Source organism: Chrysemys picta, chromosome 8 (genome assembly GCF_011386835.1).
Source record: "Chrysemys picta bellii isolate R12L10 chromosome 8, ASM1138683v2, whole genome shotgun sequence".
Lineage (NCBI taxonomy): Eukaryota > Metazoa > Chordata > Testudines > Emydidae > Chrysemys > Chrysemys picta.
In genome coordinates, this window is record NC_088798.1 from 99,698,879 (window position 1) to 99,770,967 (window position 72,089).

General features: G+C 42.0%; 1 protein-coding gene across 1 annotated transcript; it reads right to left on the reverse strand.

The window, feature by feature from the left end:
• Positions 1 to 9,448: 9,448 nt before the first annotated feature.
• On the reverse strand, positions 9,449 to 55,155 carry CXCL14 (C-X-C motif chemokine ligand 14). Its single transcript, XM_065555015.1, has 6 exons — positions 55,071 to 55,155; positions 34,647 to 34,789; positions 24,064 to 24,485; positions 23,023 to 23,128; positions 16,823 to 16,933; positions 9,449 to 10,589 (listed from the first exon to the last, which is right to left on the reverse strand). The coding sequence occupies exons 3-6, from the start codon at positions 24,125 to 24,127 to the stop codon at positions 10,574 to 10,576; spliced, it is 297 nt and encodes a 98-aa protein (XP_065411087.1). The 5' UTR covers positions 24,128 to 24,485; positions 34,647 to 34,789; positions 55,071 to 55,155; the 3' UTR covers positions 9,449 to 10,573.
• Between the last annotated feature and the right edge of the window lie 16,934 nt (positions 55,156 to 72,089).

Below are 72,089 nucleotides of genomic sequence, written 5' to 3' on the forward strand. Positions count from 1 at the left end.
CACCATGTAATGGGCAATGACAAAACAAAAATGCTGAAGGATAAAGGAATCACACATTGCTTCCGGGATTAAAAGTGAGCTCAAAATTGCCAAAGCCTAGTGAAAAAAGCCCGTTGTTGAGTTTCCTTTCCTTTTAATAAGCTTCTTTTTCTTGGAGTGCTAAGTGTTCAGATGTAGCATATTTAGTGCCTAGTAACCTAACAAAGCATGGATTGGTGGCTCCACAGAAAGATTTCTTTTCCATGTAGGTTTCTAACCATGAAAAGACACATGAAAAGATCGGTTGCTTCAGACTCCTTAATTAAACACAACAAAGAAGGGCAATTAGAGCTGTGTTTTACTTCTGTCATCAACAACAATTTTGCAAGTCTGAATAACCATTTCTCACTCTGAGGTTTACAACTGGAATAAATCATAATTGTGGCTATAATTATCGGTCTGAGGCAAACATCAGAAGGTTTCTCTGAGGGTTTGGTGTGTATCCAGAACTAATCCACTTCTCTCTTTTGTTTTGATGGTGGTGGGGAAAAAACAACAGCAGAGGCCTAATGATTTCCCCACAGCTTACCTTTTTGTAGAAGCCCCTTTCATTTTTTAAAAAAAGTTTATAATTTTAGGAAAAATCTCAAACTCCTTGAGGAGCTACATTATTTTTTGTTTCATCGTGGCACCTAGAAATTGGAGCCTCATTTTGCTAGGCACTGTACAGACATATACTAAGTGATAGTCCTTGCCCCAATGAGCTTACAATCAAACAGGCAGTGGGAGGGGAAACAGAGGCACAGAGAGATGAAGTGACTTGCCCGAGGTCATGCATCAGGTCAGTGGCAGAGCCAGGAACAGACCCCCACATCTCCTGACAGGTCAGTGCTCTAGCTACTACATCATGCAGTCTCTCACGTCTTTAAAATGTTCCCTATCCTGGTCCTTGTTCCTTCCCGGTGCTTTAATCAAGCCATACTAATATCTACTAAGTGAAACCAGATTCTTCCATTTAAAGAGAAGGAGGGTGGGGGAAGAGAGGAAGGCACTTTCTGTCTTCAGAAACTCAGGCTATGTCTACACTTGGAGCTAGGGGGGTGATTCCTAGCTTGGGTAGACAGACTCCTGTTGAGCAAGCACACTAAAGTAGTGTAGCCATGGTGGCCAGGTCAGTGGTGGCATGGGCTAGCTGCCCTAAGTACAAACCCACTGAACCTCCCCAGGGTACGTATTTAGGGCTTCTAGCCTGTGCTACCACTGCCCACACTACCACAGCTACACCACTATTTTTAGCGTGTCAGGAAAGATGAGAGCTGGTGCAAGTATGTCAACCTGAGCTGGAATGACAGCCCTAGCTTGTAGAATAGGTGTAGCCTCAAAGGGCCTCAGGGCACTACCACAGGGTAACGATTCCAGAATTATAAAAGGGGTGGTGATGGAGAAATCTGACTGTCGTCACAGGGGGACAGTGAAAGGTGGAGGAAGAGGACATTGTGCAGGAGTTTCAGGGTCAGCATTGGCTGAAAGTATTCATATGCGGCTGGATATTGGCCAAGATCCTGGTATGTGAGCAGAGCCACAGTAAAAGGACTTTGGTTGAAGAAACTAGATGGTGGCTGGGGAAGGAATCCGCCCCACAACATGCAATAATGCCCAGAGCATCAAAATCATGACCACTGCAGAGGGTATAGGATGGCCTTGCAACTCCTGCTGTGAAGATTTGTGTCCAGGAGATCTACTGGCTGGTCGTGCCCCTCCATGAGCCCATTTTCTTGTCCATGTTGCAACCCAGGTGTGTGTGCGTGGTACCCTGAATGGCTTTCAACTGTGCCTCGTGAGGAACACATTTTCATTGTGTTTGGGGCTTGGAGAGGGAGCTCCAAGAGATGTCCCTTAGATATCAAACAGAGATGAAAGATCTGGTGCATGACAGGCAACCCAGATCTCGTCAGAAACAGGCAATGGCTGTCTGGTTTATAGTGAAAATAGTCCAAAGGATGATGCTAAGGTGTCTCCAAAATCTTGTCCAAAATGGATGCAGACTTTCATTGTCACCACTAGATGTCCCTTCAGCTCTTCTTTCTCAAGAAAATTCCCTTAATATCATCACTAACCCTCCCATGCAACCATATTTATTGAAAAATACGTTGGCCACTAGTCAACATATTTAATAGCATGAAAAACAAAAGATGGGGCCTCAGCTGTGCAACTTATGTGTTGTAACAAAGAGATGGTCTGGGATTTATCGAACTTGGATTCCATAACATAGGGGCTTGCTACCAGCTGACTGGGTCGTTTCAAAGTTCCCTTTTACATATTCCTGGCCCTCTCACACTGCTCTGGATCATGTAGCACTAAATGATATGAGCGCTAAATACCATTTTAAGAAAGTCTATCGAAACTGACCTGCGAGGTGAGAGGGTCCCAGAGCCTGGGCTCCAGCCAGAGCCCAGAAGTCTACACAGCAGTGAAGCAGCCTGACCCCTGTGAGTCCGAGTCAGCTGGCATGGGCCAGGTGTGGGTTTTTCTTTGCATGTAGACATACCCAGAGAGACTCAGAGTAAATGTTTGAAAGGTATTTTAAGGTGTTTTAAAGGCCCCCAGAGATGGGATTTCTAAAATTGTCCGTAGCGAGTTAGATGCTGAGGTGATTGTTTATCTGCATCTTCAGGTGCCTAAATACTTTAAAAAATCTGGCCCTGAGGTCATACAGGAAACTTGTGCCGGAGTCGGGAATGGAGTCTGGATCGGTGTCTTGAGACCATTCTTCCTGTCCACACTAAGTGATTTTATAAATTGAATTTTTTAACTAGTAAAACATAAAGCCAGTATTTTAATGGCATGCCGGTTACTTGAAGGCAAAACCCCCCCTCTCAGGTTCACAGATACATCTGCCAGAGCCCTGGGATGAACTCTGATATGCCTTTCACCGTGCTGAGGAAGGCAGCCTCTCATCACCAATGCCTGCAGCCTCTAATGCAAAATGACACAATATGTTATTGCCGGCCAGCCATGAATAGGATATAAAAACTCGGGGTGCTTATTATACATATTGCATAGTATGGTCAGACATCCTAGTGATAAGCTGTTTGGAGCTGCAGCTTTTGCAGCTGCAGGCTGTTTATTTCTCAGGTAATGGTGATCACAGTTCCTATTCTGCTCTGTGTTATGTCTGGTAAAAAAATTCTAGGAAGTCCATTTTGGATTGGTCTGCTAGACTGAGGCACAGACTGTTTACAAAAATACCTGATCTGGCCACACACAACAATCCACTGAAGCGAGCGTGATAAGCAGGCAGTGTGAAAAGTATGGAATGCCAAAATCTAAACCCAGCAATTTACCAAAGTCACTCCGGGCAGCATTTTTCAGAGCTGGGAGTTGGGCTCCTAAATCCATATGCACCTATCCAAATCCAAATCCATTGAGTTCAGTGGAAGTTGTGGGTGCTCAGTACTTCTGGGTTTAGAAGCCTAACTGGAGGCAGCCAGCTTTGAAAAAGGTGGCCTAGATTTATTTAGAACCTATAGGAAGCACATTTTGGAGCCTGGAAACCCTGAACATGTAGAACTGATGCTTTGAAAGAGCAGTGAATACATATTAATGTTTCTGGAAGGTTCCAGACTGACGCCTTTGCTAGAAAGGTCCTCCCATTTCTCCACACAACAGGTACAGTCTATGGAGTGGCCATAAAAGCTTCCTTACCATTCCCCCACCTGGTCATATACAATTTATGACCAGGCCAGACTAGCTCTAGGGCTGTGAGGGTAATTTGCTTTCCATTCGCGTTCTCTGCTTAACTCCTTTGTTGGGATTACCAAGAAGGCATGTCCAGCTAGTGCCAATAATTCTGGTGGTGTTTGTTTTATGAAATGGGCGCTGTTATATCCTGGGGATACCAGCTCCCAGATTCCTGACCTGGACTTTGGAACAACCAATTAAAAGAATGCCTCTAGCGATACCAACCCTTGTTTAATACTGAGCCCATTGTGTGCTCTGACAGGACTATAGAAATGTAGTTAGTGCTGTAGGAATAGTCACACAGTACAAATGTGGTCAGTGAAGCTCTTAGTTTATATAAACCCTCACTAGCCAGGGCTTCAATTCTCAGAGATTATTTCCCAGAGCTCCTCCCCCCATCCATTGGGGCTCCTGACTTTAGCTGTGGGGTGGGGGTCTCAGGGCTTTAGCCCTATGGGAGAGGATGCAGAGGCTTGGGGCTTTAGCCGTGTGCTGGGGGGGATATAGAGGCTTCAGCCCCACAGGGTGCGCTAGGGCTTGGGGCTCAAGGCTTTAACCCTGCAGCAGGCGCTGAGGCTTGGGGCTTTAGTCCCACAGTGCATGTTGAGGCTTCGGGGTTTCTGCCTCGCGGGAGACGCCGGGCCTCCCGCAGGTTTGAAAATATTTGGCTTTGGCTGAATTTAAGCCCTGCTCACTAGTGAGTCTCAGTGGTTTGATTTAAAGAGCTCCCCAGTAACTTGGGGCACAGGGGACATCTGGAGACTAAGACTTGGACTTAGAGCATCAACTCATTTAACAGAGGTCACTGAACGACTATCGCTTGTTAATAAACTTTTGGCCATCACTGACCTAGACCATATATGAACAAGTGACATGCAAGTGCTGAAAGGCTCTGTATAATGTTACTAATCCCATGTAGTGCTCATGCTGAAAAAAAAGCAAGGCAAGGTTTTCCTGTATTGTCGTGTACTTTCAGTGCAGCTGCTTGATTTACACTGGTGCTCTTATTAAAACAGAACCCGATAGCATAATTGCTAAATGAATGCAGCCCAGCTGATATGCGATGCCAAATAGAAGGGCGGAGGGTGGATGATGAACATTTAAAGCATTGTACGCAGGGCGTGGTTTGGGTGTTTGTCATTGCACACTCCTGGTTTTTATTTTGCCTAAGTAAGCTCATGTCTACAGGTTGGTGAACATGCTAAAAAGAATTGCCAGATGGGCTCATTGGAAGCACATTGTGAAGCATGTAGAATTTATGCTGAATTGGTTCGGTTGTGACTGAAGAGTTAAAACCAGACACATTCAAATTAGAAATAAGGCACACATTTTTTAAAAGGGTGATTAACCACTGGGACAAACTACCAAGGGAAGAGATTCTCCAACTCTTGAAGTCTTCACATAAAGACTGGATGCCTTTCTGGAAGACATGCTTTAGTTAAACATGTATTATTGGGCTCAATAAAGGGGTAACTGCGTGCAAATCTAAAGCCTGGCCACTTGTACAACACAGGCCAAATAATCAAATGGAACTTTCTGGCCTTAAAGTTTATGTATCTATGAAAAGAAAAATCACATTTTGACCAAGCCAGTTCAGCTTTCTACTATTTAATATATATTTTATATGTTTTGGATTTACAGTCTCCGAAATGTGCTTGCAATGGCTCCATTTAACAATGACAGTTCAACTACCTGCTTTCCATACAGCAGCAGGACACTTGGGTTGCACAGCTGTAGCTGGGGATAGAGGCTGGCTCATAGTTTATATTTTAGGACCATACATCCAGGTGGGTCTGGGTATCACACTGAAATCTGTGAAACGTGTGTAGTTTAACACACACAGGTATATAAGATATATATTACATATGTTATACTATACGTACAGTATTTATCACGTTCTGTACATGCATTGGTTATACATCCCACTGGATTGGGCCAATGGAGACACAAAGGATTTGTGTCTCAAACAACTCTTCTTTCTACTTTAGCAGTAGCTCACTCTTCTTTATTGTCAATACAAGCATAACAACCACGGTTGGCATCAGAACAGCAGGATCAAAGGAAGCTGCCGCACCACACTCTGAGAAAGGAGAATTAAATGTTTTCACATTCAACCTTCCTGACCATCCATACTTTTGCATTCTTACAGATTTTTTTCTACTGTCACTTGTGCTGCAGGTACCTCTTGGCTTATGAAAACGGAGTGATGTGGCTCTCAAATGCACGTGACATCAAGTTGGTGTTCTGTTTCCTATAAGTACTGTGGGTCATATCCTGCTTTTAGTTACCCCATGAAATCTCATTAAAGTCAATGGGGAAACCTTGTCCCTATTGTGGTTAACGGCAGTTTTTGCCATTGATTGAATTGAGGCCAGGATTTCACCCATTGGGAGCAATGGATGGTAAATTGGTTATGAATCTGTACATTTCAAAGGACATTAAGATTGTGTTTGTGTGTTTGTATACACAGGAGAGGGCTACACTGCAGTGGAGACCAGATCAGTAGAACAGGGGGGTGTAACTACTTTAAATGGGCTCATTACATGTGTTTTTATTCTTTTTAAATGTTTAACCAGGAGTGTTTCAGTTGTTGGGAAATAGCTGATATCTCTAGTGCTTGATGGATATTATTTCTTATTATGAGTGAAGGCTCACTAGTAGAGATGGACACACCTCATAGCCTTGGAGGCTTTATGAACTTTGCAAACTACAGATGTGATTTTCAGGACTTGCAAAACTGGTTCACATTCACAAACATTTTCCCCTATAATTTAAAAACATACTGCCAAGGATGCTTCAAGTAAAAAACAAACAAGCCTAGGTCGCCTAATGGGTTGCACCGGCCCTGCCAGTGCTAGATATTAGAAGATAGAGGAATTTTCCATAAGCTAGTCTGGCACAAGTGGATGGTCTCTATAAGGTATATAATTCTCAGTAAAAATGTCAAAAATGCCCTCTGTGTGTCTCAAAAACTTGTCTCTCTCATCAACAGAAGTTGGTCCAATAAAAGATATTATCTCACCCACCTTTTCGCTCTAATATCCTGGGACTGACACAGCTACAACAACACTGCGTATAACAACGTTCCTTGTACTCAACCGTTCCGTGGCCAGAGAGAGGACTTTAAGCCCCAGGACTGTCATTTGGGGACTTTTCATGACCATTAATTTCTTTGGAAAATAAAAATATAGCATTTCTGAGGGGTTGTGTTTAAAGATAATTGTTTTGCATTTTGATTATGAACTGAACTGGGTAAGTAATTCAGGTTTTTTAGAAAGCTGCTACCATTGGCACTGAGTGGAAGGTTTCCAGTTGAGAGCATGTGGGCTAAGCAGTCATAGGGATAACTACATGCCAAAAGTAGATTTGAGAAAGGAAAGCATCTTCCTCTAGTACTTGCAAAACATGATGACCATCATACTCTAATTCATCCTACATTGCAATGAAAGCAGACACCCTTCTCTGCTGAAATTGGCATCAGGAAGGCCCAACTATTTTCTTCTATCTGAAACTGACCAGGTCCTTTGGCTAAAACAGGAATTTGCTTGGTTATTTAATACAGATACATTTTTGGAAGAGAGTTATGCACAACCTTTGTTGAAAGATACAGAAAAGAAAGAATAGAAAGAGAGACTATTTAAAGACACCATGTGATTTGAACAAGTGCTGACTTTACAGTTATTATAAGGTTACAGTCTGGCTTACACGTTTTCTTTTTGTGGACCAGTGCACTGAGAGCTAAAGTCTGGTGTTCGCTCAACCCAGGTTCTAGAAAACTCATATTTTTAACAGCTGCAGTATTAACAAGAGAATCAAATCAACCACAGCGCATAGCTTCATTGACAACCTTGATGCGCTGTGTGGAAATTGTTCTGCTGAGGTGCAGAGATTCCCTGAAATGCTTTGCCCTTTGGCTGCTGCCGAGGCAAAGAAGAGAATAAGGGTCTAGGCGTATGTCTACATGTACAGCGCTGCAGTGCAGTTGCGCCGTTACAGAGTGTCTGGTGAAGACGCTCTATGCTGATGGGGGAGAGCTCTCCTGTCAGCATAATAAAACCACCTCCATGAACGGCAGAAGCTGTGTTGGCGACAGAAGCTCTCCAGCCTACATAGCGCTGTGCATGCGAGCGCTTATGTCATCGTAACGTATGTCGCTCAGGGGGGTGTTTTATTCACACCCCTGAGAGACATAAGTTATGCCAACGTAAGCTGTAGTGTAGACATAGCCTAAGATTTTTGTTGTCAGATTTCCATCAAGTTACCCCATTTAATCTAATGGAGACCATTTAGAACACATATTCTCTTATTCTACAAATAAAGTTTCATGTTTGGGGCATGTTCAGGAGAAACAGATGCCTATCTCATTATCATCATTAGCTGTAGATGCTCTACTGAAGACACACTGTTGGCTATGGATGGATTGATGGTGTGTTAGTGACAAGTTGCCTAAGCCTGTCACAGCCCATTTTATTTTACATACAAGGCAACTAGGATGATTTTTCATCAACTGCACAAAACATTCCAGGCAGTGGACCAGATCCCACCCTGCACTCCAGCTGCCATGTGCCGCTCTGCCATGTGCAGCTTGACTGTCAGTAGATCTGGTGTCCTCTTGGCTGCCAACATATGGGACATGGCCCGAGCCAGATGTGGGGCAGTTGCTTTTCCACTACAACATGGAAAAATTTCCAGTGTCATTGAAACTAGTGGAGGGAAAATCCGTTTGCACCACTTTTACAAAAAATCAAATGGCTTAGTGGTAGGGCACATTGATGAAAATAGAAAGATGGCAAGGTAAATGTCCCTTGCATTTGCTCATGCAATAATAGTACTTTCAACGGAGGATGCCAGCTCGCAATGCTGCTAATTAGACATTTCTCATAAGCTCTATAATTGACTTTAAAATAATAATTCAGGTCCTCAAATTACATAGATATTGTTAGTCATAGTAATGTACTCAGGTTGTCTGTTATACTAGTATGTTCATTTGTTATGTACATTCTTGTGTCTACAGCGTGTATTGAGTGAAGACAAATATATTACATGCAAACATTTATGTTAATGTTAACTACTTTAAACACCTGAGGTGAGATCCTGTCCCTTGATTTCAGTGAGCCGGGCTTCCACTCCTAAAGTCAGGAAATACAAAGGTTATAGATTGCCTACTGAGTTAAATCCTACTCACCTTTTACACGTGAGTCCTACTGATTTAAATAAATAAATGAGAAAATCAAGCAGTATTTGTCCCTATGTGTAATAAAACATTAGGCAGTACTGTGTAAAGTTGATATTTTGTAAGTATCACAAATATCACTGACATCAAACTTCAGTGGGATGTGGATTTCATGATGATCTTATTTTACTATTAGAAGAAACCCTGTATTTTACTTTATTGTACACTATTTCCTGAACTTGGGTGCTTTACCCTGCAACCCCCTAGTAGTATTAAACATAACACTCACAAAGGCCTTCATATTCACTGCACTGGGAATGTATATCATTTTCACATAGGCTGGTTCTCTAGATTTAAGGTCCAGTCCAATTTCTATTGAGGTCAGTGAGAATTAAATTGGCCATAAATGACATTCTCAGGATATCCACTGCTGCTATGTATCTTAAGGTTCTTTCACTAATGTTTTATGGCTCTTTCGGAATCAATGCAACCTTGATAAAAAGCATAAGAAGTAGATTGAGTTTCACACTGTCTCGATGAAATTGAAAAACAGCCTTTGGCATTTTTAAATATATTTTATTACGTATTTTTCCATTTGTTTTTAGAAAGAAATATGAAATCTGCATGCAACTTTCTAAATATTTCAAACATTTAAATAGCATATGATAATTTAGCAGTACAATACATTATACAGAAAGATAATATAGGGAGACTCCCTGTAGTATATTTACACGTGAAAAGGTAGTTTTGTTATTTTATTTTTAAAAAGAGGAATGCACTGCTTAATATTTAAGTATTACATTCAAAATAATGAATATGTTGCTTTGTGACTAAAACATATATATTTATTTTATATGTTTGCCCTCAGATTTTTCACAAAAAGGTACCTTTCAAAGATTTTTTGCTACAAATCTCCAAAATCATACACAATATTCTTGAAAATTAAAATATCTGAAAACGGATGAAGCTGCAAACTTTTCACAAGAACCTCAGGTGAAAATAGATCAAACACATTCTTAGTAATAAAACTGCTCTAGAAATGTTTTCTAGTGTATGTAGAACATTAAGTGGGGGTATGTAATATGTTTCACCTTTCAGCAAGACCCTGTTTCATTAAGAACAGATACAAAGTGATGTTCGTAGCCATTTGACAAGCCACTAAGGAACCTCATCTCTGCAGCTATCTATGCCACTACACTTCAGTGGCATGTTACACAGCAAGCTCTTCCTCAGTCCCTATATTGTGCAGCTTCCACCATAGTTGGACAACGTTACTAGAAACCCTAAGCACACCACTGAAGCTTTCCCAGTACAAAAGGATAAGGGACACCATTATATAATACCGCTACAAATATTGTTTGTCTAATGAGCTTATAAAGCTCGATTGTAATCATAGTGATGTATGAATGAATACAAAAAAAGCATTTATTTAAAATGAAAAGCATGAGTTTTCACAATCTCAGTATAAAGCAGACAGGTATGAAATTTGCAGTGTGCAAGAGACAAATCTGGGAGCCTTCCGCACAGAGCTATAAAATGTAAAAACTGACCCTTGGTAAAAAGTGCTTTATAATAATATAGAATTTGTGTCTTATGTCTGTGAGAGAGAAATATTCTTTGCAGAGTCCATTCCTGAAGTCAGCCAAACAAATTCCGTTCCTTTTACCAAGAGTTTTCCTCTTATTCTTCATAAACCCTGGGAAATAAAAACAGAAAGCTAGGTATTTAAGTCATTTTGATTACAGTTAAAACCTTCCCCACCATCCTGGTGATTAAACACTCGGAGCCAAATTCTGCACTCATTTATATCGGTGGAAATCAGGAGGAATGTCACTAACTTCAGCAGAGTCAGTTGTATTGGCACAAATGAAAGCAGAATTTTCCACCCTTCTTCCTTTCTTGAATGCACTGAGAGTGGTCAAATCTACCACAGAAAGGATTATTAGGACATTTAAAATGAGGGACTCCACATCCAACAACATGTTTTTTGCTCCGGGAAAAGTACAAGCTAATATGTGAAAATATGTTGCTAGTTTAAATATTTAAAAGCAGAATTACTTAACTTTCCCTCTGTAATATTGCTGAAATATTCCGGGCATGCAGTCTCCACTGATTAAAACAATCTACAGTGGCATGATTATAATTGGCCCCAGAGATATTTTGGGAAAGCAGGAATTCATTTTTACACTACATTTGACTTTAAAAACCACTGACACCTCATGAAAAAACATTCTGTGGGCTTAGTCCAGCTCCCACTGAAGTCATTAGCAAAACCCTCTTTGACTTTGATGGCAATGGGATTGGGTTCAAAACATCACATATTTTGTCTCTTCCCTAAATTTTTATTACAATCAGGCTCTTGGTTTCTGAGAAGTTCGTCTGCTCCTGCTGCTTCTCTCTATGACTCCTGCAGTTAGGCTCACTTAACCCTGCTGGTGCTGGTAGGTACATCTACCTCATCCTCAGATGATCCCCAGGCAAGCTTTGTAGACCACTAGGGCTTGTGGAAAATTTTACCATCAAACGTATGTTTTCATCGCAATGACTTTTTTTTTTTGTAAAAGGTGTCTGCTTTCTGTGGAAAATTTCATTTTTTGTCAAAATATTTCAGCTAAAATCCAAACGTTTTCAGCCAACTCTTTTGGGTTTTGGCCAAAATCTTTTGGGGTTTGACTTCTTTGGCTGAAAATGTGGAAAATTTGGGCAAAAAGAATTTTTTTTTATTTTCTTCAAAAATTTCCTTGGGGGGGAACAGGGCAGGAGGAAGAATTCAGAGCTGCTCTAAACACCACTACTCTCTGGAGATTCTCCTGGAGTTGATTCTCTAAGTTGTGTTGAGTTTCAGTGCACTCTGTGTCCAGCCTAGCAATGCTCCCCTCCATAGGCCAGTGTTGCCCACTTCCAGGGTTGTGCAGCCAACAACCATCCACTTGGAGGGCAGGGGAATTACAGGAACCTTTAGCCATCCCAGCGTCCTTCCTGATGGAACTGCAGCCACTGGGGACATGTGCCCCGATAGTGTATCCCAGGGCTAAATCTAGCCCCTCCTTCCCTACTTGTAACATCATCATGATTTCAAAAACAACTGGATGTGCTGTTGCAAAAGGGGAATTGAGACTTCAGGTGGGGAGTAAGCCGTAGGAGAAAGTTAACAGGATCGTGCTGTGAGGCTGGAGGCTTAGGCCAACTCTAGGCTATGTATCGACTGAGAGTCAGGAAGGCTTAATGCTGGTGGAACATTATTAAAATTAAGTTGTTAAAATTGCAGTAAAACATATAGTGCCTGGACTTTCCTAAACGCTTATGAATGGATGACTGTAATGCTCAGATACTTATCTCTGGATTTCTCATGTTAAGAGTAATAACTGTACATGTGCATTACATAACTCTCACATGGCTGGGACGGACCTCGTGATAACAAGAGCCATTAATCATTGCTGAGTTTTGCCCATAGAAATGGCTACATCCCTTAGGGGGCAGAGTGGTCAATTGACAACCATTGAAAAGCAACATGTTCCAAGGAAACTCCTTGATTCTTAGTACAAGGGGTAGGTACAGTTTACAGGACAATAAAGAAGGGGAAACTACCCAGGGATGAGTCACACAGGATGACTTCACCGAAGAATTACCTCATGGACTCCCCATCACCTTTTGCATCTGCTACCTCTGGGGTCAGAACAATCAGATGTCAGGGTTTTTGGATAAAAGCTGCCTACTGGAAGGACACAGGGCTTTATACTTGATTGGATCCTAAGAAGCAAGGGCTTTGTCTCCCAGGTAAAGGACCTTTAGCTGCCACAGTTGGGATAAACCTCAGCGGCTGAACTTGTAAGACTGGGTTACTTCAAACAGAAGTTTTATAAGACAATAACCTAAGTTTGTCTTTGTCTGTCTGTGTCTTTAGTATTCTTAGCATTGTGCAAATATCTCTTGCTTCATTTTCATTTAATCAATACAGCCTAAATACGTTTAGGATCGGACTGTGTTGCCTCATTGGGTAAAGGAGGGAGATCTAAGGAGGAACTGACTGACCTGTGGTGTGTGTCTGGTCCTTTGAGAACCATGGAACTTGGATGTTCTGTGACATAGCAGTGAAAGGGAGCTAATTTCACAGGGGTCCAATTACTTAGTGTCAAGAGGGACTGGGTCTTCCAAGGGGACTGTTTAAGTTCTATACTGAGGCTGGCAAAAGCCTAGAGAGTTAATAAGCAGTGCGGTTAGCTGGAGTTAGAGTCACAACTGACACTGGAGTAACTTCCCTGTTATAGAACAGCTGCCCTGAAGTGGAACCCACAGTCTGGAGATACTAAGGGGCATGACACCTACTTCCATAGAGGGGAATACACTGGAGAACTGACATGCAGACAGTACAATATAGGCTGAGGAGGACTCTCTCTAAACAGAATATTTCCCCAGGTTTACAGAAGGTGTCAATATGCCATCACTGTAGCCAGAACATGCTGAGCAAATTCCTAGTTCTTTTAAACAGATGAATATGTGTAATTATATCAGATGAGGTACAATTATAACCTACTCCTGCCCCTGAGCTGTATTTTGGGGAGGATGATGTGAGGAAGGGAGAACAGATTAAATGCACAGTAGTAAGCACACTTTCTGGAGATTCCTTGCCCATTCATGGGTAACTCCCTGTATATGGAACGATCTACCCTATATTGTGAAGCTTGAAAGACAACAGAGTTAGACAGGTATTGATGCTTTACTAAAATACTGTCCTGTTTGTTAACAAGGGGATGATTATATAAAGCATGTTAATAAGGCACAAGAATATGTCAAAGTTGGCATTAAAAGTCTGACAAACCCACAGACACAAGGAAATTCAAAGATAAGGCTAAGACCCCAAGCAGTGCCTTTATACCCAGGCATCACAGCACGAGTGAGGCCATGTGATACCAGGACCTTTGCCTTGGCAAGCTTAAATCTAATGCGTCTTGTTTTTATCAGCTTAAGGCAGATTGGTAACGTTACTTGAACGTAAGCGTGACGGGTTACCCCCCACCTCTGGGGTGCCACATGATGCTTAGCAAATCATAACCTTTCCAAATGATATCTCACATGACTTATTTTGCCCAAAACACATCTTAGTTATGCCATATTCAGATCATAACAATATCTCTATGAAGAACACGGGCATAGCGTCACAGTAAGAGTCTGTGGTTTCATTTCCTTTGTTGTTTTAATGGTAGCCTTTACAAACAGTAAGGAAATATGGCATTACATAATAGTTGACAGTTCACAATGCATTCTATTTACTTACCAGCCCACAAACAGCTTATACAGAGCTGGCAGATAGGCAAAAATATCAACATGGAGTGGTGTCCCTTACATACATTAATGCCATGAACTTTCATCAGCCTGGCTATCCGCCCTGCACAGTGGCAAACTTGTCATCCAGGAACAAGACGTTTCCACAAAAGAATTTGCATTTGCCCTTGGCTCAGTCGACTGGATTTTTAGGGTAGGGTTAGAGTGATCACAATCTGAGCTCAATACTGAAGTTAACGAGAAAGTTCTCACTGATTAAAATGGAAAAAAGATTTGGCTCTATATTATTGCTACTTTAGGAATCCTTCCTCTCTTAACATACGTGCCTGACCCAAAGCACATTGAAGTCAATGAGAGTTTTCCATTCCACACCCTTTACTACACGACTAATTCATTCAATGTGCTTGAGCTACTGTGCATTCCCTCTGATGTCCCCAGTCCGATTCTTTCATTCATGCTCCAGAGTTGGTCTTTCGCTAGAGATTATGCTATGTGCTTTTCGCAGTTAACATTTCTGTAAACATTCCACGGTTCCTTAAACCTTTACATGCTGTTTAGTTTTACATTTTGATTCAGATTTCTCCCATGCTGATTTCATTATATCTTTAATGATACTCTTTCTCCTTTCCTACCCTCTTTTCTAGAAAGACTGTTGAGCATTTCCAGAATGGGAAAGAGAATGTTGCACTGGTAACTGTGGCCCCTCCTGGTGGTTCATGAAACTTATGATTTGTATTCTGGGACCTGAAGTTTAAAGGTAGAAATGAGAGAAGAGTCCCATCTAGATTTATTAGAAAAATCAGGGGCAAGTCACTTGTCTATTCCTTTGCAATGTCCTTCAACCCTATTCCTTGAAAACCAAGTACCACTAAGATATCCTCAGAGCTGCGAACGTGCAGTAGATCCAGCAAGTGAGATATGGCAGTATAGGTTTGTGAAGGAGGAGTGCTTGACATTCTATTGCACCATCACAATAACAGGTGTAGATCTCAAAGGCGAGTGCTGTAAATGGACGCAGCTTGAGTCCCCCATCCACACCACTTGCGTAAATGGGATTTGTGCAAGGGAATTAAGTGGTGATTGGAGAGATGGGATCTAATCCACACCCATGGCCAGTCCCATTCCTAGGGAAGGTAAGAGCGGCCACTGTTGCTCCATAGCCCAGGCCAGGCACTGGATCCAATGTCAGCCTGCATCTGGTGGTTCTTCTACAGTGCTCTATTCCATGCCAGCATATTCAGAGCTCAGACAGATCCAACTTCCCCCAGCCCACAGAGGGTGCAGAGAGCTGCCCACATCTACACATCCTGGGGTGCTGCATGGGTTAAGCGATACTCTACCAATGAGTGAATTTAAACCAGTCTGAGTAATATTTGTGCTCGAGGGTATCGTTACTGGAGCTGGTGGTAAGATCTTTCAGTCCTCCAAGGATATCCTTTAAGTTCTGTGTACAGTAAGTCCTCCCTCTGCTACCCTTTTCCTGCCAAAAGAAACGGGGAGACTAGCTACAGGGCGTGAGAGGAAATGAAGCTTTCTTACACTTCCCTGCTTCAGCTCCTCAACTAATAATGAGCTCTAAGAAATCGCTGGACATCCCTACTAAGGGGAAAATTATTACAGGGCACCCAACTCCATTTCAAAGCCAATGGGGAAGTGGGCAGCTAGCTCCCTTTTGTTCCTTTAGACTTCCTCTTAATTATTTACAGACAACATAATGCATTTTAAATCTGGTGTTCATTTATGTCTGTGTTTCTTTTCTGTTTGTCACTGATGGCTTAGCTTGTGCAAAGGCCAGGATGGAAGGGGAAAGGTAGCATTGCATCCAGCAATCAAGCCATAGAGAGTTATAGCATGAAATTACAGTTTGGTGAAAATGTGTTAAAATCTGGATAATCCAATATAGGGTGGTAGTGTTTCCTAGTGCTTAGAACATGGGACCTGGAACTCCTAGTGCTTAGAACTCAGGAGACCTGGTTTCTGTTCCCAACTCTGCCACTGACTTTGTGTTTGACCCTAGGCAAGTAACTTAGCCTTTACTTGCCTTGGTTTCCTCATCTCTGATTTGGAGGCGATAAGGTGTAACAAACTTTGAAAACGTCAGATAAAAAGTACTGTGCAAGTGCAAAGTACTACTATTTATTCTCAGAGCAGCCTATCCCATAACTAGGAATAAACTGCATTCAGAGCCATTTATATTATTTGACTATTTACAGATGTAATTTGTAGGCTTTATCAAATAAATCGATCACATTGAATTGATCGTTTAGAGTATGAGAATTTTACTGTAGGCATTTAGATAGTAATCTCAAGACTCTATTAATAGTATCTAACCTTGCACCACATGACCTTTTCACCTTCATGATGCTTAAAAAAAAAATAGACCCAGAAGCGGTTAAACTAATGTGCTATCTGTAGCATTTTATTTAGGAGGATTTTAGCCATTTCAGTCTAATTAGTATTTGTGCCATATTCCAGAGAGAGCCATTTGGACTATTACACCTAACTGTTCTGTGCTGCCATGTCTCAAGCATTCAAGCAAGAAAGGTACGTTATTTGCCAAAAGGAACAAATGTAGTTACCTATAATGACATCACTTTATCCCACAGAAAACAGGAGTATCTTTTGCTGAGTGAAATTAATACTCACCTGCGTTTCTCCTTCCATATTGTGTACCACTTAACTAATCTCTTTGTGCTTTGGAGTTTGGGATGCAAGCAGTACTGCTGTCCTCCTCTGAACCGTGACTGCATAGTTACACTGAAACAGAAAAGGAATGATCACTACAGAAAGATCATGAATAACTCACATTGGTCACTATGAACATTTCATAAAAACCAACGGGCTCGCTCTTGCTCCAGGTCTTTCATTCACGTTAATGAGAGTTGCACATGTGCACTGAGAGGATAACAAGCCACTATGTTCCATGGTAAAATTTGAGTTTGCAATTAGAAAACTGGGCCAGGTACTCCGCTGGTGTAGCTCCATGGTCACCAATGGAGTTAGGCCGATTTACACCAGCTGAGCTGCCCATAATTTTTAATCAATAGTTTTACTCCACGCTCTAGCAAACATTTATATGGGGTTTAATAACTGATTTAAATAAAATGGTCAATTAGGGCCCAGTTCTGCAAACCTTTACTCAGACAAATAATTCAAGCACATTCAAAAAGTCCCATTGGACAATGCTACTTGGAAGACCAAGGATTAGGTCTGGATCACTGACTTTGTATGCAGTAATGCTTTCGTTAGCAGTACTTGTGTGCTTTGCAAGTTTCTGGAGACCCAAAGGGCTAGTCTGTGGTGCAAGGAAGACAGCAGCCATCTGGGACCATCTCTAGCTTTATCAGCGTGCTGTCCAATCCATTTAAACTTGACCGTAGCTGCACTGGAGAGGAATCACAAGGACTGATGGCACCTCATCCTGGAAATAAGACCAGGCAAGGAGGGAACACATGGCCGATTTACTTCCTGGCCCTTCTGGTTTCCTCCTACTCTGTCCTTTGTTTGAGCGTCAACCATTTAATGCTGGTTAATTAATGGTCTACCATAATCCAGATGATGTCATGATTTCACTGACAAATCAGCAGAGCTGGTCTAGAAATGGGAAAATAACTTAGTAAAACATTTTAAATTTCAGAGTTGCTTTTAGTTCTAAGGGTTCAAAATGGCTCAATTTTCCACTTTTGGCAACTTTTTCGGTTACGTTTTTAGCCACATTTTTTTATCCAAAATGTTCATTTTCTAGAAACCTGGTTTTGAGTATGGAGCCACAGTTTTTGGTTAAACTAAAACATTTCAAAAACAATTTAGAAAATTAAGTTGGTAAAAATTTCCGTTAGAAACATTCCAGGAAAATGGAAAATTCTGAGAATGTTGAGAATTTTTCACAAAAGTTTCATTTTTGAAAAAGGGGCCAATTTTTGGATGAAAAATACCTTTTTTTTTTACATTTTTTTTACCCGCTCTACAAATCAGCAAGGGATACCACAATGCAAAATTCAGACATAGGACAGAGAGAGCGGGTTGAAACATGTCCTTTTCTTCAGCTCTGGCTACGGGACCGAATTCTTGGTTGGAGCCCCACAGGGCTGGCCCAGGGTCTCAGTATGTCTTTCACTAACTAGTCACAGAATGGGGGCTGAATTCTGGCTTTGCTTGGTTTTGCCCTCAGTAAGAGGCAAACGAATGCTGCAAAAGCACAAGACATCAAATCACTTGTAGTGGAAGCATGAACAATAGGAGCGGGAAAAGGTGTTAAGGGTCTGTGTGCGTGTTGAGGGAGGGGAATTAATGCTACAACATAGAGACCCTATGCTCTTACCTTGGGCCTCACTAAGATAATTCCTGTGTGGTTCAATCCATAGAGAACATTTTCTCATTGAACTGAATGGGAGAACTGAGACCTGTGGGCAGTGAGTTTTAATGGAATCAAGATTGAGGAATAGTATTTGTGTCCAGTGGTTATTGTCTTGGCAGTGGGATTTGTGTGTGTGTGTGTGTGTGTGACATGAAATCAGAACTCAGTCCGTGCTGTTTTGCTCAAGGAGTGTACAGAATATTTTCAGAAAATGACAAACTAAACCACAGGAGAAGAGGTGCAGGGCCTCTGGAGAACGACGGTGCATAACTCTGCTTCAGAAAAGTAATCAAGGGCAACTTTATTTGCACTAAAGTTTATTACCAACTTATGATAACATTCATGGCATGATTATCTGACTAGTTGAGTTAATAAAGGAGTTTTAAGACTGAGATGCATTGTTTTATACTAGACGTTCATCTTATCATTTGGAGTGATACCATGTTAACTCTGTGCTGGGGGAAAAACAATCCTGAATGCTAGGGTTTCTTTTGAAGGGATATTCCAAATTCCTAATAGATTTTTGGATAAATCCATACAGTTAAATCATACTTTAATGACTGATGCACTCTTTTGCCATTGGGATTTTGTATAGTATATGGGTCATGGGTAACCCAGTTAGCACCTCCTATGACTGCCCATTGGAGGCCAGCCACTAGAGTGGGCTTTGCCATTTAACAGAATTCCTCATCCTGTGGCTGCCCTTGTTCTCCGTGTGCATATGATTCCTGCACATTGCCCCAGATGAGTTAACATTGGAGACAGCTCCCCCAAGTGGGCCAAATGAGAGTTACTCCGTGGGAAAACCTGTACACAGAGAGTTTGGTTAAGCTGGAAGTCATTCTGCATATTTACAGCATCCACTTCAAAGACAGTTTTGCAACAAGTCTGATGCTGAGTGGCTTCCTGCATATTTGTGTCACTCTGGGATTAGGGGTGTACCCCAGGGGACCAAAGGTAACTGTATAGTATCTTTGCCGGCCCCTAGAATCATGAAGCTGGATGGGGATTGGTCCACTCCCCTAATTTATGCTCATCTGATTATGGCTTTAAGGGGCCATTTGACTGCTAAAAATAGTTAAAGCTCCGTTCCTTTCCCCTGGCCATTCTCTCTATGCTGGGGAAAGTAACCAGGTGGCATAGTGCTGCTATGATAACTCAACTCCTTAGATCCAGCCAGCTGAGAGTGCCTCTTGACTATCAGGTTCCTGGCTGCTTTGCCCAACTACAAATTGGGAACAAGAGAAGAAAGTCCAAGCCACCATGTAGCCATGTGGTTGAGCTGGGCAACACATTTTAGAATCAGGGCTAGCATGTACAGTTTTTGCATAAAATCATCTGCATATTGTACCAAGCAGTTTGGGGTAGGTTGGTCCATCTCTTCTCCTATATACAGCCGTAAAGTTTCTTGTACACAAAGACAATATGTGTTCTAGGAGGTTGCACTGTTTCCATCCGCTTTTTAAATAGAATAAAGAAACTCTTATCTCTGTTGGCAGTTTCCATTAACACCAATAAGAGTTCTTAAGTCTTTGAGCAATATATAGCATATATTCTCTCTCTCTTTCTCTCTCTCTGTGTGTGTGTGTATATATATATATCCAAATGTTTGTGAGTGATAGGAACTGGATGGAATATAAATCAGTGTAGAATTTTATTCATTATGTTTTTAATAAGAGGGTGATCTGGCTGCCATGAAATTAAAGGAGAGTTTTGCCTTCTGTCAATGAACTAAACCCTCTTCTCACAAATATTTAGCTGAATTCATTTTCAGGCTCTCTACACTTTCACTACTTCATCTCCATTGGTGGTAGCAATGGTAAAAGTGGCAGTGTAGACCAGCTGCTTGAGTATTGGCCACCATGCTGGCTAACCCTGCTCAGAGGAGGTCTAGACAACACCAAGGGGTCAGAGATTTGCTGACTTTCACAAACTTTTCCAGTTCTACCTATGTATTTTATGTCATTAGATGAATCTCTTCCAAACAGTATATTCCAGGGTCTGCCAATCACCCTACAGTTTACACACTTCTTCCATGTAAATAGACCAGAGAAAGGTCGAGCTTATGGGAAGGGTTGGAGGAGAATCAAGATCATTCACTGATTTTATTTCCTCAACAACAGCCACAAAAATCCATTACAGGAACCTGGCTTTTCTGCATCTTGTACTGAAACTATGGTATCAATCACTTCTGGTCACGGCTCCCTCCAGTTGTTCCAATATCCCCCACTTCTCCCTAGTACTGATTTCAAGTGACACTGAAGTAGATTAGAGTCACTCCCTGCAAAAGCACTAATGACAACATGTCTGCCTTCTCCTCCTCTTACACTGGTGTAAATCAGGAGAAATTCCACTGAAGTCTTAAATTCTCTCTCCACAGCATAGGAATGGCCAGCTTGTTACACCACTGGGGTGCAAAACCAGAGTAAGGCAGGGTAATAGAGGTTCTCCAAATTTGCACGGGTATACTCAAGATCAGAGCCTCCTTTGAAAGCTAATTCTTTTGCCAAGGCGTTTTAGCAAAAGCTAAAGTATTTTATATGTTTTCCTGACATTCTTATTGAAAGTGAGAATTTGCAGTAATGAGGTTCATTTCGTGCTCACCATTTCCCCTTCTCCCCTTGGCTGCCAAGTCTGGCCCTGCTTCCAGTGCTTTGGAGCAGTTGTCTCTCACAGGCTTATCCCAGCAAAGCTTGTTATTGTTTTCTTGACAGTGCTTCACCATCCAGCTTCTGCTGGCATCTTGCTTGGGGAGAGCGGATTGCTGCTTGCCTTTCCAGCAGCCAATCAAACTCCCAGGCACAGACTGAAGTCTCTAGCAGCACAGAGCGGTGTAGCAAATTCTCCAATTGCTTCTATGCGGATGCAGGTTTCAGCTCCTTTTGTTAGCCCAGGTGATTGACATAAAATAGAAATGACTGTTTGCACCCGCTGGAAAGAGGGCCCCGCTCCTGAGCGGAGGATTTCTGGATTCTAAATATTATTACCACTTTGCCAAAGATGCCTTTCGCGCTGACCATTCAAAGTGTTGTTTATTTAAGCCCCTGCGAGAGTTCAAAGGGTCATTGATTCAAAATGTTTGCTCGACATGTTCATTTCAAATGACTAATTTGGAACCTGAGAGTTGACTTTGCCCCGGGCAGCATGCCTCACTTTTACAATTTAAATATTTTTAAAAAATTACTCAAGCATCGATCATCTCAATATAAAGGATATGCCCTGGGCTGCGTTAGCTAAATCCTGCCTTAGCTAGATGAGTGCAACTTCCAAATACTGCTTTCGGTTACGCTGCTTGTAAATCTGGGGGAGCTGCTTTGAAATCAGTGGGTTCAATCCTTCCCTTATTGAATGGGGAGTTTGGCCATTCACTTCAAAGCAGGCAGGATTGGGCCCAACCAGAGTAACTAAAAAAAGAATTTGACCCACAGTTTACATTGGTGTAACTGAGAGCAGTCTGTGTTTTTGAAGAGATATAAATCTATTGCACCGTGATATATTAAAGCATCTTTCTAAGTTTCAGTAAATTTGGTAAAATTAACTGGTAAGGAACAAATGCTACAAGATATTCAATGCCTAACCTTTTTGAAGATCTGACAAGCAGCTAATAAGAACAGATAACATTTTTTATTAAAGCTAATGTTAAAAAATTATATAATACCTAGGTTGAGAAAAGAGTGTCTGTACATGTGGGTATAGGAGGACATTCTTCTGTCCTTGCAGAGCAATGGAGTCAATAGCAGAATAAGTATTTTCAGCTATTCTGACCCTATGGTTCCTATGCAGGCACATAGCCTGGTTTGTATTTTGTGCAAAGCCTTTCAAAAACTTTTACGATATATAAGACAGGATACATTAACACCCCGCTCCCATGCCATTGTTTTAAACTGTAATATACCCCACTGATCTAATCTTTAGAGCTCCTTTTGACTTTAGCTTATCAATTGTTTCTATTGAGGTTTCATTTCAGCATTGGTCAATGCATGGCTATTTGCTAATACAGATAGTGGGATTTTTCTTACAAAATTCTACTTTCAGTTACAATCCACGCAACCCTACTGAAATCAAGGGACTTGTACTAGTGTAACTGAGACAAAAATTTGCCCCAATGAATTTGGATGATTCTTCATTACTTGAAACTTTTGTGACCCAAATTCTGTTCTCATTTGTTACTCCCCATGTAAATCCACAGTAGCCTGAGTTTAGCATTCTGGATTCACATCTGGGCAGCTGAAAGTAGAATTTGACTCTAATCGTTTGTTAAACTAATAATTACTCTCATAAGCAATATTCTTTAGCTATTTATAGTATTACGCAGATTCTGTTGTATGGACATACTACAGATAGGATTGGTTCATGTAGCTACATATTTTATTATGGCTAACGTTGGAAATTCGTATATCAGGAAATTCTAAAAAACAAAGAAGGAGGTTGCAATACAGGGAGATGCACTTCACTTGGTACATAGTAGAAAGCATACAGGAACACTTACATGATCATTTTTTCCTTACAATGTGGATATTTTGGTTTGATTTCCAGTTTCTGAACAGCAGAGAATCTTATCTTAGGACCCTTTCTTGAGCATTTGCACTTTGATCCTACAAGGGAAAGTATTTACCATTTGTGTACAAAGTTACTGTGTACCAATTGCAGTTAATTCCCCCCCCCCATCATTAGCTTATGTAAATATACAGACTAGTCATGTTTTAAAAACCTATAAACATTTACACTTTGGGGGGTTGTTGAGCTGAAAAGGGCAATATTTTCCTCCTGATTTACCACAGAAAGTTTTAATAACTCCCTGAGAAAGACATGTTAAAGTACTGGAACTGTTGTGGTAAATATACCCAGTACAGCAGTGTGGTCAGTGTTGATTTTTTAAAGTGCACCTGCTGTGATTAAACTAAGCTTTAACAAATGCAAAAGGAAAGAGCTAAAGTCTGTCGTAAAGATGAACAAGCTTACACAGCTCTCGGTTTTTGTCTCCACTTTACTTTCGCAAGTAGAACTTGGGGGGCGAGGGAGGGGGGGACTCTAAATTGTGCTTCTGAATTTCTTACTTGCACAAATTCTAAAGGTCTCTCCCAAGCCTGACAAAATCCGAGTTTTGTAACTGTCATTTTCATGGAAAACTAGAAAACATCTTTGTCGGAATTTCACCCTCAGTTCAATCCGTTATACTGCATTCAAGCTAAATTCTGCACACTTCCAACTGCACAAATCTGGAGTAACTCCATTGATTTCAGAGCATTTACCCCAGATATACTGCATACCAGAATAAATGGGCTGTAAAACTATAACTGAGGGCACAACTTTGTCCCCTGAGTTTTACCACTACTTACACCTTAAAAAACAACAGCCTGGAACTACCTTCCACTACTATTAGATTCATCATATCAATTCTTCCCCATACAGACTGAGGACAACAAAATAATCTCATTATAGTATTTCAAGGAGCAAACACAGAATACTGAGGGGAAAAAATCACTCGAAAGAAGTTTAAATGGGGAATAGGTACAAGAAACTAACTTACCTTCTGCAGTGGCTAAGCACATTACAATGAACAGCAGAAGTAAAGCTGCTGTCAGAGGCTTCATGGTAAGACCTCAGGTATCTAAACAGATGTGTCAGAGAGCTCACTTATATAATCGGATTGCTCTTCTTGCTTCTGGTCTTTGAGCAGATTCACTGATTCACTGGCTTGATGTTGCCAGGGAAGGAACTTGGAGAACGTCTGGACTCCTTTCTCCTGCTGCTGCTGCTGCCTTGTCAGTTTTAGCTCTCTGTCTGAACTGCCTCTGCCTCTTTCCGCCTCCTGTCCTCTTTTAAAACAGCTCCTGCTGCCCTTCCTGCGAACTCATTAATATGCAGAGCGACTCAACTCACTGCAATTTCTCAACACAAGGGAGGGTGGGGATGGAAGTGATCCTAGCTAGGAGATCGGATGGGTTTATTCTAGAGAAGAGAAAAGGAAAGGGGAAAAAAATAATTCATTAAATCTAGGAAAAGGGGGAGGAAGATGCGGAAATCAGGTTCTTTATACATTTGCCAGGTATTTTTGACTCGTTTTGCAGGTGGCATGAGCAAACTTGTGCAGGGTTCTCAAAGAATTGTGATGTTGGCTCCATTCTGCATGTGGTGGATGCAATTCTCTGAAGGGAGTCGCATTGGTCTGAGCTATATTTTGAGATTGTTTCTAAGCAATGAAGGAGCTAGAGAAATGACAGCTTTTCTGGGAAATTCCCATTGGCAATGGAAATAAAGCTAAGAATAAAACGATTCTAGGAAATTTCACCTGGTGAGAAATCTTGCTGGTTTTTTTTATTTAAAGTTCTTCAACTTTACCAGCCTTCCAAATTTAAGTGAGCTTCTGTGAATTAAATGGACAAAATTGTCCCTGTGGGGGTTAGCACAGAGAGTATTTCTGGTAGCAAGGTTTATTAGAGAAGCAATTTATTGCTTTTAAGGTGTATTTGAGCAATTTGTTCTCTCTCTCCTCCATATTTCTCTTTCAGAATCAGTTTCTGATCTCAGTTCCACCTCTCTGAATCTGGAATAACTCCTTTAAAATGAACAGGATAACTCCAGATTTATGCCCGTGTAAATGGGATGTCGTAAGATCAGAGTCAGGCCCGCAGTCTCTCTATTAGTACTATATTTTAAATCAATAGTACTAGGAGTTGTAGTGAATGCTTCTCCTATTCCTCTGTTAATCCTGGTCATTCACTGCAGACTTCCTGTGACTGCACAAGCCACACACACACCTTTCCCTCCTCGTTTTATATACGTTTATTCACCTGTTTATAGGTCACCTATCATAAGGTTACTGAGTGCTGTACAACAAAAGCCAACATGTTATATTAATTATAGCCTTTAACCATAACCATTATTACTAACACCAATCCAAACCAGCTGAAATCCCTATCCACCCAGTCACTTGTGACTAACAACCCCGATTTCAAACCCACATATTCCTAAATCTGATGCGTTCCCATTCCATATTAAGTTTTCTATAGCATTGTTATTCTTGTGTCCCTCGTTTTGAGCTTCCATCCTGCCCTGTGTTTCATGCTGGGGCGTTGGCAGGTTGAGGAGTACATGAATACCACACACACACAGCACGTTGAGCACAAGCTCATTATGCAGTTGTTTTGTTCTGCATGTTGCCTTTCATGTGAGATGTGCTGACATGCCTGGAACATTCTGAGTCTCCTGCAGGCTTGCTAATGCAAATATGTGTTAATATTTCCTTTCTGAGAGACGTGCTGCTCGTGTACAATGGACAACGGGTGTGTGTGTATGTGTGTGTTAGAGAGAAAAAGAGAGAGAGAGAGAGAGCGCACAGGCTGAGCAGCATGGCAATGAACTTGCCAGATGAAGCACACAAGTTTTGCTGGGCTTGTTTGCTACAGCTCACACAACTAGTAAATTCTTTGCTGCAGCTTTAATAAACAGGGCTTTGAAAAGCCCCAAACAAGGAAGCTTCCGCAGGACAGTGATACAATTTGAGGGAAATTCTTGAGCTCCCCCAAATTAGGGGATCTCCTGATCTTGTATGACTTCTGGTGGGGTTGTTGTCGAGACAGCTGTTGGTTCCCATCAAGTAAAGCACCTCCCTGCTCTGGTCCTGCTTCCTGGGGAGAAATTGGGCTTCTTATTGTTGAGGGGATTGCCACAAGCCAAGCGGTGCCTTATCAATGTGCGTAAGGCCAGCTTTGCTAATATCTATCTATCCGAGGTAGTTCTAAGAAGCCTCTTGCCTTGTGTAACAGAGTGGGTTGGCCCTTTTCAGCTGGTGAGGGAAGGCATGAGGCCAGAACCTCTCTGTTCTGGAAGTTCATGATAAAGGCAGCCACTGAGGAGAAAGATGTCTTGACAAGGAAGTTTGGGAAGCAAATCTGAACTGTTGCCTTTCTTCAGAGCCTAAAATCAGAACTTCAAAGTGCAGGGTGGACCAAAGATCCCCTCTCTTCTCAATGCTGGAGAGGAGATGCTTGTCATCTGAGAAGTGTAGGCCACCACAGCTTCCTCTTCTTATACCAGGAAGAGATTGGGAGGAAAAGAGTTTCTCCAGGGGAAACGGAGAACCGGGATTCCCCAGAGACTTGTCACAGATCTCTGGGGAAAATGTGTGATCAGAGAGCCTTGAGAATTAGCACCCTCAGAAGGGGAGAACCTTTTTATTCCCTTTTTATTGGACTTCGACAGTGATCATCTGGGGGAAGTCTGTGACCCCAGAGAGCCTGAGGACAAGTACCATGGGAAGGACAACTCATTCTTTATTGGGCTTTGCCAAAGGGGAAAAAAAGAGGAATAAGTCACCTCTTAGGGGTTATTTTTGAAAAGACTCAATGTGTGTGGTGTTGTGTGGATGGTGACCTGCCATGCTCTGCATCCTAATAAAGGGGGGTAAAGAGCTCCAGAAATATTCCTTTAGATTTGGTTGCTTTGTGCAAGCAAATACCAAACTGATTATGAAAACGTGTTGATCGAGTTTTAATCTATCTGCAGTGTGTGTCTCTGAAAGAGCTGGTGAGACTCAGTGAATATATACATTTTAATGCACAGATGGTGACAAACACTTTGTTATATAGGCTGCTGTGGTGCCTTTTAGAGAACCAGGGAAGAAGTCTGCCACCACTCCATAAGGAAAGGGTTCTGTCCTGTGTGAGCCAGAACCAGTCACTTGTTGCTACAGTGGTTCCTCGGCCACGGAGCAAGATGTGTTTTCTAGAATTTTTTGGTAGCCTTCATATGGAGAATCAGGGAGCGTGGCTGTCCGCAGGAGAGACGTCTGAGTTCAGAGCACAAACAGCTAGTGCGCTTCCCATCACTAAAAACCTGCAGAGAATTATCCTGCCATCTTGAGGACCTTCTTCCCTGATTTCTGCTTCCCGGAGGCTGAGGAGGGCTCAAAGCGTTCCTTTCGACACCCCAGGCCATCACAAACAGCTGATCAAGTATAAATGGTTTTTTTGGGACCGTAAGCGGGGAATATCACATAATAACTCACATCGTAATTAACAAGGGCTATGTAGTGCCCTCCATTCCACGTATGTGACTTCCATTAACATCTGTGAGACATGTTTAGACAGCAGCACATGTCCCCAAGGGAGAGCAGCAATATCTTTACTGGTAGCATATTACAGTCTCCGATTAGCTAATTAGAAGGACATTGTCACTGATGACAGGTCCGACATTTAATCTAATTAAATATTCTTTTCAATTATTCTTTCCAGTGCCCTAGCCCAGCATAAAACTCCCTGGCACACTGCAGAGAGGGCCTGGCTTAGTGCCTGCTGGTGAAAAGAGAGCCACTGAACAGGCCAACCACAGCTTGCCAACAGAGGCTTGGTGAATTGCATCAGGGGGCTCACAACAGTAGGCCGGATCCTCAGACTGGTGGGAGGGCTGCTCACTAGGAAGGCACAGAAGCAGCTAGCAGGCTAATGGGGCTTTCAGAGAAGAGCGCACCCAACAATCAATGGAGTAAACCAGCTGGCATCAAAGCAGCTATTTAAAGACAATCCTTAGGAGAGAAAACACTACCCACCCCCTCCATAAAGACTTTAGTCTTCCCCACTGCTAATACCCTATGCAAATACCTGCATGCTGGGCCAAATTTTGCTCAGGTCGTTGAAGCTAAATTCATTTAAGTTAGTGTAGCTGGTGGAGCGAAGCCAGGCCCTACACTTAACTTGATGGCATTTCTCTCCCGGTTTTGTCTATAACATGATCACTTTTGAAAACGGTGACCGATCAATTCCAAAATTTCAGGGAATGTTCTAGGCATCAGTGGGCAGAACCTTATTGATTTTGGTGAAAAACAGGAAAACCTGATTGACACTGAAATCACTATTGGGTCGCGGAGGGTATGTCTACACTGCAATGGAAAACTCGCGGCTTGCCCGTGCCAGGCCAGCTGAGTCGGGTTTGCGGGGCTTGGGCTGCAGGGCTACTTCATTATCGTGTAGACTTCCAGGCTGGGGCTCAGGCGGTAGGACCCTGTGGGGTGGGAAGGTGTCAGAGCTTGGGCTCCTGCCTGAGCCCAGAAACCTACACTGCAATTAAACATCCCCGCAGCTCCAGCCTGGGGAGCCCAGACACTTGGCACGGGTCAGCTGTGGGTGTCTAATTGCAGTGTAGACATCCCCTCAGGATACACAGTGAGCAGTGACCTGGAGCTGAGTCACTCTGGATGCAGAGATGTGGCAGTGACCTTGGGGTAGGGTTTGGGTTTAGGGTTAAGAAGAGGGTTAGTGGACCCCTCACCCCACTTTAGCCAAGCTTCTTTCTCCCTCCTAGCTGGGTTCCTTGCCTGCCCAGGTCCCCTCAGATGGGCAGGCTGGAGTGGGGATGAGGGACCTAGCTGTGTGTACAGTTTGTCCTACAGAGGCAATGAAGTGTGCAACCCTCTAGTTGCTCTAGGGCTTTCATCAGTATAATTGACAGTGGAATCTATCCCAGTGGCTGAGAATATTTCCCTTCTCCATAAATCTGCAAATCACTCCGTTTAGTGACATTGGTTTAAAGATACTAATACTAGTATCTGCTAGTCACTTTGCACCTGCTAGTCTGGCTTCACACACACGCACATGTATTTAAAGATACAAGAGGGAAATGGATTTCAGAGGAGTCTACCTCTGACGTAGTCCATTGACTTTACAATTGAGGCATGGGTATGTTTTTTACCCTCCTGATTGCTGCTCACCATAACTTAGCGAGAAGGATCTAACTGGACAAAGCCCACCCCGTTCCCTGCAACGTGCCCCTTTCTCTAACTACCCACTTGGTAGAAACTTGGTGAGGGGATAGAAGACATGAGGTCTGGATATGTACTCTGGAACTGGCTGGGTAGCACTGGCAGAACTGCATGTGAATAGACCACTTACGTGCTTGGTGGGGTACTTAATCGCTTTGCTAAGTGCCTCAGGTTAGCTGTACCTCTGAGCAGGATTTGGCCCCAAGTGCCCTATGAAAATTTAGCCTATTTTTAATTAAGAGGCAGGGCCGGCTCCAGGGTTTTGGCCGCCCCAAGCAGCCAAAAAAAAAAAAAAAGCCGCGATCGTGATCTGTGGCGGCAATTCGGCAGAAGGTCCTTCGCTCCCAGCGGGAGTGAGGGACCGTCCGCCAAATTGCCGCCGAATTGCTGGACCTGCCGCCCCTCTCCGAAGTGGCCGCCCCAAGCACCTGCTTGCCAAGCTGGTGCCTGGAGCCGGCCCTGTTAAGAGGCCTGTTCTGCAAAGTTTATTCACGTGGGTGGCCCTTACTTACATGATGAGCAGGGCCAGCTCCAGGCACCAGCTGAGGAAGCTGGTGCTTGGGGCGGCAGATTGTTCGAGGCGGCATTCGGCCCAATCCTAGGGCGGCACGGCCGCTTTTTTTTGTTTTGTTTGTTCTTGTTCCGCTCCGGCTGCCCTGTAGGGGGCGGTGGCACAGAGAACCAGTGCGCCCTGCAGGGCAGTCCTCTTCCTTCCCTCCCCGCCGACCGGAGCAGAGCCCTCGCGGCAGGAGGCAGTGCAGCGGGAGGGGCTGCGTGGCAGCACCCCTGCTGTAGCCCTGGCCGCCCCCTTCTCTCTCTCTCCCACCCGCTCCCTCTCCCTCCCCCCCCCAGCCGGTCCCCCTGCTCTCGCGCTCCGGCCGCGCCGCAGGTGTTTTTTTTTTTTTTTGCTTTGCCGTTCTGGCCGCCCCGTTTTTTTTTTTTTTTTTTGTGTGCTTGGAGCGGCCAAAAAGCCAGAGCCGGCCCTGATGATGAGTCACATAGACTGCAGTGGGAGTACTGAACCTAGTTTACTCGCATGAGTTGTTTCAGGATAATTCCCTAAGTGCTTAGGGCTCAGTTCTTTCTCTGCAGAGGCGGATCCGTGCTGGAGAGGAGGGGAAGAGAGTCACACCTGGAGGTAAGAGCCTGGGACTTGACATAAATTTAACAAATATTCAAGAAGATCAGTCCAGAGTTTCTTTTGCTTTTGGCATGGCCCTTTAGAAGCTGCTGCAGAACTGGAGGAGAAATGTGGTTCTCTTAGGTGCTGGACTTTTAGGGGACATTGGTGACATCATGTAAATTAGAGCATTATTTATGATGATTAAATATTTATTTTACAGTAGTGCCTAGAGGCCCCAACTGAAATCCGGGCTCCTTGTGCAAGGCACTTCACACACACACACACTGAGAGACAGTTCCTGGCTCTGAGAACTTACAGGTGAAACAGGCAAAGGGGTGGAAGGGAAAACAGAGAGGAAATGACATAACTAAGGTCACAAAGCAGGTCAGTGCTGGGAATGGAACCTAGTTCTCCTGATCCTGAATCCAGAACACTATTCACCAGAAACTAAACGAAAAGCATGAATATGTGGGCTTTTGGCACGGTATGGAGGCAGAGCTATTAGTGCTTAAACCTTTTCTTGTATCCCAATGGTTAGAAAATATATTATTGAAGTCACACTGGCTTCATACATTTGGTTTATTTTGTTGATAGACTAAGACAGTATTTGGGTTAAGGCTAACCACCCTTTTAGATTTAATATGCAGTTAGCTGAGAGAAAGGTACCATGAATGGAATGCATATCAGGTGCTAGTCAATATGGGAGTAACGTTTATAAAAATGGCCTGAAACAGGAGCTTATTCGCTGCCATGGGAGCAAAATATTGGGAACAGCTAATCCTTGTTTAATGCTTAAGTATGCCCAGGTCATTACTAAGGAGTAAATTAGTCATTGGAAGTCACATGCTTAAATTCCTGCATATTGTGTCAGAAATTTCAGAGAGGAGTCAGACTTACACAAACAGTAGGAAATTCAGAAGCACTGTTAATTTCCCCACCCCGGATATTGCACTTTAAATTCCTCCAAGTTTGCTGTCTGCCAGAGGCAGTGGCCATTTTGCATTCGCTGCAGATGCAACCTGTGGCAAAGGAGACATGCAATGGGCTCTCTCACAGAGACTTTACTTTTATTCTTTCGTGTTTTGTTGATTTCCCGTATAACAGCCATCGGACTGAAAGTACAGGCTGTGTGTGTCAGAGAAAACGAACTGTATGAAACTCCATTCTGTAAACTGCGTGTTTAGGGAATTGTATTAGATCAGTAGAGGAAGTTGCAAACAGTGATGCGTGTGTTATGTGTAATGGTCGGGTGTGTCAAGACAGTGTCAAGTCCACCTTTTCAGCTTTAACTTGGAATGGCTTTTTTTTTAGTTCTGAATGGTTGTTTCTGGTGTTTGACTATTGTAGGTTGGAGGTCTGAGCTTTGTATCTCAACTCTCTGACTCTGGAAACAAGAAACATTTGAGCGAAAACGTCTGCGTCCCCCTCAGTAAATGTTAAACAATGGAGGAATTTTGCAATACATAGTTCTATTCTTTTTGCAGCCACTGCTTTCTCCTGATTTTTATTTGTTTCCATTATGAGTTTAAATTCTAGACATTGCTCTCTTCCCTTGGGTCAGTTTAAGAAAACTCTCCTTATAGCCCTAAATTATTCAGCAGCCAGGATTTTCTGTTACACTCCGAACGAGTAGCTCCCAAATCAGAGCATTGCAAGGTATCTATTTCTTCTCTTTGAAACTGTTCCTCATGAATGATTAAATAAGACTGGTAATAACATGGAAGAGCAGTGTGTTGACACTCTACAATTGATCTGAGAAACATCTCAGGATATACATATCAGGATTACAAGTAAGTTCTGCCATCAGCTGATGAACTGGAAAAAAAATATGTTTTCAGTTGTGCCTAACTTTCTGTTGACTAACTTATTTGCATTCTCTAATTTTGTCTTGCATTTGCACCCGGGTGTGTAGTCTGTAGCTCACAAGATGTTCCTAGAAATAAATATTTAGTTTTGGAAATTGCCATAAAGTTTTATTTCATATTTCATACTGAAATAAATTGGATTGGTATTGAAAAGTTAATCTAGGATGCTAAATCTTCTCTCTATATTTCAAGTTCCCTATAAAATACATTCCCATTATTTACTCTATAAATTTATTCCCAAATAGCAAAATCAAAACTTGAAACAAAATTCCGAGAGGCTCTTGTAGGTTTCCTTATAATCTGTATTTGCCATTTCCTGCTATTGATCAGCTCCAGGAAGCAGTTAAAATGATTCAAGCCAGGAGCACATATTTGCTGGATGAATTAGGGCCTAGAAAACATTTGTTGATGAATGTTCTCAGCTGGAGGGTTAGCTGGTGGTTTGCACAGGCAGTTTTCAGGACTATACATGCACTCACAGTACTTTCATGTGAATTTACCTGAAAATCTGACTCCTTACTTGAACCTTCTATACTATTCCCAGGTCCAGTTCTACCACCCTGACCCGCATGGTGTAGTACCTTACTTCAGAAGTAGTCCCACGGATTCCAAGAAGAGAAAGGCACGATTTAATGTGAGGAAGAATGGCAGAATTGGTCCCAGTGCATATATTTTATATACACACTCTCACCAGTTGGTTCTACTGGCTTTTTTAGATCTACGGTCTCACATTACAAAAATACGATTTTTGTGCGTGTAAATGCAGTGTACATCTGGGTCCCTCCTTTATAGCCTTTGAGGGTTTTTTTTAAGCATATTCTCTTTGAGAGATAATTGATAACTGTTTACACATGACTAGTAACCATGGCAATGAAACACCCACAGAAGAAAGTATTAAAGCAATTAGGTACAATTACTATAATTTAGAGTGGTTAAGTACAGAGATAAATCACTTCACTTCATCTCATGCGATGTTAGGCAGCTGAAAGGAGCAAAAGCATTCATGATAAATTTTTAGATCAAGTGTGCTCAACATATGAGTGTGTACACACACATACACGCACACACACACACACACGGGATGAAATTCATGGCTATGCAGACAGCCAGTGCAAAGGCCACTTAAGTCCCATTTAAGCCAAGTTTGTCTGCTAGCCTTCTGCACAGGCGTGAATTCCACAGTTTCTGAACAACATTGGTAGAGCTTCAAAGGATACAGATGGGATTTTCCATTATTTATAAAACACTATTTCCCTGCCCTCCCTTTGGTTATTTGTAACAAACCTTTGGAAGTTTGTTAACTAAAGTCTCTTTCCCCTTGACTTCATCGGTGCTCCACAGACCTGCTGTTCTGTTATTGCAGTATTAGTTATTAATGAAAGCTGAGTTTCATGCACTCATTATTTTTCCTTAGAAAGAAAATCATATTTAAGCCTTTTTAAAAAAAATAAAGCATTCTAACCAATGACACAGACAGTGAATATGGCTGAAAGAGAAGTAGGTCGTAATTTGAAGCCAGCAATTGTAAAATGTGGTTATACCCTGAATAATGACTTTGTTAAAAAAATGGCATTATGGAGGTTCCATATTCATTGTGCCTCCCCCATTTCCATATCAAATTGGCTCAGTATGCAAGTAAAACACAACAGCCAGCCCTGCAAATTCACTCTGGACCTTGGCAGTCTGAATGGGTTGTTTCCATCTTTCATATCTCTGACAGCCCCACAGGGTATCCAGGGTTGAGAGTCACCGCATCACCATCTGCCCTTAAGCGTGAAGCAGTCTTGTTCCTTCCTGCTATGGAGCAGCTCCGTGAAACCAATAGCATCTGGCAGCACAAGCAGTATCTTCTAGGCCTCCACAGGCCTTCCTGTCTCCATACAGGTAACAATAGACACGCACCGATCCTCAAGTTTTCAGACCATTCCCTGTAGTGTCCAGCCCCTTCTCCATGGAACTCTCATAGAATTACCAGGTCTGCTTTTCCCAAAGGAATAGTGCCCAGCCTGTAAGATTCAACTCAGATCCAGCACTTTGCTTAACACCACAGCACTTAGACATATCTATAGTGAAAACTAGACTAAGTTTATTATTGAAGATTAGAGACTCAAGTGATAGTGAGTAAGATGACTGGAAATAAATGGTTACATATAAAACAAAATTGGAACACACTTTCTAGAGACTAAACTTCATTAAGAAGTTACTCTCTTGTCTAAAGAAGTTTATCTCACCCAAAGTTCTCTTCAGCACTTTCAGCCCAGCCTGGTTGAGATCCCTTTTTCATGAAGCAAAAGTGCAGGCCTTTTATTCCATCAGGGAAGGGTGCCGGAGCATCCCCTTTGTATCCCAAATACAGTGGAACAAACCTTTGATGTATATCTCCAGATAGGATCCTTCCCTCTTGCCTCTCCTCCCCGCGGCTGTTTTTCTCTTCGAGTTAGATTTTTTTTCTCCAAAGTCCTCACAATCCTTCGTTTGCTTTCAGTTCAGACTGATAATAGATGACCCACTGTGAATGAGACAATTCTTAGTTTACATGTAAACAGATAGATGAAGACACATATCTTGTCTGACAGAAAACCTGTTGGTCACCTTTGCTGGTGAGCAGCCACCACACCCAGACTTTAAGAACACATTTTCAGTATATACCTAACTCCTTACATAATATCTGTACATAGGTTTCACAATAATATTGAGGACCAGTGTGACACCAGCTTCCATTTGAGACCTCACATGATTTTCTCCGGTGAACCATAATGTACGTACCAGAATCAGGAGATCCCCTGCACCCCCTTGCCACTTGGCATTAAGACATTCTTGGATCACAATATCATCACCAGTGATAACAATTCTGCAGACCTGTATATGCCCTTGGTTAAACCTGAGCAACCCATTTGCTTTCAGTGGGTTTGCACAAGTGTTACTGACGGCATCATTTGAATGCAATTAGGTTGCAGAGGAGAAACAGAGTGTTGTTTTTTAAAATCATCTAATAAACGCAGAAAATCAGACTGTAAATGTATAGGAGGTGGGCAGATTCCACTGAATGATTTGTGGGTACTAACCAGGGGGTAGGGAAACAGAAAATAGCTACAGAAAAAGGCTGCACAAATAAATATATTGCAAATAGACGAATACTATAAAAGGCACAAATACTATAGCATGCTGGGTCCTTTGTGTCAGCAGCGGGGATTGGCATTTGCAAAGATTGTGCTGAGAATTCTGGCTGAATCTTCCATGCTCTACAAGCTCCCTAGTTGGATCTCCCAAACTTCAGTGCTTTCCTACTCATTTTACTCCCCATCCTCCTTTAGCTTCTGATTCATTCCAAAGATCTTTGGCGACCTTTCCTAGCAAATGGTTCCTTTCTGAAGAGGAGGGCAGTAGTTGCTATAGCAAATTGGAAACAAAAGCAGTGCTCCATATTCCAAAGGCTTTGGGAGAAGTTTTGGTTCTGGTGTCACTGGTACAAATGGGACTGTGTGTTTTTACTAATCCTCTGGCTCTGGAAGAAAAGGCTGTAAGGTCTCATGAGCATATGCTAAGCCTCATAGCAGCTAGATATGTCGCTGTGTGTTTTTTTCAGAATGCACTAGGTCAGGGGTCAGCAACCTTTCAGAAGTGGTGTGCCGAGTCTTCATTTATTCACTCTAATTTAAGGTTTTGCGTGCCAGTAATACATTTTAACATTTTTAGAAGCTCTCTTTATTTAAGTCTATAATCTATAACTAAACTATTGTTGTATGTAAAGTAAATAAAGTTTTTAAAATGTTTAAGAAGCTTCATTTAAAATTAAATTAAAATGCAGAGCCCCCTGGACCGGTGGCCAGGAGCGCCACTGAAAATCAGCTCGCGTGTCGCCTTTGGCACACGTGCCATAGGTTGCCTACCCCTGCACTAGGTGGAACACAGAATTAGCAGCAGTGTCTCGTTCCCACACCTTCTCCAGGCAATGTAGAGCATAACAACCTTCCCCTCTACTCCCACAGCAACTATAATTCAGTTAAATGACATATCGGCTTTACATAAAATTAACAGGACAAAATGTACAGAGTGATGCAGGAAAGCCCAGCACCAGCAGATAGCACAGCTCCGGATATCGGGATAGTATCCTTTGCTGAGTGTCTGTCACCATGTCCAAGAACACTTCTGTTCTCAGTAGCCTCTAGACTTATTGGGGTTGGGAGAGTGCCAATTTCAATAAAGTTTAGTTTTACAAAAGTTTTATGGACACTCACTAAGATTAGTGTTCCTGAGGAGCAAGAGAATCAGTGAGGATTTCTAAGAGGGAGGTGTTCAGAATTAAAAAGGACAGAGGGAAAACAGATTAGTTTCTTTTTTTACCTTGTCCCACAGCATGAGATCAGATGAACTCTTGGAATTCACCTAAAAAAGTTAGTGATGAGTAAAAGAAAATACTTCTTTCTGCAGTGCATTGATATAGTTAGTCTGAAATCGGTTCCTGCATTGTTAAAAGGGCTGGATAATTTCATGATCATTAGGAACATATGTATCAAAACAAGCTAAGATAAAACTCATACTGGAAGGGCCAACCCTGACACCTGAAAGTGTTCAAAACGAATCTGCCCTTCTCCAGTTCCCCACAAATACACTGTAGGTAAGCACATTACATTATTAGTTTTGCCTAGTCTTTGTCAAGCATCAGTAGTTGGACGCTGTTAGAGACAGGCTCTCCAACTCCAAGTAACTCTTTGTTTCTATATTTGTTCTTTCTTTCTGCTTAAAAAATGACTGTTCTCACATAATTGTATTTTCCTGCTAGAGATTTGGCAAGCTTTGAACGATTTAGAATACTGATCTGCCTTAGCCTGTACCCAGGCAAGGAGAACCTTGCAGGTAAGTTGGCAATGCCAGTCCTAAACAGCTTCATGTTATAATCCACGAGGATCATCTGGTTTTGCCAAAGAGACACTGAAATCATTGGCTAGTTCTTCAAAGGTCTGTACCGATTTTTGATGTGCAGTCACTGTAGCAGGTCAACAAAAAGAAAATCACCAAAGAAGTATAGAACAGATGTCAAAATTGACTTCTGAAATATTTAATTTCAAGACACAATTCCAAACTGAGTAAAATAACACAGCCCACAGAGCCCTGAGACATACACTTACCCACAAAACAATTTCCCTTTTACGTCAGTGGTGGGAAACGAAAACTATCTGGAACACTGGGTGCTGTAGGAAAAATAAGATACTATATCTCCCTTTGTCAGGACAAAGTCCTAGCTTTACATCCACATTCTCTACTCTCTAGTCCAAAGAGGCTTATGAGACAAGGGCACAATTACTGATTTGGCTCATCTTATAGGTGAGAGACAATGATCCTTGTGCACCAATATAGACGCCCAATCAAATAATTTGCTGAGGCAGCTCTTAAAATAGGCAGACTTAATCCAAGCAACAGTTTTTCTATGATTGTTCTTAATTATACTGTCAATTGTGTTTCATTTCTCAGACACGTTGTTTCTTTCGGAACTCTTGACACTGTGGAAAAAGATTGCTATTGATCTGATGCATTAGCATTGCTCCTAAGACCTCTTTTATTAATGACTTCGTATACCAGACTACTATACCAGTCTTCGTATCTAGACTACGGTCCAGCTGGCACAAAAGAGCAACCTCATTCTGACCCTTTGCTTCTTTACTTGTTTAATTAGCATTTTTCAAAAATCATTTTGGCAGATCATGAAGAACCATCCAACTTTTTTCCATTGTTTGTGTACGAAGGCTGAGTATGTTGAAGAATTACACACATTACTGACTCTAGTGGCGTGGAGTGGGTCCTCCCTGTGAGCGTCAGAGGGAGGCCACTCCGCCTCGCTGTGCCACCTAGTGGCCGACAGCTGAACAACATGGGATTAGCATGGTAAATCAATAAAGACTCTATGGCCCTGGTAGCCTTTAGCCCAGCCCCGTGACTGGGACCTACAACCACCACAGTCAGGCTCAAGCACTTTGGGCAGGGCAGAGCAATAGGAATCTATGGTCCAGCCCTCTGGCTGGGGCAGACAGCAAACAAACACAGGCTGTCTGGCCTCAGGTGGGTAGGCTGCCACCCCTGGGGTGGGTTGGCAGCAGCGGAGGTAGGGGAACTGGGGTCCCACCCTACTCCACCAGGTCCCAGCCCAAGACCTCTTCCACTCAGTTCCCTAAGAACTCAATTTGATTCCAGTCTCGTCACTCAGGTTCCTTTATCTGGCATATAGCAAAGCTACGCTGAGTTGATCAGATTCAAGTGTAGGGGTCAGCATAGGATATACCTCACATCCAGAGTTACACAGCAAAACTTTTTTCCTTATATACATTTTGACCAACACTAATAACTCATGCATTCTTAACTACACATTGCATTATACACTTCCAGATTGGTGTGGTTAATTTGTAGGAACCAAAGGATGAAGTTTAATAAAGACAAATGCAAAGTGGTCCACTTAGGAAGGAACAATCAGTTTCACACATACAGAATGGGAAGAGACTGTCTAGGAAGGAGTACGGGATCTAGGGGTTATAGTGGACCTCAAGCTAAATATGAGTTAACAGTGTGATGCTGATGCAAAAAAAGCAAACATGATTCTGGGATGCATTAACAGGTGTGTTGTGAGCAAGACACGAGAAGTCATTCTTCCGCTCTACTCTGCACTGGTTAGGCCTCAACTGGAGTATTGTGTCCAGTTCTGGGCACCGCATTTCAAGAAAGATGTGGAGAAATAGGAGAGGGTCCAGAGAAGAGCAACAAGAATGATTAAAGGTCTAGAGAACATGACCTATGAAGGAAGGCTGAAAGAAATGGGTTAGTTTAGTTTGAAAAAGAGAAGACTGAAAGGGGACATGGTAGCAGTTTTCAGGTATCTAAAAGGGTGTCATAAGGAGGAGGGAGAAAACTTGTTCACCTTAGCCTCTAAGGATAGAATAAAAAGCAATGGGCTTAAACTGCAGCAAGGGAGGTTTAGGTTGGACATTAGGAAAAAGTTCCTAACTGTCAGGGTGGTTAAACACTGGAATAAATTGCCTAGGGAGGTTGTGGAATCTCCATCTCTGGAGATATTTAAGAGTAGGTTAGATAAATGTCTATCAGGGATGGTCTAGACAGTAGCTGGTCCTGCCATGAGGACAGGGGACTGGACTTGATGACCTCTCGAGGTCCCTTCCAGTCCTAGAATCTATGAATCTATGAATCCCTGTACAGCATATTCTGTCCACACACTGTGCATTCACGACTTACTCTTTACCTCCCCTTCCATTCCAGGCTTATCCTGTCCATTGTAAATAGTACTGAGGTCTTCCCCCTTACCTTAGCTAGGACAGCCATCCTGTCTGATCCATTTATCTTCCCAATCATGCCTACTAAAAAATAAGGCAAATTCCTTATGTCCAGGCCTACACTCTCCTCAGCATTTGCTATTGGTTAGCCTAGATGGCTCCCTGCCCAGCATGCTGGCTTCTGTCGATTGCATTTTTAGGCACATATTTCTCACTATGCATTGTCTGGGCAGCCTGGTGTCTAGCCAAGGGTTTGTGGAGTCTAGTGATTTTGAAGGTATTTAAAAATTAGGTGCAGCAACACTCAGCATTGCAATGCCTAAGAGTCCCTGTGTGTATTTGGGCTGAAGACAGGGCCGGGTCCAGGCACCAGCTTGGCAAGCTGGTGCTTGGGGCGGCCACTCCGGACAGGTCCAGCTATTCGGCGGCAATTCGGCCGATGGTCTCTCACTCCCTCTAGGAGCGAAGGACCTTCCGCTGAATTGCCGCCGCAGATCGCGATCGCGGCTTTTTTTTTTTTTTGTGGCTGCTTGGGGCGGCCAAAACCCTGGAGCCGGCCCTGGCTGAAGTCAAGGGGAGCCTTTCCGTTGACTTAAATGGGCTTTGGCTCATGCCCCAAAGAGGAAGAAATAAAGTGTAAATCATTTCACTAAGTCACAGACATCTTGGCATCAACAAGCCTCCTGACAGCTTCTCAGGAATACAGATTAGCACGCTTAATATCATCGAGCACTGATCAAACAAACCATAAACAGCTATTTGTGCCAGACATAGCATTGTTCATTATGTCTTCTGACTTTTCTTTTTACTACGCATTTCGATACCTAGGGTGAAATATTGGCCCCGCGGAAGACAATGGAAGTTTTTCATTGACTTCAAAAGGATCGGAATTTCATTCCAGAATTCTGTCTTGAATTTTTTCAGCAGACCAAATGATATTACCCTAGGAGTGGCACACAGGAATGTGGGTAAGTCATTGCCTTTGATTCCTGCCCCTACCAGCATGACATGGGCCAGAGTTTCATAGCCCATCATCTGACTGGGGTCAGAATCCATTGACTCCAACAGCTATAGGAATTGACAAATCACTGAGAATTGGGCTCATGGTATGAGCATACTTGGTGAGCTGTACACTTTACTAGATGAAGTTTGAATAACCGCCATTCAGACTGGAAAAAATACCATGGACTGGCGGAGAACTCTAGAGGCAGCAAAACCTGTTACCACATGAAAGATCCAACTTCAGGTCCTGATTTCAACCTGAATTCCACAGTCAGGTGGGAGCTGGGACTACCATAGAGAATCTGCCTTCAGCCCCAGTGGATAGTGGACCACCTCTCCTCAACCAGTTGTGACTCTCTCTGGTTGTCTGAAGAAACAGCACTGAGGGATTTCAATGGGAACTGCCTCCAATATTCCACAATGAAGGCTGCCATCAGTCAGGGCAGTAATACGGGGCATAATTGAGGAATCTTCCTTCCGCCTGACTTCCCCAGCTCATGAAAAGGGACTCAGTGTGAATACTCTTAGATACAGGTGAATGCATTCTCCTATGTTGATGCTTATGTGTCACTTAAGCATTAACACAGGTGTCCCAGAGATAGGAATCTGGCCCCTACAGAGCAGATGGGAAAAGAGATGCCTTAATCTGTTTTCTCAAATGTCATTACTTTCAGTTATAATTTATGCCCCTGTCTGCACAAACCCATCAGGAACTGAAGCAAGATAAGACAAGTAGATCTTTAACATTCTTTATGTTCTATTTTCTGCTGCTAGGAGACAATTTTGAGGGTGAGGCAGCAATTATTTGCACGTAGTTCTCCCTTCCCTAACACAATCAATGTAGGTTTCAAGGGTCAAATTCTAAGGGCTGTGTTTCTGAGATTCATCATTGCTGGCTGTTTTAGTGAGAAAACAGAACAAAAGATTTGTAAGGGTTTGCACCAGCCTTCTGCTAACCTGTCCTTAGTGGTACTTACTGCAGTGTCCCTTCAGTCTCATAAGAGGGGGAACAGCAGATGTTTTAGGAATATGTTTGTGTTTGCTACAAAAATGCAAATCGGTATCCATTAAATAGTCTATGTTATTTGTAACATTACTCAGCAGTAAATAATTTGTAGCCATTCTTCAATACAGACATATGTTGAGAGAGGTCCCACTTCAATGGAAGGAGGACTAGAATGACAACTGGGACCCAGATGGAAACAATATATATCCACTCACAGAAGCAACAGAGGGTCCTGTGGCACCTTTGAGACTAACAGAAGTATAGGGAGCATAAGCTTTCATGGGTAAGAACCTCACTTCTTCAGATGCAAGAAGTGAGGTTCTTACCCACGAAAGCTTATGCTCCCTATACTTCTGTTAGTCTCAAAGGTGCCACAGGACCCTCTGTTGCTTTTTACAGATTCAGACTAACACGGCTACCCCTCTGACACTCACAGAAGGGTAACCATTCTCTTTTAATTGCATGTAGGTGTAGGTGGAAAATTGATACTGTATCATTTATGTGAGGACTTTAACCTCCACTTCTCTTTTGCGAGACGTTTAAGATATTCTCAAATGTATTTGTTGTTCAGAATTATTTGCCAAATATTTTGAATCACCAATTCTTGATCTGTGGCTTGTTCATGACCATTTCACTATCCAGAACTCAATATCCAAAATTCCAACTGGGCTGGATAGTTGGAATTGGGTATCTAGATCACATGGTACTGTTTCTTTTCCTGGATTGGATAAGAATCAGTTTAACAGTGTATATGCGAGCGTTCATTAATTCAAACTTTACTTTCTGGCTATTGTCCACTATACCATGAATATTCCTGTTAGTGAAACTGTTTGCTATAATGTTGGTGGAAATGAGGTGGGAACAGAACCATAGCAAAATCCATTTTTAATTCAACCCATTTGATCTTTTATACTATGGGATTTACTTGAGATCATGCAACATGTACATTGTTAAGATAATTGTGCATATATTCTAGATTCCTGAGATACCTTTAGACAAGAGTGCCAGATCCTGAGCTGGTATAAATCAGCTAAGGATCTGGCCCACATGTGTTTGGGTTTTTTAAGTGTGTGACTTTATTGAGTTCTGTAGGCCAAATTTCATGCTGACTTCCACCATATGCAACTCCATTCAGTTCAGTAGGGCTTCACAGAGTATAAAGCAGTGTAGAATGGAAACTAACTTGATAAAGTAATTATGTTTCTTTTGCTATTGACTTTTATAAAAACATTACTTATGACAACAGATGAATTGCCAATAGTTCTGGCTATCATCTCGCCTAGACCTCTAGGGCTTAATATGTGTTCAGTTTGAGTCCTCAGGGATGCCTGTTCTGGATTGTTTAGTTACTCACGTTAAGGCTTGTGTCTTAGGGTGGAGTTATTTGATTTATTAAAAATGTGTAATAAAATAGTAAGACAGATGCTTCCATAAATTATGTATCTCTTGAGCAGATCAAACATTCAGTTATTTGAGGTATTTTGAAGGCATCATGCATCAAGGAAATGTTACAGTAATCTGATAATACAAATGGTTTTAGTTATGTTTGTATGCTGTGCTTTTCATAGTACAGTAGTTGGATTGCGCTATAGGAAATCTACCAGTCCTATGCTTTCTCTTTAGCTTTCTCACTTATGTTTTTCTGTTCATTAGGAGTATAGACCAGATGCCTTGATGTTGAGGAGGAGAATCCTTGACCATAATGCAGTCAACTGACTGGCCTGTTTCTGGGTAATTTTGTAGCTGTAGCCATTTTTCTGCCGGAACTCCAGCAAATGTTACACCTACCAGACTTCTGAAGAGAGTCCAAGAGCCAAACAGTGTACTTGGTGGTGTAAATACAGAAAAAATCCATCCTTGATAACTCACTCAGCCTATTCTCTATTCTTTGTGCACCTTGTACAAATTGGTATTTACTTGACCTGTAGTTTGGAATCCAGTAGGTATAGCTGGAATTGTATGACTTGTCAGTTCGGAGTATGTGCAGCTTAACTGGTTACAAGTTATGTGGTTCAGTTGCTGACCCCAGAGCAGTTTTTATGCCGTGTTTTCATGTCCATACCAAGTACTCTCTCTCGCTGAGTTGTTAGGAGAACATTCTCGACAGCTCTCTCACATTCCCTCCGCAGCAACTGTCTGTGCAAAGGACTATGGGTATGTTTTCAGACCCTTTTCATGCACAACTCCCTGTTCCTCCACAGAAATCAGCATTGTATTGCTCTTGTGCTCTGTCATAACCTACATGGGGTCCATAATCATCTTCTCCTTACTTTTCTTCTTATTCAATCATAGATTATAAGAGAGTCTCAATTTTTTGTGCATAGTAGGTTCATCTTCGAAGCTGCTAAACAATGTTCCATCACTTAGAGGAAGAGTAAAAAGATACTGTGTGGCTGGAGCTTCAGGCTGTAGTACAATGTGGGAATGAGAACAAGCATCGTTAGTCAGTTGTATTTAGGATTGAGAGCCTTTTAGCTCCTGAGTCTTAATCCTGACTCCGAATGTAACTCAGAGGGGAAGTCATTTAATCTCCCTTTGACTCATGCTCCCCATCTGTAAATAAGTAGGAATATTTACCTGCCCCAAAAGCAGTGGGTGAAGGTTAATCAATTAATGATTATACGAAGTTGTAAAGCTATGTAAGTGCTATGTATTACTATCATATGTCTGAAGTTAAATTTCTTATACTCATTTCTCACTTGTTCTGTGAAGGGAAATGATTCACAACAAACTCTCATTTTAAATATACGGGGCCACCAGCTGATGTAAATCAACATTGCAGCGTCAAAAGTGCAGCTCCATTGATTTCAATTGGACTGTGCCTCTTTGCACCTGCTGAGGATCTGGCTTGTATGCAATACACTTTGGTGGCAATCAAAGAGCTGATCCGAAGACCAGTCAAAGTTGATAGGAGCCTTTCCCTGGACTTAAGTTGACTTTGGATCAGACTCTAAAGGAACGAGCACCTCATCCTATTTAAATTAGCGATTTCTTTTTAGTCTCTTGCATGCAGAGTTAAAATGCTGCTTTCACTATTAGGCACCTCGTCCACTATGCATCGGCAGCATGTGGTCCTGTGAAACGCCAGTAATGTAGCTTCCCCCTACCCATTTGTTTAATATTGCATGGTGGGGCTATTTTTCTTGTATCTTTGATGCTGTGTTCTAATGTTTTGCTCAATGACTAGAGTGGACTGGTAGAAGCACATATTTTCAGCGTGCATCATTGAAAGTAAATACATTTCAGTATGTTTCTTGAGGTTTCGTCTCGAAGGAGAAAGGAGAGCGAGGGAGCCCTTTCAGTCAGCAGTGGGCTGATAATGAGATTGTAATTGACCTTTTCAAGCTCATCAGTCTTCTTCCATGAATAAGAGAACTTCAGTAGAGTCGATCACCGTGGGCATGATTTTCAGAGTTTCTAATTTACTGACTTAGTAGCACAAGTTGCAGTTGATATGCAAACTAGACACAATCAACTCAGGATTGAATAAGGACTGGGAATGGCTGAGCCATTACAAACATTGAATCTATCTCCCCTTGTAAGTATTCTCACACTTCTTATCAAACTGTCTGTACTGGGCTAGCTTGATTATCACTTCAAAAGTTTTTTTTCTCTTACTTAATTGGCCTCTCAGAGTTGGTAAGACAACTCCCACCTGTTTATGCTCTCTGTATGTGTGTATATATATCTCCTCAATATTTATTCCACTCTCTATGCATCCAAAGAAGTGGGCTGTAGTCCACGAAAGCTTATGCTCTAATACATTTGTTAGTCTCTAAGGTGCCACAAGTACTCCTGTTCTTTTTACAAGTTGCAGTGACTCTCAATGGGACCTTGCTTTTGAAAATCCCACTGTATATGATTAAGGGTAAAATCTCATTTGAGTATGGGGAACTCTGCATAGATAACACGCTGACCCTAGTAAGGTATACAGTATGTCACCGCTTTGAGCTGGGGGCATGATTCCCAGCTCACGGCGACATTCTCGCGCTAGCTCTGATTGAGCTGGCGCACTCCAGGGCAGCACAAATGGCATGAGAGCTAGCTGCCCCGAGTATGTGCCTTGCCCTTCTAGCTGCTCCTGCTGCCCTGGCTACATTCTATTTTTAGTGTACTGGCTCAATCAGACCTAGCCTGGGTATGTCTTCTCCAACTGGGAATCACACCCCCTGCCCTGCTCCAAGTGGAGACATACCAGTAATGCACGTCCCCGCTACTCCTGCAAAGATGAGTCTATGTCCCTAAGCAAAGCTTTATAAATTCTTTAGATAGTGCTAGAATTAAATTCATTCCAGAGTCCATGGTGGTAGAGGCCGCCAGTGGTGGAAAGTCTGCTATGGGGGAGTATCTAGCCGGACAAAGATGCTGCAGCCTCTCATCTGCCAGGGTCCCATAGAAGTGGCTAGAAAAGTGGGTGGTGCTAGCCAGTAAGGAGGTATGACCAAGGTAATCAGGAGATATACTGATCCAGGGGCCTGCCTAGCACAAAAGGGAATAATTTACACCAGGGTGAGTTACGCTGGCCCTGTGCCTCTATTTTCATGTTTATAGCACAAGCTCAACCTGTATTTGCATTTTGTCCTCCTGCCAAACACTATGCAAATAGTTTTAGCGTATTACCCCCCTTTAATCACAGAAGTCTTTTCCTGGTTGGCATTGTGCTTCTTTATAGGCTACAATCTAATTATTATTGTCTTATCAGCCAATAAATCTTAACATATTCAAATTAGGTGCTGTTCACGGCTCCGCTTTTCTGAAAGATGTTTAAAGCAAACAAACTGTCTAAATACCAACCCTTGCAGTCTCCATTATTATAACTTCCTACTTCATCTTTTCTCTTTCAGTAGTTCCCTGTACAACAATGGACCAATATTCTTTGCATAAGACATTCCAGCTTGTATTGTATTAAATATTGTACTATATGATAGGTAACATATAATGATATCATGACAAATCTTGAAGGCCTAACATAGATAAAAGTCCAATTGACTTCAACGGGAGTTTTGCTTGAGAAAGGATTTGAAGATTCAGCCCACAGAGAGAAGAAGTAGTTAAAGGTTTTCCCTAAAAGGTATATATGCAAGGAGGACAACTAGGACTGAGAACATTCAGTCTTAACTTTGTTGCATTTCCTGAATTTTGAGAGTCTTGATTTCTTGTTTTTAATATTTCAGATTTGCCATTGGAAAATATATACTGCAGTGAGAAATTAATGAGGAAAAAGCTTAATTTCAATGGCCAAATTATGGCTGCCTTCCCATACAGTGTACTGAACAGGAGAGCAAACTACAGCTCTTTACAGGTATCGCAAGATTGTGCTGCTTAGCCCACTTCCCAAACACTCCTGGAGGTATTGTGTGGTATCCCAATGCTATGACAAAACGCCCATTAGCTTCTAAAGAGACAGGATTCGGTCCTATTTCCTTTATTGGGACACACCATTTACTGCCACCCTTTGGGCACCAAAGCTGCTTCTCACCTTCCTTCTCCCTGTCTTCCTTCTCCAATTTGCTGCCTACTGCCTTTTCCATTATAAAGCCTGATAAATCAGATATACGGCTTTATGATATCATGCCAGGCTGTATCGCAAAATAATGTGACTAGGCAGGTTTAATGGGGAGGCTGTCCAGAGATGTCAAGTACTACATTACAAAGACAAAGAGAGATCTCTCACAGTTGTAAATTAATTTGTCGCCCGCTGTGCTATTTATTCCCTCTGCTCATCCTTCTGCACTCAGATTCTTATGAAGAGAGGTTTGAGTACACTCAGAAAATACTGGGAGCTAAATAAATATTCCCTAATCTTTTTTCAGGCTCCAAACCAAACAGATTTTTGCTATTTTGGGGCTTCTTTGGATTAGTTTTCAAGAGGTTGAAGGCAAACAGTTTAAAGCAGATTATTAGTTTGTTTAAGCATAACATCTCCAGCAATTACCGGTGCACAACCTGATGCATTTCACATTGTTTCCCATTTGTTCCATGTATACTCTGAGCTATGGATTTAGCATAAGAAGTATGCACTAGGAATAGTTCAGGCATTATCACTTCAGTAGCAATGTCAGTTTAAAACTTTCCACTTTATGGGTATGAATAACAAAGGACAGTGCACAAATACTTTAAGTACATGCGTATGTGATCCATCACAGACATAAAAGGCAGAAGAGTTTGTTTCTGAATTTCAGATGTCGGGCAGGAGTCTGTGGTTTGCTGAGGCCACATGGTGCAAAGTGGCTTTAAACCAGCCAGAGATTTCCAGCAAAGAATTCACCCTGTACTGGGGGAGTCACCATTTTCACAGAGCTGGCAGAGGCAGTGTAGCCAGTGTAGCCAGCTGCCCCCACCTTGATGTAAGGGGAAGGAAGGGTGGGACAGGGCATGTCAGAGTGGAGCTCATCAAAACTAGCAATGAAGGTGCAGCGCCATGGGTTTCAGTGTGGGCTGCATGAATGAGTAGGTACTCGGGGGGGGGGGGGGGAAGGACAGGCAGCCCAAGTCTGTGTCTCTGCATCCTCATTGCTATTTTTAGCAAGCTGGCTAGATTACAGTTAGCACAGGTACGTCAACACAAGATGCAAATCACATCTCTGGCTGCAGTGTTAAGAGGTAACCTATGCCTGTGGAAGGAACTGTCATAGGGCAGTCCCACCTGGAGCACCCTCTAGCGGCAGGCTGCGCCATGACATCCCTTTCAGCGTCCCCAGTAACAAAACATACAGTATTTCAAAACAATCTGTCAGACATATAATCCGTTTCTCACCACCAGTGTAAACAGTCATTAAGATCACCCAACATCTTGTCCTGTGGGTGCCTCACATATCACCCACTGGCGCCTTTGATCACTCCTAGTCTCTGTCAGTTCTCTTCTGTCCTGGTATCAGGACAGCCGCCTCAGGCGTTCCAACTGGAATGCAACCTCGGTCTTCCTGGGGGAATCTTCACTGCCTCTCTGCTGGGGAGCCTTCCTGCCAGATGAGCATCCCTAACTTCCCTGGTCCTCTCATGGTTCCTCTGGGTCCAACTCTGCAGCCCTGGAGATGGTGGTGGTTAAGCTCCTCTGCTACCCCCTACCTTTGGCCCTCTCCAGCACTTGGTTCTGGTTGCCGGCTTAGAACAAGCAGGGAACTCCTTCCACTGCTGCTTTTCCTGCCTTCAGCCCTCTGGCCCTGACTCTCTGGCTTGGAGTCCCCAGCCAGCAAACCCCTCTTGCTGTTCCTGGGCCGTCAGCCTTCCCCCAGGTCACAAACATACAGCCTCTGGCAGCTCTCCCCTGGCCTTTCCTAACTGGTTCTGATTCACTGAGTCTATCTCTCTGACTGGCTCCCCTCTGGTCCTTTATAACCCTCACATGCTGCCCCATCCTCTTAATTGCCCAAATGGGAGCACCTGCTCTGGCACAGGGGAGCTGGACCTACTTCATTTACTGGCCCCAGCCAGCCTGTGACAGGGACTTAGGCCAGCAGTGCTAGTTAGAACAGGAGCCCTCTTGCTGCAGCTTATACTGGGGCTAGACTGCTGTATCAGGTGCCGCAACCAGGTCCTAATGACTACCACAGTCCATTACATGTGAATGCAGCTAGGACATAGTGGAAAATCAAGGCCATGGATGTCCATGGAGTGACTCCAGATTTACATTGGCAGAATTATATGGAGACTCAGGCTGCTGGGAGCAGTGATATAATTAGGGGATTCAAGATGGAAGATCTTACGGAGTCACAGACACACTCTACTTTGTTTCTCATTAAGATGTGACGTTCATCCTTTCGAAACCATCCAGTCTGAGAAATAAGGTTCGCTCATGGTTTATGGGAAACTACACAGAGTATAATTATGGATGTAGTGTTTGAGTCAACACTGTAACACCCGAGCTCTGTTGAAATCAACACAGTTGCACCAGTGTTAAGCTAGAATAATGCAATGGCAGACGAAACCTATTATTATTTTTTAAAGCTATTTGTTACATCAGCCACTTTAGTTGCATATTATAAATTCCATACGTCACGTGCAGCAGAGTGGAGGAAAGGAAGGAATCACTCAGGGACATCAAGCAACCCATACTGTTGACTGCTACATTGTACAATGACACATATTTTCTGTTTCTGAGCTATACTTTTTAAAAAGATGTCCTCACAGTTGTGGAATTTGGAGTTAATAATCAAGTATTTAATAAGCAAGGGAAGAATACAACTGAAAGGCTTGGCTCCTAGAGAGCTGTCTTCTCCTGAGAAACCTATAAATAAGAGCTAAATGGCTAGAAAGCCTCCTGCTTTCTGTGAACAATGGACAATGGGCCAAATTCTAATCTTGGCTTCATTGATAAAAATCCAGAAGAACTTCATTGCCTGTCATGGAGTAACTCCAGTTTCACACCAGTCACTGAGAGCACAGTTTGGCTGGATATGTCTTACACCTTAGGAAAACCAGTATATGAACTGTGGTGAGTCCTTTCTCTCCCAACAGCAAGTGATTGCAGCATCTGGCTGTAAGTGTGAAATTAATTCCTTGTGGGCGTTGTGCTGATGGTAGGGAAAATATTGTATTTTCCGAGGGGTCCGTAGCTGACACCTGCACTTCAGCAGCTAAAATACCCTTGGACAATTTGCTTCTCATTATTTGTTTTTTTAACCCTTTCCATGATGACTGTTGTAGCAACCCTTGCATGATGGCAACCTTTGAGATGTTCATTGAACTGTACCAAATAGCAGAGACAGCATGGTGCGAGCATTTTGTATCATGTATCTGGTACGGCATACAACCGGAAGTAAGTTAGAGGATACGGTGAACAATTGCTTTAAAAAAATGGTATGCTCCATTGTTTGGAAGCTTAAATATAACCCCAATTTACTTATTAGTTTTTCTATTGGTCAAACATTGATTTGTCCTCTATAAAACAAAGTCCAGTTTGGCTTTTCCTTGTTTTACCTCTTTATTAGCAAGCTGGTGTTACCCATGAAGTCTGCTCAAGCAATACGATTGATTTGTTGTGTTCCCTGTGCTGGTGGGGTCTGAAGCCGCAGAATAAAACAAATATTGTGAGCTCAGTGCAAATAGAAGGCTTTAGCACCCAATGCCAGGCCATAATGTGAATGACTACCCAACCTGCAAGGCAGTGGAGAATCAAGCTCAGTCTAATGTTAAAACTCTTTCTGCTTCTAGTCTACCATTTTATTTAACCTTCTTAGTATTCACCCATGTGTTGAAGCACTTATACCCTTGTACTAAGGGTCTGATCTTGCATTCCTTGCACATTTAGAACTCCCTTACAAGTCACTCAGAGGGTAAGGTACTTATCAGCATTAGTAAGGGCTGGACTTATTTGTAATTTTCTGGTCGGGAAAACATACCACATTCACAGACAAAAACATTTTCACAATCACTATGAATCCGCCAAACTAAATACATTTTGCTGACGCTAAGCCACGAGGAAGGAAATAAAATGAATCTTTCTTGCTGAGATCACAACAGTGTCATAAAACATACAAAGTGAAGGCATGCAATCATGTAGCAATTTATCTTTTGAGGTGACTAAATCCAAAATCAACAACAAATCTCTGCTAAATTACACATTAAATTTGAATTGGTTTTATTTACATTTTCTTCTGCTTCCTGAGTTTGTAATTCAAATTGTGCCTTTGGATTTTACATTTAGCTTTGTCTTTATCAGTATTCCTCACACTGCTTACCATTTAACTGGATATATGTCCAGGATTTAGTTTGCATATTTAAATGAGTGGAATCCTGTGGATTCCTGTGGATTCCACACCCCTTCATCTTTTATTCTTCTCCTCTCCTACTTCCAAGCTTTTTGGAAAAACAGAAATTTATTAATATTATTCTTTATTTCCATTGTGATAACACCCAAAGACTCCAGTCAGGATCAGGAGGACCTCAGTGTGCTAGGCACTGTATAAAACATAGGAAGCCAGGGCCCTGTTATGTAAGGAAAATTGCAATCTCATTTCAGAAAAGATATAACACTAACTGTGACAAGCAAGAGGAGGAAAAGAGGAGGGAGGATGAAAGGATCAATAATAAGTAGAGCTGGTTGGGAATTGTTCAACAAATTTTTGTTGTTGCAAATGCTGATTCATCAATATTAGATCCAGGATAGAATTTCTGGAGAGAGAGAGAGAGAGAGAGAGAGCGCCAACTAACCAACCAGAGTCTAGAGCCCTCACATGGGATGTTGGAGACTCAAGTTCAAATTGGTGTGCTGCCTAATTTAGAGAAGGGACTTGAATTTAGGCCCAGAGAGAGAATGATGGAAAATACATTTTATTTTCTAATATGTTGTACTCATGGACTTTAAAAGAGAAATAATTGATGCAAGAGATAAGGCTACGCTAAATAAGTCCTTAAGCTGTGATCATATTTCTGCTATGTTAGTCAAACAAATTCAACAAGAGGCTGCCAGTGCTGGTGGTAGTTCTGCTCTCTCTGCTTCAGGGCTAATTTTCAATCATCTCGGGGTACTATGAGGATGCTAGGTGATGTTGCACTGTGGCAACTGATGTCAGCGTTCTCAATGCTATAATAGTGTAGCATTTTAGGGATAGCAATTCTGCCATTAATACAATGAATACAATAAAGACTGGCTGTTGCCCACCTCTGGACATGTAGGAGTTTTTAAACATTCATTTATACACTGACCTTCAGGGAAAGGCATATACATTGCTGAAGGTATTGTTACAATACTTTGCAGTTAAAAATGGTTTGATCCCTTTAAGTCTCTTTAAAATTAATTGGCATGTTTCACTGGTTCCAATAATAAATATTATTACATCTGTTCCATTGTTTCTTGCAGAATGTTGTTTTGATTTTAATTTGTTTCTGATGGGTCTATCCAACCTCCATTTGGGGAAATCATTCAGTTTCCATTCTTTTCTTTTGGAGTCCCATTCTGCCAACAGTGTTTCCTCTAGCTTTCTGGCTGCAGATGTCTTGGCAACGGCTGGTGTTCGGTGACCAGCATTTCTTGCAGAATGTGTGTGTGTGTGTGTGAAATTGGCAAATTGAATTGCATACAGATAGTTTGGACTCCATAGATCTGACATTACCTAGCCATTTCTCATGTAAAGCCACAACTGAAAAAAATCCCAATACATAGTCCAACACAATCTGATAAGATTTAGGGCTTGTCTACAAGGTGCTTTAGTCCATTCTACAGGGGTGTAACTTTTAGTCCACTTCAGCATGTTGCACACTAACTGGCCCAGGTGGACCCTGCTGGAGTGCACAGCAAATTCCCTAGTGCACATCAGTGTCGTGCTGTGTGAAACCGAACTATATTAACATGCACTGGGGAGCTTTTTGTGTGCTACAGGGTCCACACAGGCTTGTTAGTGCATGACATGCTAGTGTGGATGAAATTTACACCCCTCAGGTGTGGACTAAAGCACCATTAGACAAGCCCTTAGACTGTAAACTCACTGCTTGTTCTGTGTTTGTACCACACCTACCATAATCTGGTCCTGGTTCACAACTGGGTCTCTTAGGTGCTATCGCAATACAAATAATAAAAACAATATTAATGTAAGGTAATTTTATGAACTGGGACTTTTGTATATCTCTTCTATTCTAGACAGGTTCTCATACCGCCCGCTCATCACCGTAATATCTGAGTACTTTCCACTGGCACATTAAGTGATGTGACGAACAATGTGCTGGCTGCTTGAAAAATTGCTACATCTGTTGCACAATATTTAATAGTTTTCTGTAACGGATTACTGCAATATATTACTTCATGCTTTCAGTGTTGAAATATGACAAGGCTCACACGTAAGTGTCTGATCCCCCGCTACTTTTGTTTATGGGTGTCACAGATCATCGCAAAGCCTCTTAAAAGAAAAATAAATTGCAGGTAGGACTCGTCTCCTCTGCGCCATTGTGACAGAGGGTGGGAATTTCACGGTCTTAACCACATTCGAAAGCAATCGGGCCACTTTATGCCACCTTTCCGAGGTTGAGTACATCAGCCTGATCCTTAAAGATATTTAGGCACCTCATTCCAATTGATTTCAACGGGATTTAGGTTCTGTGCCTTCCTTACTACACACCTAGTGAGTTGTGTAATGCAGAAATTCAGTTACTTTACCATTTTAATCAAATTGACTCAGAGTTAGGGGTGGAGTCTCATCTCAGGGTTTATTTATATAAATCTACACATATGGCTTTGAGCAGGGGATTGGACTAGATACCTCCTGAGGTCCCTTCCAACCCTGATATTCTATGATTCTATGACAGGGGTCGGCAACGTTCGGCACGCGGCTCGCCAGGGTATGCACCCTGGCGGGCCGGGCCAGTTTATTTACCTGCTGATGCGGCAGGTTCGGCCGATCGCGGTTCCCACTTGCCGCGGTTCGCCGTCCCGGGCCAATGGGAGCAGCAGGAAGCCGCGGCCAGCACATCCCTCGGCCCGCGCCGCTTCCCGCCGCCCCCATTGGCCCGGGACGGCGAACCGCGGTCAGTGGGGGCCGTGATCGGCCGAACCTGCCGCGTCAGCAGGTAAATAAACTGGCCCGGCCCACTAGGGTGCTTACCCTGGCGAGCCGCGTACCAAACGTTGCCGACCCCTGTTCTATGATATGGGTTTCCATTTAACCTGGGGTGGGTCCTCTGTAGATGGAAAACACTCTTGATCAGAACCTCCGAAAATGAGGCAATTTATGTCGGTGCCTAACTTTAGGCAGCGAAGTTTGGAAATGATTTTGGCCTTTGTTCAAGGTCACACAGGGAGTCCGTAGCCGAGCAAGGGTCTGCTCAACGTGAGTCGGAGTGGTCGAGTCTGGTTCATAATTGTATTTGTATTCCAACAGTGCTTTGAAGCCCAAACCAAACTTGGGCTCCCATTGTGCTCAGCACTGCACAAACACACAGCGAGTAGAGATGGGTGGGGAGGGGGAAGAGAATGGTATTCTTGCCCTACAACATTTTTCAGGATTTCAAAAGATTTTCCCATTCTGCATCAGGTTGAAATGGAGAATTTTCTAATTTTTTTAAAAAAAAAAAAAAAAAAGAAAGAGAGAGAAAAGGAGCAAGAACCGTGTAGCAGCGTCCCCCCAGGGCCCTCCTAGCTCCTGCCCCTGCTGGGTTGAGAAAGAGACCTTTCTTTCTCACAAAGACCTTTAGATGCAGTGCCCACCTGGTGCTTTTATTTACAGGTTGTGCTCCCACCACCTTTCCACCACATACGTAGTCCCCTTTTTGCAGGCCGCCGGCAGGAGAGAGGGGGCAAGCGATCTCTTTCTGCTTCCCCTCACTGCCTTTCCTCTATTACAGCTTTCCACTTTCCAGCTTCTCCCCGGCTTCCTTCCCCTGGGGCTCTTATCCAGCCCCAGCCTGATGAGGCAGCAGCTGTTCAAGCTTCCCCAATCAGGGCCAGGTGGTCTACCCAGCTCCAATTCACCTCCCTTCATTGAAGCTGGAGTGAGAGAGGGTTGGCTAAGCAGTTTTCTGCTTAGCACCCAGTCACAAGCCCCCTAGACTAGCCAAGAGCTTAGGGCACTCACCTGGGACGCAGGAGACCTGCGTTCAAATTTCTGATTTGCCTGATTTAGCAAAGGAACTCGAAGCACTTGGGTATTCCAAGTCTGGGATCTGATTTCCATGGGCATGCAAATTCTTTTTATCTTGCTTGCTATGAGTGTGTGGTTGAGTCATGGCTCAAAGTCTAACCTAGTATAAACAGATGTACTTTCTCTCAAATTCCAGGGTCACTCTTCCATTCCCTGTCTGGTTTTGACCAGAAAGTTCATCCGGGACCTGAGAAACCTTCTCAACCAAAACTTTGTTGAAACCGACTCTTTCCCGTGAAAAAGTTTTGGTTTTCACAAATCAGCATGTTCTGTCAAAAAAATTCCTTGCCAGCTCTAATAGTGAGAGACAGTCCCTGTCCTGATCCCTGTCCTGAGGTGCTTACAATATAAATAGACAATACAAAGGGCGGGAGCAGATAAAGAAGCACAGAGAGGCAAAGTGACTTGCTCAAATTCACATAGCCAAGGTCAGGGTAGAGCTGGGAGTCAAATTCAGGTCTCCTGAGCCTCAGTCCAGCACCCCGTTCACTGAATCCACCGCACACAGCCTCTCCTGTTTATGTAATATACGGCTATAAGAGAATAGTGATCATTAGATTCTTTCAGTTTCAAAAGAGAATTTGAGATCTCACCAGTGCGTTGAAGTTCAAGCTCATGATTTAGTTACTTTTCTGTGGAAATTATAAATATTGGGTGGCACCTGAACCAGGCGTGAAGCCTGGGGTAGTTTTTCAAGGCGCAGGCTGGGATCTGATTTCCATGGGCATGCAAATTCTTTTTTATTTTGCTTGCTGTGAGTGTGTGGTTGAGTCATGGCTGAAAGTCTAACCTAGTATGAACAGATGTACTTTCTCTTAAATTCAGCAGGATTGTGCCTTTTTACCTGATCTGAATTTATGAATGACGACTCCTGATCCTTTGTAGCTGCTTTTGATTAATTACTTTACTTTTATTCCTTTCAGTACAGGGCAATTGACTTTGAGTGACTTGTAAGCTTAATGTAATAAACAGGATCCTAAAGGAAATGTTATTTCATTTGTACTGATCTGTTGCTGTTTACTTTTGTGCCTTGTGACATAGTACCGGCACATAGATTTGAGTGTGACTTAAATGGATTCTGTTTGTAGTTTGGTTCTTAGAATCTGGTCTTATTTTTGCCCCTGCAGTCTGTACCATAGCTCAAAATATTGGTCCTGCAAAAAGGGCATTTAATGAGACTCTTCATCATTTTCTTCTGCAGTCAGAATAATAGTGGGATTGCTAAAATGTGTGGCTACAGGCTGGAATACATTAGAACACAGGATATTTTATATGAAATGATCATGTGCACCACATGCTTATCTATGTATGAAGGAACATTCAGTAAAAAGAGCACAACTCAAATCTAGCTAGAAATGTACAGAAGACGCTTGATTTTCATACAGCACTGGGATAATAAGCAATAGAAAGAACTGTGAACAGAAGCAGGTTCTGTCTACTAGTATACTACCCTTTAAAACAGGTTTTTCAATACTCCTAGAAGCCCGGAGGCCTGTTAATCAAGCAGGTGTCCTCCTGAAAACATGCTGATGTATGCTTCACACCTAAAAATGTTAGTGGTTATATACACAGGCACACCCACCTAAACGATTTTAAGCTATTGCCACACTCTTGGGAGAAATCTATGACCTATGTACATCTTTTATTGCAATCTATTGCGTTTTTCCACAGTCCTCATTTTTTCTTTGCAGGAATATGTAAGTTGATGAGGACTTCCTATTTTGACATTCTCAGCTCCTATTGAATCTAATTGAGTGGGTCCTAAATGTCTATGAATAATCTCCCTTGAGTTTTGACTCCCAAAGCCACAAAGTAATATTTGGTTCCTATTGAGTGTTGTGATTATTATTATTTGTATTTGTATTGTGTTAGCAGGTAGGACCCCCAATCCTGGACAAGGACTCTATTGCTGTAGGCACTGTACAAACACAGAACATGTTTTGAGCACTTTAATATAATAACACCCCCATTGAGTTTACAGATTTAAAAATGTGACGTGACTGAGAGGATCCCTTTAACAATCTAAGCTACTTGAACAGCTGAGAAGTTAGAGGCTAAGTTGCTTAGCATGACCATTGGCAGGTCAGAAAGTTTTCCCAGCCCACAGCTTTAATTTTGACTGCATTTACAACATTTTAACAAAACAACTAAGGAGTTGCAGGGGGATGAAGCAGGACTTCTGCCAGAAGCCCAGATCCTCAAAGGTAGTTAGGCGCCTAACTCCCTTAAGTGTTAGGCATCTACGTATCTTTAAGAATCTGGGCCAGAGTTGGAAAAACAAAGACCAAAACTGTTAACAGGAGCCCATGATTTTGGGTGCCTCAGCTCTGGGGTGCCCAACCTGAAAAGTCTTGGGCTAATTCTCAGAACTGCTGGCCATAGGTAGTTGTTTAAATATGTAACCAGAAGTTTTGAGCAGCAACAGTTCTTTCTGCCATCAGATGCCCCAGGCCTGGGTAAAATCCCCAAAATGTGGGGATTTGTGCATGTCAGATCTGAGCTGGGACTGTACCGCCAACTCTCCGCTGTTCTGAATCTGTTAAATTAAAATGTTACATGCACTCAGTTTGTTATATTGTTGCCTTTAGCAACATCCCAGAAAAAGTCTTGTAATTTTTTCCATTATAAATCTGCATTTCTTGGTATTCCCTTCAGCTTCAAACTTGAAAGACCAGGTCTCTGCTCAACGGGCATTTATTTTTATAACGTGTAAAGAAAAAAAAAAGGCTATTTGGCTGTTTTCAAATTAGAGGTGAATGAAACATTTATTGAATTCTAGTTTCAGACCAGTATCTGGTCACATCAGATCAAATGTAGTTGATATTTTAAAACCAACATGTTTCAGGGACTTACCTCTTGGGCTAGAATAGTGCATCTGCCTCTTGGTATCTTAAAAATAAAGACAGAAAATACCCAAAATATTATTCCATCTGTGAGTGGTATTATTTGGTTTATGAAAAGTTAATACATTTTATCTCTTGGAGTCCACTTCTGCTCCTAGTATGGAGAAAATATGGCAAAACGTCAGTTCATTCCAGTAGAAGTCAGATTTGAGTCCTTAATTCAGGATTCCCTTCTGCAATGATCTGCCCAATCTTTAGTTTAATTTATGATTGAAGTACACAGAGGGCACCGACATTTTGTCTACAATGAAAGGGATTAAAAAAAAAATCTAAACTCCAAAACTAAAGGAAAGAGGTAGATAAAAATGATCAGGAAACAACACTACAAATATTATCCGCATGCTTAATTTACTTAAATTTCAATATTTCCTCGCTCGCAGAGGCAAAACTGAAAGATACATTCACTTCTGTGACTTTGTGTTCTCTACACATAAAGATAAGCTTGGAGCAGAAAAGATGAATGCTTGAACAGGTCTCCCAGATTGTGTTTTAAATACCTGCAATATCTTTCTAAGGATATGTGTATTCAAATCATGCAATAAATATCTAATAAAATAAAAGCCATTTAGGTTGATACTGACTAAGAACTCTTTTGTGATATTGTCTTGGGTGTATTTAATACACAGTGGGTGATGTAGGAGTCTTTCACTTCTGCCTGATGGCTCCTTCAGTGGCGGTGGACAATTGATGACATCATTTTTGCTTCAGTAGGTCTCTTACAGCGTACAGAGATCTCCAGAACCACAGCAACTTCACCTGGCAGCAGCATGGTTGATGCTGGACTTCTGTCCGTTCCAGGAAGCAAGCTGCAGAAGTAGAGTAGAAAGAAGGGGGTCTTCTGGCTCTTCTTTAAAAAGTGAAGCAATCTATTATTTCATGGAACCCATCTTCTCTGAGTTAAATTATTCACCTTCAGAGCTACTTAAGTGGATGCTTATGAGTCAAAACCATTTAAACTGTGATTCTGTTTAAGGGCCATCAGTTGCTTTGGTTAGGGCCCACTGACATCACTGGAAGTCTTTAATTTGACTTCACTGGGATTTGGATCAGGCTCTATGGGAACATCTAGATAGTGGCTGGAAATGCGTTAGTCCTGCTCAAGCTAGCCCTTAAAAATAGCAGTGTGGGGACAGTGACACAGGTGGCAGCTTGGGCCAGCCACCTCAGTCTGTAGCCAGGGGATTGGGCAGGAACCTACCTGGGCTGCTATCCTGACCACTGCCTGTGCCACTGTGGACACATTGCTATTTTTAGCATGCTCGCTCAAGCAGGGCTAGCGTGTGTATGCTACCCAGACTGGGAAGTACAGCTCCCAGCTGCTGGGCAAATGTACCCTTAGTGAGAAGGACACATACTAAGCCAAGCCAATGAAATGTCTGGGTAGGTAATATCTGTGAAAATGATGGATTTTACTGGTGAATTCTCATTTAATCCAGGATTGAACTACATTGCCTGCAGTAGATACTTTTTACTATCCTCCTGGTTCAGGTTTGAACCTCCAATATAGCAAATAGGGCACCCTTCATCTTTCCACTGAACATCTGTGCCCTATTTGCTAATACCCACCCCCCGAGCCAAGCCTTTGCTAACATTCTGAAATATTTAAAAGCATTCGCTATGGTGCAGAAAGGATTAGGTGCCTTTTATTTTAGCAGATCAATGAATTAAAATACTCTCTGCTAGAGCAGTGGAATTGCACCAATGTACAGAGTGTATCTCAGTGAAAATAAGTCATTTAAAATTAATAAGTCATTTAAAATTAGCGATCGGAAAACAGATACTTTGAATGAGTGCCAATGTACATCTGCCTATTTACAAAAGAACCAAAGGTATTAATCTGAACAAGCAAAGCCGGGTTTCTGGAATGCCTGCTGCACTTTGTGAGCACAGAAGAAATATGTAGCAGAATATTAAATGCAGATGAAGAGAAAATGACTAACATCTGTTAAGACGTGTGAAAGAACCATTTGTGTACACAGAGTTTTGAAGTGTTTCTAGAATAGCTACCAAGTGCGTTTGCCAGGTTAGCTTTCCTCTCACTGCACATGCTGGATAGGTAATCATTAGTGATGATTTACAACCTCGTTACAAGTCCGCAGCAACCCCGTAAACGGATGCTTAACGCCTGACATGCATTTTTGTTGCTCTGATGCAATGCGTCTTTGGCGTCCAAACAGAGGCTTTCACTTCACCGTTGTTCAGAGTCGTGTACAACAGAGTTATACATTTCCTGAGCTCTGTAAGAGTTTAGATCACTGGGCTGTCACTCTCCATTCATTCTGGACTGCTCTATTTCCTTTAGGTTCCTCTTTCAGAAATGACAGGCCCTTGTCAGTCGCTCTGTTTCAGTGTCCGAGAAGGGGCTGAAGACCAGCTTATGACGACACCGTGAGTTGTGTTGACTGTGGATGTCAACTGCTCTGTGCAGAGGGGCCAGTTTGAGACTAATGCATCCGTTAAGTCTCACTTAAGCCCTGTTTTGAGAGACAGAAGCCATGTCTACATTACAGAGCTTTAGCCGGCATAGCTGTAGCGGAATAACTATGCGGCGGAGCTCCCTAGCATAGATGCAGCATAAGCTGACAGAAGAACGTCCCATCTCCTCAAACAACATTAGCTATGCTGACAGAAGCACTCAGCTGTCAGTATAGTTGTGTTTCAATGGGGGTTCTCCCGGCCTAGTGGTGCTAGGATGACCAGACAGCAAGTGTGAAAAATCGGGACAGAGGGTGGGGGGTAATAGGAGACTATATAAGAAAAAGACCCAAAAATCGGGACGGTCCCTATAAAATCGGGACATCTGGTCACCCTAAGTGGTGCCCCTGGGGGCGTGTGTGTGATTTTTCAGACTCCTACCTGACATAGCTATGCTGGCAAAACGAGTGTAGACCAGGCCTCTGCGCACACGGCTTGTATCCACTGTAACTACACTGGTAGCCCCCCAATGGGGATGCAGTTTGAGGGACACGTATGCTGATGCTGGTTTAACATATATCTGCATGGGAAGGGGCTTGAGCTATACTAGTGTAACCTATGCCAGCTCAGTGTGGCACTCTGTCCCCTCTGGGAGTGGCTAGACAACATCGTGACTGTGTGGTAGAAGTGAGCTGGGTAAGCCTCTGGAGCTCAGGACAAGCGTCCCTGTTTTGGGGGAGTGTTTAACCCACAGCAAGTGGGCATGGGCTACACCAGCATACGGCGCCTTTAGACCAGTATAACTCCAGCCACACAAGGGGTTGTACTGTTATAACTAATTTGGTAAAAGAATCATGCCCCTAACCCAAATAGTTATACAGGTACAAAAACTCTGTGTAGACCTAAGTGAGTCTTGAGTGTTTCTGCTGACCCCTGCACAAGGTTAGTCTCATCTTATGTTACTTGTGTTGCACCTTTGTGATGCTCTCAGGTTGTTCCCAATATTAGGGGTGAATATTAGGGCTCCATTGAACTCAATGACAAAACTCCCTTTGAGTTCTGTGGGACCAGGCTTTCTGCCTGGGTCTTTTGGGGGCTGCTAAGTATTTCTCAGTATGCCAATGGGATAGCTCAGTGGTTTGAGCATTGGTCTACTAAACCCAGGGTTATGAGTTCAATCCTTGAGGGTGCCATTTAGGGAGGTGGGGTAAAATATCTGTCTGGGGATTGGTCTTGCTTTGAGCAGGGGATTGGACTAGATGACCTCCTGAGGTCCCTTCTAACCCTGATATTCTATTAAAAAAATATTCCAGAGCAATTTTGACTCTGTGAGCAGGACATTTTCTGCAATTTGTAATTCAATTGAAAATTTGCAGGTCAGCGATATTGTATGGTCCAAGAAGATTCCACTGTTGATAATCAACACACACTTGAGTGAGCTGGAATTAAGGAAGCACACAAAAGGAGAATGAAGCTGAAAAGGAGAATGAAGAGTGCTAAACATCATATAAGTGGAATTACAGCTTCACAGCTGCACTAATTGCCCCAAATACAAAGAATCAAATCAAAACAAAACTAAGCCTCTTTAGATCAAAGAAAGTTAAGTTTCATATTTCAAGTTACTCTCCCTCCAAATGATAACAATCTTGAGAAAGTTTGGCATGTTATACTAGTTGGCATGTTATACTGTAATTATTATGTTCTGTGAATTAATTACAGTTTATCACTCCAATATAAACCCAGGAACAGTTACAGATATGTTATATTTAGAACAAAATTTGGCCCTGGTATATTGTTTTCATACTGGAGTGATGCCGAGGTTAATCTACCATAATTGTGTCTATCACCAGATTTTAGTATAAATAAAGCAGACAGCCCTGGAATTGTTGATATAATTCTTTCATTAACATCCTGATGCCACCATAGAGCATGGCTCCCGCTGTACTATACCAGGTCTTATTTTTCATGGATTAGGCCAGGAGTTACTGAATTACTCAGTAATTGTAATTGTGTTTTGAAGAAGTCAGAGAACATTTTCCCTTCACTCAAATTCTGTTACTGCTAATAACGTTTTGGGGATAGAGATAGAATTGATACAAGTTCTGTTTATTTCTTCCCTTGCCCACAAGAACCACTAGATCTGTAAACCATAATGCAGAGCGTAGTAAAGAAAAAGAGAAGGCTGACCAGAGGAGGAAAGCTTTTGCAAACTGAGACTAATCACTAACGGCCTGGATTTCAGCATTGCCGAGCACCCCAATTGATGTTAATTGGAGCTACAGGTGCTCAGCATCTCTGAAAATCCAGGTCTGATCTAACAAAAAGTAATGTTGGACTGTCCTGGATTTGGGTTTGTGTTGTGGCTTGGCTGCTTAAATCACAATGTAAAATAATGCCTTTCCCATGGCCTGATGAGCTGCTGGGATTCAGTACTTGCTTCATTCCCAAACTGTTTAGTGTTGCATGAAGACTCAGGACACCTGTGCATTTTGGGACTTGATGCCTGGCCAGAGCAAACAGGACAGGTGATGAGCAGGATGAAGATTGTTTGATGGAACAGAGCTTCAGGTGTTTCTATTTTAGGGAAATGTGGTGATGGAGGTTTGAAAGAGGCCACAGGTGTTTGCAGTTGGCTGTGAAGCTCCATTTTGGGTCATCTGGAGAGGGTTGATTGGTCAGAACCTATTCGGGGTTGGGTTAAGGACTACAAAGCAGGTCTCTAGCTGTGGGGCATTCACTTTAGCTAGGGAGATTGGGGTAGTAACAAGCCTCTTTCAGATGTAAGGTGTTCATTTTTGGGTGGAAGTTTAATGTAACTCAGGTGCTCACTTCAGCTGGGGCGTGTGGCATAGTTTAGATGCTCACTCTGCCTTAGAACATTGATTTATCTCTGAAGCTTAGCTCCAGGCTGGGAGTTTAGTTATAGTTATTAATCATATTTATGGTAGTAGTGCCTGAGGGAAAGCCAAGAATGGCAGTCTCCTTGGGCTAGGCACTGTACGAACAGAGCCTGGAGCTCACTCTAGCTGTAGGAGCATACTCCAGTCTTGAGCACTTCTCTTGGAGGACTCTTTACCCTTAATGGGGAATTTTAAAAAGGATGTCTCTTTCTTATGATGCTAGGATTTTGTAATTTAAATTAAATAGGTTTCCTATGGGATAGCATATAAAAAAAACAACAACCTCTCTACAAATTTTATTCCTGACTTTCTGTTCTCCCCCCCCCCTTCACTGCCCTTTGGAGTTGATGACCCAGAGATATCATGTTGATGAACAAACTATTCAGAATACTGTTCATTGGAGTCCTATCAAGTTTTTTCATGATATTAAATCAGAAAAATTTTAAACCACAGGCTCTCTAGACATGGCTGTACATTAACATAAGAAATAGATAAGTGGGTTCGGTAGCTGATGTTGTCATTTATGTGACACCTTTAACTCAAAGAGCTTTACAAAACATTTACTAGTGGAGGCTGGCCACACCTCAGTAGGGAAATGATCCCTGTTTTGCAGATAGATAAATTGCCCCAAGATGTCAAAGGACTTCAGTGGTAAGATAGGAGCAGAAATCAGGGTTCTGCTTCTCCGCCTAACTACTAAACCACACTCTGGCTCACTCTTCTCTGGCTTGTTATCTGCCTTAGTTGGAACCTTATCACTGGAAGTGTATTTGAAAGTGGTTCCAGCTATGAAATTGTTAATAGTATGCTTTTGCCATCCAGCGTGGCAAGAGACAGGCCCCTATCTTACACTGGGATGTGCTAGCACAGACTTCAGTGCAACTCTGCAATGCAGGAGTTAAAACAGCATTTCTAAAACAGTGTTACAATTCCATCACAGCTTGGCTCTAAACCCACTAGCTGGCCAAAGTGTATTGGAAACCATGTTAGCTTGAATACAGCTGAAAGATAGTTCCGGCTAAAACTGCTAAAAGCCCAGTGTAGACAGGGCCTCCATCCCATGGGCAATGCATGCAACGCTTTAACTAATAGAATTATTTAATAAGAGCACACAGATTTATGACAATACTTGTGCATCAATATAGTAATGAATAGCACATGGGGGGAAACAATGAAACTAAGGTCAAGCCTGAAGCACACGTGAGGCCCCTTGACTCTTTCAATATGATTAACTTTACTTTTCTTGGGCTTCGATTTAGGCATAAAGGAGAAATTCATATTTTCAGTCCTTAGTTCCCTTCTGAAAAACATCTGCATGCGTGGAGTAGTTGAATCAGGCAGATTATGATGTCGGAAGTTTTAAAACAAGCCCTAACCAAAAGAATTTTTGGTGTGGTTGTATTGGTATATCCTACAATCTCAATCTATTAGAATGAAAGTCAGTGAGGAAGAACACATTTTTAAAAGATATTCAGGAACAGCCCATCCTGATTTTTAACTCTTTGCTCCACCATCTCAGTAGTGTTTCCACATACAGCATTTATATATAGAACAACTTTAGTGAAATTGTGGCTTGCCACTTTATGCGCCCAGTAGCAAATTCATTGTTTTGCTAACCAGGGATACAGTACCTGGTGAAAAATGAGGTCTCTGTCATTAGGAACAAGAGTTAAAATGTCAATCACCACCGTACAAGAACTGTGGAACCTGATCCTGGTATCATTGTTACAAACCACTGAGTTACAGTCCTTAGAGATTTTATTTTAACAAAGCAATGAATAATGCCAACTCTTATTAAGTTAATGTGACTAAAAAAGATTTGAGAGGTGTTTTCTCTCTACAGAATTACATGTGCCACTGAAATAATAAAAGTAGAAAAGAATCAACTAGTAACTCAAATTCCTCAGGTTATTAGGCAGTGCATGGAAAAATTCCTTTCATGTGTTTTATGTTTTATCTGCGTGACCATAACTTCTTATCTGAAATGGAAGACAGTGAGGATGGTGAAATCCTAATGACATATATAAAAATGAGGTGATAGGAGAAGGGTACTGAGAAAAGGTTTCAGAGTAGCAGCCGTGTTAGTCTGTATCCGCAAAAAGAAGAACAGGAGTACTTGTGGCACCTTAGAGACTAACACATTTATTAGAGCATAAGCTTTCGTGGACTACAGCCCACTTCTTCGGATGCATATAGAATGGAACATATATTGAGGAGATATATATACACACATACAGAGAGCATAAACAGGTGGGAGTTGTCTTACCAACTCTGAGAGGCCAATTAATTAAGAGAAAAAAAAGCTTATGCTCTAATAAATTTGTTAGTCTCTAAGGTGCCACAAGTACTCCTGTTCTTCTTTTTGAGAAAAGGTTAAATCCTTTATCAAATTAAGTCTACTAATACTGTATTTGAAACATTTCAGGTTTGGTCTTCTGCTTCTTAATTTGAGAAACTAATGTTTAAAATACTCACCATGGGGGGAAATGGGGAAGTGCTTAGAAATGCTGCCTTGCTATTTTTTTCCAGGGAAATTCTATTGCTTTGCACTTTAAAAGAAAGAAAGAGAGAGAGAGTTCCCCCCCCCCAGTTTTTTACTTGTAAAAACTGTCTCGTTGCGCAGAACTGTTACAGGTAAAATCCCAAATCTTGTACCTTCTGCAAACTTGATGAAAATGGCTGATAGTATGAATAGTTTTATTAGGACTCTGACATCCCTTTATTCTTCACATTAGGAAAGTCTCCTATCAAGTTATCTTCAAGAAGACACTGTCAGTACATACTATTATCCAAATCCACTCACTTTGCCATATACCCATATATACCTAATGGGAAAATACAGCTGGGAAAGCACAATACCATCTCTCTGTAGAAAAGATCCTAGAGATAAAAGGGAAAATATGTGTTGCTGGAAGCAATTAAACAGCAGCAGAGTTGATCTCTAAACCTCATTCTGTTTAGATGCTTACTTGGTTAATTGATAAACTGTTCATTTCTGCCTCCCAGCCTTATCTCTCCTTATGTACTTCTGAATTTTGTACATCCTGTCAACTTCTAGATAAGAAGGGAGAGCAAATAACAAAGCCCATGTACATCAGTATGCGCCTATTCTAGGAACTACAAATCTGACAACAAACCTGTTTACACTATTACAAAGAATTTGATGTTAAGATCATTTACTGAACTGGAGTCATGGGGTGTGGAGGTGCAAACCATTTGGTTTGATTATACAGTGGAGGGGACCATCTGTATGAGAGATCCTCCATCCCACAGACAGATGGGTCAAGAGCCCTGAGAGGCACTGTTCAGCTGGAGTGCCCTCTGCAGGTCTGGAGCTCCTTGCATGAGAGAGAGTGTAGGGAAAAGAGGCCTATTGTCCCCCAAGGAGGGATAGCCAAAAGGACTGATATATCTTTAGGGTCTGATCCAAAGTCCATTGAAGCCAACCCCCCTTCAGACCTAGGTCAATCTAACATCTGTTGGGTATCCCACAACCAGCTGGTACAACCCCAAGAGAGGACAGTGCAGACCAGCAAAGGGAAGCAGACAGGGTAACCTGCTGATTCTATGTATTCCCTTGGCATCCTCAGTGGGTATTTTCTATCAGTATTTAGTGTATGGAATGTTTATTCAGCCCCCAAAGTTGTGCTAAGTGCCCCACAGAGGCATGTTAAAAGGATAAGGTTCATGTCATGAAGATCTTTATCTCATCTTAGACACAGTGCAATAAGAATGTGACAAACAGTTAACACAAAGGATGGAGATGGACAAGGGTTATGGTTTCAGAGTAGCAGCCATGTTAGTCTGTATCCGCAAAAAGAACAGGAGTACTTGTGGCACCTTAGAGACTAACAAATTTATTAGAGCATAAGCTTTCGTATGCATCCGAAGAAGTGGGCTGTAGCCCACGAAAGCTTATGCTCTAATAAATTTGTTAGTCTCTAAGGTGCCACAAGTACTCCTGTTCTTTTTAAGGGTTATGGTAACAGGCTCCTGTGGTGACCTAGTAATTGGCACATGCTACATCTTGATGACACTTTAATTTCCTCTGGAAATAAGTCTGTGGGTCTCAATTGACTTGTGGCAGACTAGAACAGAGGCGTGGGCTTGGGTGGGTCATGGCCCCATCCAATTAACACCCGTGCCCATTTAAATCTGAGCCTTTGTGAATGCCAAGCTTAAGTACATTTATTAACCGCCTTTTTTTTGAACCATGCACTCTGAGGGTGGGATCTCAGGTAGTGGACATTGCCCGTCCATCATAAGTTGGGACCCATGCAAATTTCTATTCGTAGCTACACCACCGGATTACAGTGACTGCAATGACATGAGTTGAGCTGATTGATAACTGTGTAACTAATCACGTAATGTGGGCCTCAAATTCCAAATATAGATCTTAAACTAATGAACATTGCATAAACATGCATCAGATTAAAGTACTCTTTTTTTTTAATTCTGAGTGTTCTAGTTTACAATAAACAAGGGTTCTGTGTCTATCTTCATACATAAATATTTATAGCAGGGTTGGTGGCTACTGGTTAAATGTCAAAGTTTGTGTTTCTCAGCATTTCTAGACATAATCGACCATAGATCTGCATGTGTTTTTAATACATGATGGCTTTCTACTGCTGGAAGATTTTGGACTAAGGTCAACTGTCTGAAATGTTTCTAGAAAAAAGAAAACTTTGAACAGCTTCATGTTTAGCTAGTTCCAAAATGGATGATAATGAGAGATAATTTTGACAAAGATTCCTGAGAGCGGATACAGTTCATGCAAAAATAATGCTGGGAATAATTTCAGATAATCTTGTGGCTAGTCCCTCTGATGGAGACAGAGAGACATATATATACACAGACCTTCCTGCAGATTTTAAAAGTTTGTTTCAGATGCTGCCAAAAGGGAGTGTGCAGAAATATATTGGATTTTATCCGTCATAAAAACAATCAAGAATGAAAAATACAAAATACACTGGTACCCTCTGCCTGACTTTATAGGGGTCTCACTCTGCAAAGACTAAAGGGGAAGTTTTCAAAGGCACAAAGAGCACTGTCAGTAGGAATTAGATACCTAACTTCCATTTGTGCCTTTGGAAATCTCCCCCTTAATCTGTGGGACTACTCATGTGAATAGAGTTACTCATGTAAATCTTTGCGGGATTTGGCCATTTAAATTATAAACTGTTTTGATCAAGGAACATGTCCATGTGTTTCTTTTGTAACACTGTCCTATGAAGAACTAGTAATTATCCTTGTAAAAATCTTATAAGACAACCTTATGTCACAAGGTTTCCTGCCCGTTATCTAGACCAAAGAGCTTCATATAAACTTTGATATTTATATGAACTGAGTCACCAAGGATTTTGATGCTATTATAGTGTCTCTTCCCTTCCACACCCCGTGAAAAGCTGACCTGTACAGATGGCACTCCTAGACATGCACTCACATACAAAGCTCTCATCAGCTGGAGAATAGCTTGTTCCTACGGGTTTGATCCTAGGCATTCTGTGCATGACCCTACAGAATAAGATAAAATGTACTATTGTATGTCTGTGCTCTTGGAGTCATTAAGAGAATCAGTTCAGAGGCTTTGGAGTCAGACACAGTCAACGGCACTGAGCCGCGTGTGAGGGTGGGCCTCCATGTTGAATCCTGGCCTCATTGAAGTCCTTGGGAGTTTTGCCATTGGTTTCAGTGAAATTGGATTTTACCTATAATTTTGTGTAATGACAAAGTTAAGCGGCCATCATTGCACTTTCTAAGTTATGTTCAGTTAGAAAGATGCTGCAAGAGCGGAAAGATCAGAAAATTCCATGTTTCCCATGAAAGTAAATTGTAATTGAATTTTGAACAATTTAAAGTTGATATTCCGTGATTATGAAATATATTCATTAGCAAAGATATGAAGTTGTCCTTTGATTTTCTAAGTAGTAAATTGTTGGAATTATTTTAATCTGAAGCAGATTTTCAAACTTTGAAAACAGGAAAACATACCCATTCTGGGCAAGAACCACTCGGAGAGATTGGGGAGGGCAAACCACAAGCAGTTCCCTTCTCATCCGGGCCTTTTATTTACAATTGGATTCAGATGCACTATGTTCAAACTGCAAGTGGTTTTGTATTTGGGTTCTCTTGTTATGCTAAATGTCACTACTGCCAGTTACAATCCCTCTAGGACCAAGAGATAAAGCTGAGCAGAAATGAAGGCACCACACATAACATTCAATTTTTTTCTAAGCAGAAAAATTACAGCTTTAGATTATTTCATTGTTAACCCTCTTTTGGCATTTGAGCGCATAATAATCACAATTCATAGCATTAATGACTAGCTTTTTAAACTAGGGATCTGAATCCAAGAACTTCTCAGGGAAATGCTTTGCTTTTAGCTTTTAACCTTTCATTTCTGAAAAATGCCTTGCCCACTGTAGGTCAACTAATATGATTTGATATCACAATCAGAAGATGTCATAAAATGGCTGCTTATGTTCTAATGCAAAACAGGAGCCCGCTCCCATTAATGTCAAAAGCAAAACCTGCACCCAGTTCCAGAGGAACAGGGTTGGGCCTATGATTTTATTCCCACCCAATATGTCCAATATCAGACCAAAATTACAAGAATTTTATCTTGCAGGCTATTCACGATGCTTTCATCTTCAGAACACTCTCCTCTGTACAGTGATACTTGAGTTATTTTGCATCGTTTGGCACATCCTTGTTCCTTCTTTTAGCTTGAGAGCACACAGACACAGTCCTGTCACGAGCAGAATGCAACAGGTAATAAATTATGCTGAGCATGGAAACAAATTTCCACAGCTTTCCATAACTTGTTTGGACTTGTTCAGATTGCCCTTGGCTTCTTTAATACGTTAGCACAAGAGCCAAATTCCTATGGCGTCTTACAGGCAACCGCTACAGCAATGAAAGTTTCATGACAGAAGAAATTAACAGCAACTGAGAGGAGTAACGCATGATGTATGATTTGCCATTTTGATGTGTTTGTTTTGCTGTTTGCTCAGTGACCAAAGAGGTATCCTTGACAACAGATGGAAAACCAGTCACACTATTATTTTCTAAGACTCCAGTGAGGATCAGGGTCACATTGTATTAGATGCTGAATAAATACGTAGACACTTCTCTTCCAATCTTTGGAAGATCTTTCAATCTAGTTTAAGGCAAGAAACTGATGGAGGGTGGGGAAAAGTGATACAGCATCCAAGCAAAGTGGTTGGGGGCAGCACCAGATCTTTTAAAAACCTCTCTTTATATATAGATTGGGTTTACTTATATTATAAAAGGGTAGTTCTAGGGTTGCTTTTTTGGGATTGGGATTTCAGGGTTGAATGAGGAGAGAAAGGAAGGATGGTGAGTAAAGGGAATCTGAAGAGGAAGGAAATATAAAGGAGACAGGGGACCGAGAAGAAAATGAAAGAGAAAAATTATGGAGTGAGATTGGGCAGCTGAGAAGTTGCAGTGACAGGAGAGGGTTGGACTGAAGAGGGACCAACCATCAATGGTAAATTCTTTTGTATCTGATGTATTTAGCTGTATAACAGTCTCCTAAAGGAAGGAAGTGGTTGCAGCCCCAGCTTTTGGGATGTTTAAACCCAGACTGGACAAAATGCTAGAAAATAACTGGGTAGGCTTACCCTTGAAGTGATGGGTCAGGGAGAGGTGATTCAGCTCTGGCGGTGTGCAGACTCTTGACTGTGACACTACACACATGTAATTCATGCAGTGCTATAAAGTAGGAGGAAGATCATCAGATCAGTTACTAGAGCTGGTTGGAACATGTGTGTGTGTGTGTATGTGCAGTGGGGAGGAGCAGGGTTCTGCAGAAAATTTGGACATTTTGATGAAAAATTAAAACCCAAAATATGTAATTTCAGAGATGATGCTGCAATGCCTCCTAGGAGTTATAGTTTGGATGCCTCATGTGTCCATTCTCATCTACATCTCCCATGATGCACTAGTGTCTCCCCTCTTGGTGAGGGAGGTGGTGCATCCATGGGGATTCCATGGCTGCACTACATCAAAGGAGATGAAGTTTGGCTGGGGAACTTAGCCCAAAGGGGAAAATAGCAACATTAGGCAACTGAACTACAATTCCCATGAAGCATCACGGCAGCATATCTGAATTGAAATATTTCAGGTTTGAGCTGAAATATTTTGGTTTTTGGGGGTTCGGTTCAAAATTTTCTGTGGAAAGCAAACACTTGTTCAATATCGAACACCCAATTTTCCATCAAAAACAATTTTGATGAAAAGTTTTCAACCTAGCAGTTACCCCATAAATAATGTATTAATAATAAAAGAAAGACCCTTTAGAAACTTTCTAAGTCTATGTAGCCTAGTGCAAACTTGCTGATTAGCAACGGGGAATATAAACCTTCAGGATCAAAGCAGCTGCTGTTGTGAGTGGAAGCAGGAGCGAAATACAGTGTTAGGAGAAAGGGGGTATGAGAGAACGAGAATAAAAATGGAAAGAAAATCACACACAATATTTTGTTCTGTTTTATTTTAAAAAATCCTCTTAGTGCCATCACGATAATTTTAAGAGGTATTAATTTTCTTTATATGGTCCCAACAATAAATATTTAATGGTGTTAGATTACAGAGCAGTAACAATAGATTAGCTCCAACCAATAGGATTTGAATTGGCCAGGTTCTTTGCATGTAGATAACTGCTACTGTGAAATGAATATATTTTCACACGGCATACCTTTTAAAAAAATCTGTCT

What these genes read in the sequence shown, in the direction of transcription:
- CXCL14 (XM_065555015.1), bottom strand. Translation starts at nt 24,127, where the DNA reads ATGAAGCCTCTGACAGCAGCTTTACTTCTGCTGTTCATTGTAATGTGC. An exon ending in GTGCTTAGCCACTGCAGAAG is followed by an intron (nt 23,129 to 24,063) that starts GTAAGTTAGTTT and finishes TTTCCCTTGTAG; the next exon opens with GATCAAAGTGCAAATGCTCA. An exon ending in TGTAAGGAAAAAATGATCAT is followed by an intron (nt 16,934 to 23,022) that starts GTAAGTGTTCCT and finishes TTTCTGTTTCAG; the next exon opens with TGTAACTATGCAGTCACGGT.